The sequence below is a fragment of the Mya arenaria genome, chromosome 7 (assembly GCF_026914265.1).
Source record: "Mya arenaria isolate MELC-2E11 chromosome 7, ASM2691426v1".
NCBI classification, from domain to species: Eukaryota; Metazoa; Mollusca; class Bivalvia; order Myida; family Myidae; genus Mya; species Mya arenaria.
Genome location: NC_069128.1, coordinates 45165187 through 45237275, shown reverse-complemented (window position 1 = coordinate 45237275; position 72089 = coordinate 45165187). Strand labels below are relative to the sequence as shown.

General features: G+C 33.8%; 1 protein-coding gene and 2 long non-coding RNA genes across 3 annotated transcripts; 1 reads left to right on the top strand and 2 right to left on the bottom strand.

Moving 5' to 3' along the window:
* The first annotated feature begins 16942 nt into the window (after positions 1–16942).
* LOC128241176 (protein GVQW3-like) lies at positions 16943–17434 on the top strand. The gene has a single exon (XM_052958139.1). The coding sequence runs from the start codon at positions 16943–16945 to the stop codon at positions 17432–17434; it is 492 nt and encodes a 163-aa protein (XP_052814099.1).
* A 10440-nt stretch (positions 17435–27874) lies between these two features.
* On the bottom strand, positions 27875–32201 carry LOC128241647 (uncharacterized). The gene is made up of 4 exons (XR_008262423.1): positions 32166–32201; positions 31037–31114; positions 30033–30139; positions 27875–28732 (listed from the first exon to the last, which is right to left on the bottom strand). It is a non-coding gene; the product is annotated as an uncharacterized LOC128241647 (long non-coding RNA).
* Positions 32202–32238: 37 nt separating this feature from the next.
* Positions 32239–41651, bottom strand: LOC128241589 (uncharacterized). The gene is made up of 3 exons (XR_008262408.1): positions 41378–41651; positions 32516–32651; positions 32239–32269 (listed from the first exon to the last, which is right to left on the bottom strand). It is a non-coding gene; the product is annotated as an uncharacterized LOC128241589 (long non-coding RNA).
* Between the last annotated feature and the right edge of the window lie 30438 nt (positions 41652–72089).

Below are 72089 nucleotides of genomic sequence, written 5' to 3'. Positions count from 1 at the left end.
ATATTATCCCGAAGTTTCATTCCATAAAAAAAAACAGAAATAAGGAAATTCGATATTTTGTGTACCATCAGCATCCAAATTTTCAAGTATACAGAAATTTAACTTTCCGGAATATAACGGAAATTTTCGGGTATCTCCGTGGTACCATCTCCGTGCAATTATGCAGTATGGTGTTCATCTCTTACGGAAAGAAAATGGTAACTTGGTAAGTGTTTAAAATACATATTCAACGTTTTTTTCGTTTATTTTTATGACTTTTGTACAGTAGTATAAATCGTCCACCCTTTGGATGAAAGGCAAATGATTTATCCGGATTTCATCCGAAACTAAATCACTAGTATCAACATCCTGTGTAATTTTTGCTTGTATTTTGGAGAAACTCGATTGATTTCTAGCAAACTTGGTTTACCACTACATCGTCGCTTATCATTATTTGGTATGTTCCAATCTAAAAAGGGATTTGCTCCCTTAACATCTCAGATTTTAATAAATAAAAGACGAAAGGATACATGCCTTACATTTTGTTTGTCAATGTCATGTCATTAGTCATTCTCATCACCTTTGAATAGCAGAAATGAACGAACACTATCACCAATTCGTATTGTGGCTTTTTGCATGTGTCTTAAATTCTCATATTTGATAATAAATGCAACAATAAAATATTTTTCTAATTCTGCCACAGTTATGCACCAGTCAATTGTAACTATGGCCCCCAGGTCTTGTTTATACCGGAAATAGCAGGGGAAATGGGCCATGTTTTTACCTTCCAGGTGGACCGGCAGTACTGAGTGAATGCCGTGTTATTGTTTTTGCGCTGAAAACGGGGTATGGGCCTAACCTAGGATGTCCCAAGGGGCATTTGACGGGGATTTGGTCATTTCGTAACCTTACCGTTTCGTAACTGCTGAATCTTGGTGATTTCGTAACCATTCTGTAAGTCATTTCGTAACCGTCAAGAAATCAATTGCCCATATGGTAACCACCATTTAACAAGGTGATAAATAGTACACTTAGCACCTCGTTAAGTGTATTGTTCGAACCTGGATGTATATGGCACAGCAACCCAGACACCAATTGGGAGACATTACTCAAGTTCTCACTAGTAACAAGCCAATAATTTATGTTACTCAATAGTTATTAGATATATCTATATCATGCTAAATTAGAAATGATTTGTTATACTACCAAAATATCTTAATTATTTTCTTACATTTTGCTTACTAATAAACAATAATTTAAGACTCATCGCGATGTATTTTGGAGTAAAATTACGTTTACATAAATGATCATTCTTGACCTATTTCATTGACTATATTTGTTTGAATTGTTTAAAACGAAAAAAAAATTGTTCTGTTCTTTTCTCAATTGATCCATATTCTGCATACTTTATATCCGAAACCGACAAAAAACAGCCTAAAATTATTAGTTATGGTATTAATTTCCAATAACAAGATACAAAATTAAACATATCGGCACATTTTTAATACAATAAGCATATAAAAAGCGCATACTCTCATTCGGCAAACTCACTACACTTTACAATACTTCTATGCAATTTCAAAAAAAATGAAATTCTAAAGTTATATGGTCTTTACTTAAAAAATATTCACTTAAGGTCACAATTCCTCTCAATGGTAGAATATCTATGAATTAAAAAATCATTACATTTAATATTCAGCCTACTTATAATATTTCTAGCATAGATTGATTGATAGCATAGATAGTGATAGTGACAAGACGTGATTTTATGGCTCTTATTAAAACAGTGTTTTTAGAAGTAAATACTGACTTTTGAGAGATAAAACTTATATCTGCAAATAGATAATTACAAGAGCTTTACATTGGATACAGTGTTAATACTAACTATTGTTTTGGTTCATTGCAATTATTGAGGAAATGATAATTGTTTTTTCCCAAAATATAAAGGTTCAACAAAGGATTTATTGAAGTGTAACAGATTAGTGTAGCCTGAGATTTACCTGTTTGCTATCAACGTTTAACAAAGGATATATTGTGTAATGGGTATTGTATTGGAGTTAGTTTGTACTGATTGACTAGCATGATCAAAACATGTGTACACTCTATACAACTAACGGACTGCAAGGGAGAAGCTGTGTAGCAGAATTTATGAAAACTAGTTATGGCTATTGAAATTGTTCAATACCGTGCAAAAATCGGATCTTTTAACTTGCATTGTCGTCAACGGTCTAGACCACAGACATATGATAAATACAAACGTTTTGCTAAAGGGTCTGACTTTTATTTGCGCAGCTTTGTGTGCGGCGTGTTTATGATATGGTACTTTCTTTCCCTACATGCAGTCATTACCGGTCATACATTTCTTGTGGACAAATATGCATCTTCAGAAGTACGAAGTTGTGCATTTGAGAGCCCTCTTTTGCCTGCGAGTGGGACATTGACTACTACATGTGGGCATGATAATATGTTGTATTCATTATATGCCAGCCGTATGCTACTTCTGTCTGCTGACGTGGAGCTTAATCCAGGACCAACTGAAGACACTCAACTTATACTTTATGCTATGGCTGATGTCAAGGAGGAAATTAAGCAAGTGAAAAATGAACTAGTAAGTGTCAAATCTGAAATAAAGTGTATGAAGTCTGAATTCTCATCGATTAAATTAAATGTTTCAAAACTTGAAGCGTGTCAATCAAATACTAATGCAGCTGTTATTGAAATGCAAGAGCGATTAGATGCGTTTGAGTACAGGCAGGAGAGTGTTAAACAAGACCTCCGTGACCTATCCATACACGATAAAATCACCCATGACAAAATAGAAGATATTGAAAAGCAACTTATTATCTGTGAATCAGAAAGGTTAAAATGTTCTCTTAGAAATTTTGGCTTGAAGAGCGAGAAAATGATGATGTTACTCTGGAAAAAAATATTGTTCATAGTATTTCCTCCTTGACACTGCCAGATGATAGTATTGATATTTACTCCATAGATAGAGCTAGAAGAGTCGGTAATGCTGGAAATAGACCAAGATTAGTAATTGTAGATTTTAAGAATAATCAAGATAAATTCAAACTTTTTAATTATCGCCACAGTCTCCGGGCTAAGGGAATACGTATTTCAAATGACTTATCATTTCTACAGCGTCAAAAGTTAAAAGATCTGAATAGTAGAGGGCTACAAGGTTATTTCAAAAACGGTAAATTGGTAACATACAATAAAATGACAACTAAGAACGAGTCTCATATTGAATCAAGGGTGATAAAGCGCGCAGTCCGTCCCAGTTATGCTGGCGCTGTCAGTAGCGGTGCCCACATGGATATGGACTTATCTTCAGCTCCAAATTTTGCACTTCCTACAGATGGGCCCGAAAATCCGGGCTCAGATCAGAATATATTATAGCATGATGGTCAAAGCCCAACACATAAATTAAATATACTATGCTGGAACATCGAGGGCTTAAATTCTAAGCTTTGTAATTTTGATATTTTTAGCTTTCTCTCTGGCTATGACGTTGTATGCCTACAAGAAACTTGGGATACAGAGGATTGTAATATGTGTAGGTGTAAATTTCAGGATTATGAAGTGTTCTCTTGTAATGCTAAAGAGTCTATTGTAGGAGGAAGATCAATGGGAGGTGTTGTTGTAATGATTAAGAGTCAGTCAAATAAGTTAGCTAAAAGGATATGTGATGAGTTTGAGTTTGGAGTGATGGTGTTGTTTGATAAATCACTGTTTATATGTGTCAGAGATGTATTGTTAATATCAGTGTACTCGCCTGCTGAAAACTCTCCCTTTTATGTTAATAGTAATTACTCATGTTTGCAAAGGCTAGAAGATTTGATTGCTTACAATGATTTAAAGTGTTATGAACTACTACTGTGTGGTGATTTTAATGCAAGGACCGGTAATTTGCCAGATTATATAACATTTGTCGAGATTCCAGAGCTTCATGATTTCAGGGATATTCTTGATGGAGATATCACAAGCATAAGGCAGTCGTGTGATTCTGTTGTAAACAAATGTGGAAGACTTTTACTTATTTTTTGCAAGTCGTACGCTTGTTTCATTTTGAATGGACGACGTCTTAGAGATAACTGTGGTAGAGCATATGATAAATTTACATTTGTTAATCAAAACGGATGTAGTGTAATTGAGTACTGTATTGCTACAAAAAATGTTTTGATTTAGCTGAGAATTTTACTGTTATTGATAGAGTAGAAAGTCCACACTTTCCAATATGTGTATCATTCGACATGTTTTTTGAGCATATATAATAAATTAATGCTACACCTATTAAACGATATAACCTAAATACTGATACAAAACCTGAATATATTGCAGAATTATCTGCAGGCTATGAAAATGGCATATTCCATTCTTTAGAGTCTTGTATTAATAATAGTGATAATGTTAATGATATAGTGGATAAATTAGAACATGTTATTAAACTTTGCAGTGAGAAATTTGTATATACAATTGTTCCTAGGAAAGTTAAGCCAGGGCATAAGGTTTGGTTCGATTCAGAGTGCAAGAATGCAAAAAGAGAATCAACATTTGCATTAAGGCAGTTTCGTTTATCTCATAATGTTGTTAATCTTAATAGTTATTTACATAAGAAAAATATATTCAAGAATATGTGTAAACGAAAACGATTTATACATGAGAAGCAATATTTATCAGATATTGAAAAAAATGTTAATAATTCAAAATTATTTTGGAAGGAAATAAACAGAATGTCAAAGCCTGTTCCTACGAAATCGCCAATTGATATAAATACTTGGTACCAGCATTTTAAGTCTTTGTTTTCTTCTTACATTGGTGTAAATGGTGGGGAGGCTAGGGTACAAGACGGAAATGTTTATGACTTGGATGAGGTGGAAAATATTCTTTTTAATAGTCCTATATCACAAGAAGAGATTATAGATACTATTAAAAAACTAAAACTGAATAAAGCGAGTGGAGGGTTTATTCTACCTGTGCATATTGTCTATGGTATTGATATTTTACTACCATTTATTTGTAAACTATTTAATAAATTATTTGCTTCAGGGTCATTTCCTGAAAAATGGTCTCATTTTATTATAGTACCATTGCATAAGAAAGGCAGTTTGGTTAATCCTAATAATTATAGAGGAATTTCACTTATTGATGCATTAAGTAAGATTTATATTACTATTGTTACCGCTCACGTGACTTTTTATGTTGAAGCTTATAGTAGATTATCAGAAAGTCAGGCTGGTTTTAGAAAAGATGAATGTACTACAGATAATGCATTTGCATTATATGCTGTTATAACCAAATACCTACAAAGGAAACAGAAGCCTGTGTACGTTGCTTTTATAGATTTAAAAAAAACAACATTTGACCCTGTTAACCGTTCATTAATGTATGATGTTTTACGTAAAAACAATATCTCAGGGTGTTTGTATAGAACTATTAAGTCAATATATGCCTCTATTAAAGGTGTTGTTAAGACCAAAACAGGACTCTCCAATGTTTTTGATTGTCCAATAGGATTACGTCAAGGTTGTAGTTTAAGTCCAATATTGTTTGCCTTGTTTATAAATGAACTGCATAGCTTGTTTTTAAACAACAATGTAAGAGGTTTACAACTTTTTCCTGATATAACTGAAATCTTTTTAATTATGTTTGCAGATGATATTGCATGTGTATCTGACACCGTTGTAGGCCTACAAAGGCAGTTAAATATTTTACAGGATTTTTGCAATGAATGCAAGCTTGTTGTTAATATAGACAAAACGAAAGTTATGATATTTAAGAATGGTGGGCAATTATCAAGACATGAAAATTGGTATTATGCCAATAGTAAACTTGATGTTGTAAAGGGTTTTGATTATGTTGGTGTTTATTTTTCAAGTACACTATCTCTGTATAAAATGGCTGAACATATGTCAATTAAGGCAAAACGGGTACTTTTGCATGTTTTAAGTTCGTTTAAGAATTATAGTTATGTACCATATAAAACATTTTTCAAAGTATTTGATGCAAAAATCATACCAAGTATGTTATATGGCTCAGAGTTGTGGGGACTTAAAAATATGGTTTGCATTGATAATGTACATATGTTGGGATGCAAGAGGTTTTTGAATGTTCAACAAAATGCTTGTAATGATGTGGTTTTAGGTGACTTGGGACGTTTTCCTATGTATATATATTCATCTTAACGTTGTATTAAATACTGGACTCGCCTTCTTAATATGCCGAAAATTAGATACCCTAAATTATGTTATAAGATGCTTTTATATTATGATAGCATCGGCTTTTGTAATTGGGTGTCTACTGTAAGAGAAAATCTATATAGTAACGGCTTTGGCTACATTTGGGAAAGCCAACATGTCGATAATGTTTAGTTGTTTTTATTCCAGTATACTAATAGGTTAAAAGATCAGTATTTGCAAATATGGAGAGCCAAATGTATAGCGAATATAAAGTTATCATTATATTCTCAATATAAAACAAATTTAACACTTGAAACATATGTTTATGTTCTAGATGTAGCTAAATGTCGTAAATGTTTTGCATCATTCAGATGTTCTGTACATAATCTTTCTATAGAAACCGGTAGACATTTTGGGATACAGAGAGAAGAACGCACTTGCCCATACTGCGAATATTATATTGAAGATGAATTTCATTTCTAGTTGATATGTCCTTTGTATAATGTTTTAAGGAATGTTTATATTGCAAAATACTATTGAGAAAACCCTACTATTGATAAATTTTATGATTTAATGTCTAGTACAAATGCTTTGAATATACGTAGTTTAGCAATGTTTATTTATTATGCATTTGAAGAAAGAATATATTTTATGGACATTTAAGTTTGATATCATAACATGTCATTATCACTATCTATCATGATTGTTTGATATATCTATGATATTGTGTTTGTGTATGGGCCGGAGGCCTTTTGAACAATAAACTTTGAACTATTTCCTTCGCAACATAAAAAATAGCTAGTGTGAATGTTTCTAGTTGTCATAGTTTCAGAGTTTATTGGCAAATCGCACTACACTAACAGGAATAAAGATGGAATACAACTACTAGATTTAACTTTGTTTATGTTGTTATTTTTATGTTTTATACTTACAGTAAACTTATTTCGTAAATTCAAATGGTACTAAATTAATTCCTCATAATTATAGGAGTCAACGGTTAAGATATGACCATTCGATTTCTTAACGGTTACGAATTGACTAACACAATGGTTACGAAATGACCAACAATGAGCGGTAACGAAATGACCATAATTCATTTGACAGGGCTTTTACCAGCTGTTTGTCTGTGCAGAGCGGGAATTTTACCTGGGATTGGCTGGACCGAAAGTCAAAGTCCCCGCTATTAGCAGGACCTTGGGGGCCCATGCTGCAATTGACTGTTGTATTATTTGGATTTTTTCTTAACTTTACGACACGCCCCCCTACAGTATTTTATAGTCAAGTTTAGTAATATTTATTTACAGAAATTGGATAACTTAACAAGTAAAGTAAACTGTACTGAGCTTTTGAACAAACCTACATACTTATAAATCAAAATTGATATTTTAGGGTCTACACTGAATAAACCCAAAATGTTAGTTTTGATTTGCTAAATTCGAACAGTATTTAGTATATCCACACAAAATTTACAGGATCATCAGATAACAAATTTTCTAAAAATTCTCCGTTTGCCAAATAGGGAAGACAGGTTTAAGTGGGGTTAAAAGGTTGCTATCTGTGAACAGAAAAATACTGTTCACAATTGTGAGTATTTATTTATCTTTCGTTCAGTAAAGAGCATGCAATGGCATAGTGGTTGGATTAGATAATCTGACAGCGGTGCTGGACGTCAGGAGTTCAAATATTGTTGTGAGTTCAATATACCAAAAGAATACCTTTGGAATACACAATTATCTAAAAAAAATGGCAGAGCAAATTGATCATATTGTAGTAATGTCTTAGATCCAGCTTGGATAACTTGGACACAGTAAGCGATTCACACTCAGGGAAATTATCAGATAAAACAGCGCCTATAAGCTTGAACATTACATTTTTCATTGAGACAATTAAAGAAAAAACATTATTGCTGATCTTCTGAAAACAAATCTTCTAACATTCAAATGTTTAATTTGTTGGATGAACTAAGGTTTATATTGATAAGAGATTGCTTCAGTTGGATTTAAACTAATCACCAACAAAAATTTATGCATTTAAATCACACAATGTAAACAACTGCGCCACAGATCTTATCTGAATGTTTTGGGCTTTTAAAATTTAGCAGTTAAATATAGATTAGCATACTGGTAGGTCTGGTTGGTCTGTTGCTTTAGTTGCTAAGTAAACATAATGTCAGTGATTTCATCACTATTTCTATTAAGATATCAGTTTTCTTCTTCAGGGCTTCTCACATTTGCACCTTTTTTTTACCATTTGAATCATAAAAAGATAACAAACACAGGAACTTAACACTTTGTGAATATTTAAGGAATATAAGGGGTCAGATTTCAGATTGCTCATTTTTTCTGGAACACTAAATAATTTATTTGATTGTGTACACTGTACTTTCTTGTTAAGCATTCATCCAAATCATTTGGGTAAATTTTGGCCGAAAAACTGCTTTTAGATTTATACTGGTCATCAAAACCGCCACTGACAAAACATAAGACGTGTTTAATTAATGTGCGGGAAAGAGGTTTAAAGGTGTCGGCCCACAACGAAAGGCTTGCGGGTTGCAGTACTCCTTCAGGTAGTTCTTGAAAAAAATGATTCTCTCAGGTAGCATTTGATTATGTGTACATTGTATTCTTGTATGTATTTTCAAGTTTACACATGATTTATATAAGGTTTGTATAATTTAAGTTTTATTTAAGTTTTAAAATTTTGACATTTTTTTTTAAGATTTGCCTGCCCCTGTCTGAACACTTAAATTCTTGGTCTTTGGACTATTGTCTGCAACTTCAAAACCCACTTTTTGGAACAGGACACATTTGCCTGATATTTTATCCAGTTTGACTTCAATATAAGTTGTATTTATCAATCAAGTAAAAATGACATATATATTTCCAGAATTACCTGGTTGTCATTTGTTAATTTGTTTTAATTCATGGATAGGTTTATTGCCAGTGTCACGGAAAGCTGGAACTTTTCAGTACACAACATGCAAACTGAGAATGAACTGTGTGTGCCGGCTTTGTGAACAAAAACACAAGGCGGCTATGGTAAGTTGCGTCAAGATGGGACCCACCCTCCCTGGACACGCAATACAATTCGTGTTTCGCTGATCTGTTGACTGGGATCAGATCATTCATTTGGGGATTTAGATATGTTACCCCAGCCAACAGGCTGCATGTTTAATTTCACTCAATACTAAGCTTTGATTTAGTGCGAACATCAACATGTTCATCTAATTGCAGTTGCTGCTTGGGACAATAAAGTTAAATCAGCAACCGTCTACCAGACTGCAAGATTCATCTCTTCCAAAGGATGTCGTACCTTTCCAGGTGGGTGTGCATTACTTGATTGATTGATTGATTGATTGATTGATTGATTGATTGATTGATTGATTGATTGATTGATTGATTGATTGATTGATTGATTGATTGTGAGTTTGTGTAAATGAATAACTGTGAAATCATAACCAAATGCTGGGCTGTAAAGGTGTGTGAGTATGTGCATGCTTCACATATTCTCCGTCCTGGTTGGCATACTGGACCGTCATCAGACACTCTGCCATGAATGTGAGAGAGTTTAAAGCTATTTCTTATTTTCCTGTGTAACTATATTGATGTTTGATTAAATTTACGCCGCCGTGTTACTGAGTAACAATTTGAAATTGGGCCAAAATCATCAAGCTAGAGCTTTGCATAATCTTTTTCAAACTTCTGGGAGATTTCTGCCCTTGAAAGTATTTGCTCGCAGCCCGCCTCAAAGTTACACTTCGTTCAGTATTTAAAGCTTTCGGATACACTTTTGTGTTAATTTGAGATCTTAATGTGGCTACTTCTAAGTAAATAGATGCTCAAAGTAACTAGATGATCTGGGTGTTCACTGGGTGACAAAGCTACCCAGTATTGGTTGTTTCTTTTTTCTGAAAAGATGTTTCTAGTGATTTGCCCAGTTGCCGTGGTTTTGACGCCACAGAACCAGCATAGCTCAATGACAGATATATATGTTTTCGTCATTGATCTCAGTACTGCTGTATTGGAGGCCTCACAATTTCTGTGTGCAAATGTCATCTGATACACTCATAACGGCGTATTTCTAGCATAGCTTTCATAAGTGCATGGCCATTCTCTGTCATTTTCAGATACACTGTGTTGTGTGTGGATAAGAAATGCAGAGTGGTACCACCAATCACCACCATTCCCCTAACAGACAAAAGGCTCATGGGGACAGTTCCTGCAATTTACAGAAAAGCTCTCAATTGTAGCCCTACAAACTTCAGGTAAGTGATAAATCTGGGCTTCAAGATATCTCTGTACTCACTTTAAATTTATACTTCATTTGAACAAAACTTACAATTTCAGCATCATAATCCAGGTTTAGATCCCAGACCGAACCTTGTCTCCTTCATTAAACTTCATTTCAGATGATCTATAAGCCACATACATGTTCACTACTTATGGCGGAAAAGAACTTTCGCAAATTGATTATAAATGCGTTTTCCCAGATATACACCCTCCTCTTGCAGATACTGCCGATGGTGAAGCTTGGGTGTACTGGGCCGGTTATCCAGCCGTATGGAATCAACATCTCCAGCTGAACTGGGGCCGGGAATTATATAAGAAACCTTAGCAGCATGGTGAGCTTTTGTGTATTTATTTCCAGGCTCGTATACCCGTCCAGACTTCTGCGTTTAAGCTTTCCTTTCCTTTTTTTAATTAAGGTATCTCAAGTCTTTCAATGAAATCACAACTTTGGAGGCTAGATTTAAATTAAGGAACCATTATGTGTAGAAAGCCTTTTGGGTGATTTAAAATCAAATTAGTAAACAGGATTCTCATGGTTCATGGTTTATAATTGGCCTTGTGGACCTTTCATTCTTTACTTTGGTAAGAGCCGCTTAAGTATGTAAGAAGTGGGAAGGGGGAGGGGTACAGATGTGATAGTAAACAGTGTTTAATAAGGTATATTTGTTTTTATTTTATCACCATTTTGAAGGTAATGATTGTGTTAAATCAGGGATAAGTAACAAGTTTAACACAAACACTGTAACATGTTCTTTATTTCAAATAAAGCTATAAATTATCTCTGGAGAATTTAGTCTGATATCCATTTCTCAGAAAATGTAGCTGTCTAAGTGCCTATTCCATCAATGAGTATCACTGTCTTTAAATTGCTGTTGTGGTACAGTTTAAATAGCAAAAGTTTTATGGCCCTGCTTGTTTGCAACTCCTCATTCATTTTTGTACAGCGAGAAAAGTAAGGGAATTCTAGAGATTTACTAGAATTATAGATTGTTTTTCTTGAGTTACACAGTACATAAGGAGGAATTAGTGTGAACAAAACTCCTCATTTTGTTCCTGTTTATTATTTATATATGTAACATAGATGTGTACAAGACTTACGGTACTGTAGAAACATGACATAAAAGAGCTCACTTTGATTAATTCTCTCAAAAAAAAGATATCTTTACTGTTAAAGTAAGAACTTTTACTGCATAGTAAGTAATGTCTTCTGCTCATATTTATGACATCATTACATGGAATGATGTCAACTTCCCAAGACATATTTCCACATGGCACTGCTCATTTATATATTTTGTTGATGGATTGTTTAGAATGGGACAGTTTTAATTGGACATAATGTTTTAATCTCGCCATTTTACAGAGTGCCAGCCAGTCATTGCTGTTCTTTGCATTGCTGAGGAGGACAGTCCTGCCAACATAACAGTTTGTTCAATAACAGGTAAAAAACTGGTCTCACTTTACATTTTCAACCACTGTTCGATCGTAACAATTATCAAAGAACCGGCTAGTCTCAATCATGCAGCCGCTCTAATTAGAGTCTATGAACGATATAGATCCGGATACAAGCGTCTAGATGATCGAGACTAAATTGGCAACATGAGAACATTTATTTCACTTCCTGATTCTTGAAAATTACGTGAACAAATGACAATTCTACTACCATTTAAAGTTTTATTAATTTTCGGACAAAAGTGTTTGTTTTAATTTGCCTTCCGCTTAAAGTAAACGTTTATATACTGGGCAAAAAGTGCTGAATTTAATCATAAATGACAGTGATTATTCAAAGTTTGAATTTGGTTCGGACATGTTTGACGGGAATTCAAAGACATTTTTTGTCAGCAGTCTTATATCACAGGTTTCAATGCATTTTCGCATACATTGGTTCATTGCAAAATAAAAATTATAACCTTTTTCAAAACGTTCAATCTCTGAGAGTGCAGCTTTAATAGACATGTAAAGACTTGTCGATGTGAAATTTAACTCTCAATCAAACTATGGTAAAAGATCAAATGCGGGGCTCCGTGTGCGGCATAGACTGCCAATTTTTATTTAATATGATGAAGAGCTAGTTAAGTTTTCTTTGTTAAAAGTCTTCATTTGAAGCAAAAAATGTTTCAATACCCTGTATGAATTTTCTTCACCGGATATTGATTCATAAAAAACATTACTCCAGGGTGCGGAGCTACTTTTTGCTATATGTCTATATGGAAAAATCTTCTCCTCAGAAGTCAACTTTGTTCCCCAATGTGCAAGGCATAATCGGTGAAAATAATTTCAGTAAAAGTCACTGATTATTATTATTATGATTATTATTTATAAACTTTTACTATTTCAGGAGACAAACAGAAACACAGAGGTGCTATATACATTCCGATGGAAAAGACAACAAAAGCATCTCCCATCATTTTGGCGTGGCTCAGATCAAGAGGAGAATTTTAAGAAAGGTAATAACTGAGCAACTAAGAACATGCAAGTTGCACTGGTTAGAGTGTAAGACCCATCTCGCTTCATAAGAATTGATAATCATCAATGTATTAAATCAAGAAATTGAAACGTAAGTGTCTTGTCTTTTGCAGTGTTTTTGAAATAGAATATAATTTTTTTAAAAACTGAATTATTTTTTAATATGATTGTGAATGTGTGATGTTTTCTTCTGATCATTCTCTCTCAAAAATCAGATACAAGAAACATATTTGCAGATTTTTTTGTTTTACTTGTAAATATAGTTTTAAGTTTGTATTTTAGGCAAAGCCTTTTATTCTGCTCAATACAAACTTAAATATTGTAAGAGTTATGGCCCTTTGTAATTTTTCAACAAATACATTTTTTTCATGTTTTTGTAAGCCCATTATATAGGGACTTTTAATATTTTCACCAGCTGCATTATAAAGTCAGACCAAAAGTGTCCAGTTAGTGTCCAAACAATAACTAAGTTAGAATCCTTTCTCAAATCAGGTGAGCGATATAGGGCCATCTCTGTGTTTGTCTGACAAAAAAAAACAATAATCAGTCTTTGAGTTAAATTAACAAATATTGTTGTAGAATGTTTTGTGAAGACATACAATTGGACTACTTTTGTGTCAATAGGATTAAGGTTTCTGCACATGAAACTTGGAATACTAGTTCTTGGTGGCATAAATGAAAGACCTTGTTTTGTCACATTGACTTGTAATCAAGCACTAACTTCCTCTAAAAAATCAGGTGATGGTTGGGCACACACAAGAAGACATAGATCACAGGTGTCCAGGCATATGAGTAGACAGGAGTTTCACACTCTGCCAAACTTACTTCATTAGAGGAGCAGAAAGCTTCTCAAGATCCCGCACTGCACACTTAGATATAGTCTTTGACTACAACAAGGGGATGAAAGTACAGAGAGGTCCAATTGAAATCAATTCTGTGCTGCGTCATTTCTTCATTCTGGAAGTCGATGGACATGATTTATCATGGCATCAAGTGTGCAGTTTGTCGATTATCAGCAGTCTTGTTCACCAGTTGTGCAACTTGAGCTGGTAGCTTTATTGCTTGAAGCCACTGCATAAGAGGGGGGAGGTGCAGGCTCATTAAAAAGTCTCAAAAGTTGAAACTAGGAAAAGAACTTTGTCAAGAGTGTGAATCTATTTGCTTTGAAAACAATCGTTACAATGATTTGGTTTCCTTTGAAACTTGATACATACTATGTGTATGTTGAATGAATTGAGATGCTTAAATAAAGAACCGCTATTCAAATATCAGGAAACTGCATTTGTCATACTAAAGGGTAAATGATGTCGCCATTTCCTGTATGTATTTAAATGAGATATGTTTCCACAATTAATATTTTTAGGGAATTTTTCTCAACCTAATGAATGAGATTAAATTGTACAGCGTTATATGAGCTTAATATGTGTTTTCTGTTTCTTTAAATTGGTGAAAAATTGTCAGAAGATAATTAGACCAGTATCCATTACTGCAATCATACAATCAAATATACAGGGACAAACCTACTGGGCATATAATATAATTAAACCCTGTTTAGGGGCACGAGGCAAACAGAGTTACTTTCAAACGTTAAAGCTGCACTCTCACATTTTGGACGTTTTGACAACTTTTCTCATTTTATTTCTTGGATTGGAACCATCCAATTTTTGCGAAAAACTAAATGGTCTGATTTTTCTATTTAAGTTAAAACATTGATGTTTTATGCACTTTTCTTAAACCGTTAGTAACATTATTTTCGAACGGAAATATGAAATCTGCGATCTGATCTTTTGTCAGCAATCTTTTATTATTGGTTTGAAGATAATTACGCAAAAAATTGCTCATTCCAAAACAAACAAAAAAGTTGTGAAAACGGTATATCTGTGGTAGTGCAGCTCTAAATGTTTAATTTCTTGATTGTACTACTGTATTAGCAATTACAGGGGTTGGGGCATATTTTTAGTGTTTTTATTGCTTTTTTATGATTCATACAGTCCTACTTTATTCCTCAGGGCATAACTTACAAATAGACAAAACTGGAAAATGGTCATATCAAAAGGTCAAAGATAATGCAAGTTGAACAATCATATTGTTCATGGCTTGTATTTTTGGTATATGTTGTTGCATATGCTATAGAAAAGTTGAAAGTTAAAAATAAATTCATAGTTTAAATGATGGCTTTGAATGGTATTGTCAGATGAGAAACGGCACTTTTAAGAAATAGGTATAATGGTACTTTATTTATTTTAATCAATTTTAGATATTGTATGAAAATTATTATCTTATTTAGTACATGAGACCTTTTAAACAGTTATTGACAATATAACAATGTGTATATGAAGCTTTTGATCAACACTTAAAGCTGCACTCTTACAGATTGTCAGTTAAGACACAAAATTGTCTCAAAATCTGCTGATTTGGTTATCATTCCTTTAATTCAGTCATATTAGATAATTCACAATAGAACCAATCAGAAATGTTTGGTAAAACTGCCGAAAATTTCATTTACATTAAATTGTTCGTAATGTTTTCAGCCATAAACCATCATTTTTTTAATATAAATATGATAAACTGCAATCTGATCTTTTTTCAGCAGTCTTATATCACTTAGAATTGGGTCTAGACATTTCTGCAAAAATATAGTCCATTTATAGACAAACAATAAAAGAGTACCGGTAGTCAAAACGATCAATCGGTGAGATTGCAGCTTTAAATACACCTTTTAAGACCGCTGTAAAATTCCAATGGTTTGCCTAAATCTTTAAAGCTAGCATACTGTTTAATTGACAACCATACTTATTGTTTAAAAGTGTCATGAAATCTTTGTAAAATGTTTTTATATAATTCATTTAAGAAGTCAAAACAAATTTGTTTATCTTGTAAATAGTTTTCTATTATTTAAATGACCCAGACAAAACTGGGAACGTCAGTGCTAGTTCTTTTACTATTAACATCCCATGAAGTTTCTATTGGTGTAGCAGCAAGGAGGTGACAATTAAGGATGCATCATTTAAACCAAATTATACATTCATATGCACAACATACAGGCGTGTAGCCGCCTATTCGTGAATACGCGGCTGAATCCACATGTTTCTGACAAAAAATCAACTAAAGTTGCAGTATGCGAAATTGACTACATGAATCTAAAACTGTTTATTTTCAAGTACTAAATAATGCACATCGGAACGCCCAGAATGCACTAGATTGCACCATGGTTTTCAAAATGTTCAAGTTGTCCCCGAACCGCCCGGCACATTTATGAATCCACATGAATAGAGGGGTAGCTACGCCCCTGACATAATTGAAACCACAGTGTGGCTAAACAACACTTGTATGTTTATCCTACGCAGTGATCGCCCATGGAAATGCAATCGTCAAAGAATCTGAAGGGTATGTTTATATGGACTACATTTGAAATGCACCAAGTGTTTAAAAAAGTTGATTTCAGTCACGAGGAGAATCAACCATACCCCACACTTGTTGGAGTAAGATGAAATGTCCACTTTCCGCGAGAAAGAAAGTACATTGAAAATGTTCATTTGATTCAAGTGACTATCTTTTTATAAATATGTTGCAATACATAAAATACGTTATTTTTTATAATTGTTTACCCATGTTGAATTTTATTTGGCAAATTTATAAGAGATTTATATACGAGGGCATAGCCAGAAGTTCGTGGAAAAGCTTGATAAAATGAAAACAATATGCAGCAATCTTTTAAACTTTCATACAATAATAATAAGGTAATTTGAAATTAATAATGCGAGTTTCATCGTAAAGCATGTTATAACGACAACGTAGTGATTACTATGGAAACAGGTGGTCGCGCATTCCTCCGCAGTTGCTAAAATAACCCATGACAATATCTTGTTTTGTTGACCACTCACATTGAAACCAATAAAACGACGCGAAGGTTTGCACATTTGATGTGACGTTAATAACGTGTGATGAAGTGAAGTTTTAAGTCAGTGCGTTTGTTTGTTTATTTCAAAGGAAACATTTTAGCTTGAACGGTATAGTTGAATTTTGTTTAAAATGACGCCAGAAGACAAATTGATAAAACGGGCAGTGATACAGTTCTGTGTGAACCTAGGAAAAACTCCATCGCAAACACTTAAACTGATGAATGAAGCATCGAGTGAAACTCAAGTAAAGCGAATTGTCGTTTACAAGTGGCACAAGCGGTTCAGTGAGGGGCGGGAAAGCATTTGTGACGACGTGAGGTCTGGGCGACCGGTTTCACAAACTGCGGAGTGTGACGTCGAGGCCGTGAAAAACATCGTTGACGCTGATCGTCGAGTCACTCTTTATGAAATATGCAAGATGTTGGACATGAGTTATGGGTCGGTACGGAGGATAATGCAAGACAGTTTGAAAATGAGTCGAGTGAGTGCGCGTTGGGTTCCACGGCTGCTGACAGAAGATGAGATGAGCAAAAGAGTACGGGAATCACGCCGATTCTTAGCTCGGTACAAAAAGGAAGGAAACCGTTTTCTTGAGAAGATAGTCACTTGCGATGAAACCTGACTGTTTTATTACGACCCTGAGACAAAACAGCAAAGCAGTCAATGGAAGACTACCGGTTCCCCGCCTCCGAAGAAGGCACGACCATCCTGCTCGATAGGAAAGTATATGTTCATTGTCTTCTTTGATGTGCACGGTGTTATCCTACTCCATGCAGTTCCGCAGAGCAAATCTGTGACGGGTGCTTCCTACTCGAAGGTAAAGTGATATATAACAAAATTCATTTTTATCAATATTTAGGACTTGATAAAATCTGCATAAAACAATACTTTAAAAAGTTGGGATTGAATAAGTTTTAGTTTTAATTATAATATTTGATGAAGTACGAAATACGCGACAAATGTTATAAGCCTCAGTTATGTTCTCCATTAAAGGTTTTGAGGCGTGACTTGTAGAGGGTCATGCCATTTAAGAGACCACAGGCGTTGCATGATGGGTGGATTCTTCACCAGGAAAATGCATCAGCACATAGATCGGAGGAGGCACAGACTACCGCGACAATCCAGCTTGAAGCGGAGATCCTTCCCCACCCCCCTTATTCGCCAGACCTACAACCATGCGATTTTGCCCGAAACTTAAATGTGAACTTAAGGTAAACGCTTCAATGACTTTCAGGCACTACAGAGTGAAGCTCAGACACGCCTGTATTCTTACAAGTCAGAGTGGGTCAGTGACATTTACCGGCAGTGGGTAACGAGACATCGACGTTGTATTGCGGCGAACGGCTCTTACTTTGATAAGTTATGACGTTGACGTCAGATTCTGACGTTTGAACTGCGCGGGCTATACTGATCTCATGTTAATGAAAAAGCTGTAGTTTCCTTTATATTTTATGTATCAGTTTGAAGTTTTATATGTCATTTACAGCTGAAATATATTTTATAGCGAGCTGACGTTCGTTGAAAAATATTGAAATGTGTTGATTGTATTAAGCAATTCCACGAACTTCTGGCTATACCCTCGTATTAAGAAACTCGGAAAGTATTTTCATGGTTCGTGAACCGGCTTCCTCAGCCTCTAAAGAGGATATGATTATGACATATTTTTTTTTAAATCTTTCGAACATGAGTTTTTGAGTGAATATAAGCGAAGCGTTAAGGGTTTTAAAAATGCATCTTTTACTTGGATTTTATAGATTGTTATTACGAAATAAAGTATGGCGTATCAAACGAAGTGTTAAAGCTAAGATATTGATGGCTGAAACCCTTCAATAAATGTTGATATGTGCTAACATATAGTCTTTGAAGTCCAATATTTTGAAATGCGTTACTAACCCGATTCAACAAAAGGCTGTTGCACAATCAGTTGATTGACATAATCACGTGATAAACCAATAACTTCCATTAAGGTTAAAATATTCAACACCTTAGTATGAGTCCCTGTGGGCGAGTGGATAAGCGATCCGGTTTTTTTTTATTCTATGTGTTATCTGCACCCCCGTGTGCTTGCTCCCAACTTTAACAAGATTAATTTTTAATACTTTAATCGTTTTTTTTTAAAAATGCAATTGAAGTATAAAAGAAAATAAACCTGGTTACTATTATTTCTGCAATTTCAGTACTAAGGAGTAAAATAAATATACATGTAAGTGTTTTCAGATGCATTTCGAGAAAAAATATGTTTGGTGCCAAAACATGAGAGAGTCTCTTTAAACGGAAAAGTTTTGGCAGATACCCAGTCAGTCAAATGATCATACTTCTTTAAATGATAGCTTTTAAACATTGTCATTCCTGTTCATCAGAGGTAGGATGATAAATATAATGCATATCATATTCGCTCTGAGGTACGAGAACGTTGTATACAGAGTATGTTTTTACTGAATATGCGTCTGTTTATTTCGATGTCATAAAAGGTTTAAACTGTTTAAAGGAACTATAACATTATGAAACGACAATCTGATTACATATATCAGATGGCAGATCCAGGAATTGACTTAAGAAGGGGTACATGAAACTCATGGGCTTAATCTTTCCACATCCGCCCCTCCCTCAGAACAGAAATTGAATGGCTTAAAATGTTGGACCGGGGTGGGGGTTCGACTTTCCTAATTTATAGTCCGAAATAGTGCATTTTTATCTTAATATTGTATTTTTCCCGATATTGACCGATAACGTATTATAAACGGACGATTCAAAGGGGTGGGGGACGGCGCGTGCGCTGGGACCGATCCCCCCCCCTGAATCTGCAATTGAGTACACGCATTAAAACCGTCTTCGTAGCCTATTGGTTAAGGCGTTCTATACCCTTCATTCAATTGACTTAATACTTCACAGAATTGTTCAGGCCATCACCCAATGAGGTACCGTTCATGCAATGAACTTAATAGAATTCAAAATTATTAAGGACCATCTTACAAAAAGAAACATATCTCCATTTTAACCCTAAATACAAATTATGGCCTTTGATTTTTTTTAAATTTCTTTTGAAAGGCATATTTGTATATTCTTAAATACATTTTCATAATGGAAAATTAAGTAATTTGAATGAATTGCGTCATTGTTCGGGCGGGCTAGTTGGAGGACAGCATCATGTATCGAATAATTTTAGTTAGGTCTGACATAAAGAGACCAAACTTGGTATCATTACATCATTATTGTATTCACTTCTAAGTCAAAGCGGCGTAGTCGAGCGCGCTCTCTTATGACGGCTCTTGTTTTGTCTCAGAACCTATATAATCATATAATGATAACACAACTTTGGTCTTTCCAGGATAAGTGTGTCACTTTGTAGGTAAATACACATGCAAGTATAAAACTGACAGGAAATTTTGGATATTTGCACAGTAACCACAACACTATGGCATACGTATATTCATCAAAAGCTAATGTAGCTTTAAAAATTGTGTACAATTTTCCACAATTCTGTCAACTGCATGCTGCATTGTTGCTACAGTGAATATTCCATAAAAATTGAGATTGAGTCTCAAAGAGACAATACATAAATCAGTCAACAATTCATTAAATGGTGATTTTTTGCATTGATGAGATATTGTTGCACCCAGATCTAGAAAATTTCGAGCCTTACGCAATACTAATACAAAAACCTTGTCATATGTACACATCATTCAACATAATTATTTCAAGAAGTTTGGTAACACGAGTGCTTAATTATAACATTGTGTCAAAGTTGTGAATGTTTGTTTTTTGGATGTTCAGTAAATATTTCTAAATAAATTCCGGTGTTTATTATTTTCTAAAACCAAAACAGGTTTTCGACTGGCATGGACAGGCATAGGATAGCATAGTATTAACAGAGACACCAGTTTCCCCCATAACCTTCAGTTTTACTTAATGTTTATAAACATAATATGATACAATGTAACGTTTAACATAAAACAGTATTAGAACTTAATACAAGAGTGAACTTTACAAATACAATTTCACTATGAGAATAAAAAGTTACTGCCTGTAAAGTTTGAACTTATTTTAACATTACAATGCATGTTTATATCAGTTCTTTAATCCCCACCAAAGGCAGATGGATATTCTTTCAGTGTTGTTTGTCCGCCCCTCCTTTCACCTGTTCGTCCGTCTGTAACACTTTTTTTTTCTGTCTCGAGCCATATTTTGGTACTTGATAGTAAATATTTGTTGAAACTTTGAATGAATGTATACTTGATAAGGGTAATGATGTGTTAAGAGCATTTACATTCCACTAATGTAAAGCACATCTATGGCCGTTTGGAACTTAATACTAGCTATTTTTTCAGGAATATTTCCACCAGGAGCCATATCTTAATACTGGTGGGTCATATATCACTTTCCATTAGGTAATATACAAGAATGGGAATGATGCATGTCAAATGCCGTCAAAATCTATATAGTTTTGTATAGTAGAGTTATGGCCCTTTGTTACTTTCAAATAACCATTTCTGTCTGTATACAAAAACATGTCCAATCAATAACTGATGAATGGTCAGGCATAGTGTCCTCAAACTTGGTAGTTTGTTGACATTGACAAGTAGATGACCCCTATCGTTTTTAATGACAATAGATTACTTTAGGAAGTTTTTTTTCTCTATTTAATGTTTATCACTATGCCGAAATTTGACCCCAACTTTAAAATCATTTATATCTATGGGTCACAATGAACCCAATGAACAATGTTCTTTAATCATGAGCTAACTGTTTAAGCGTTAACAGACACATTCGTGTGCAGACGAAACTTTTATTGTTTTTACAAGCACAGAACTTGTATTTAGCATTTACAGTTTCTATATAATTCAACTGAAAGTTCTATTTAACCATAATATATCAAATATTAAGTCACCATTCACTAGCGGATTGAGAAGGGGTGCAGTTGGCGTGCGCTCCCTCTAAAATCGTCCAAGTTTACTTTTTGTGCCAATATATGAGAAGAAAATAATAAAATATACACATAATGCATCATTTCCGACTACAAATTGTTAAAAATTACTTGATTGAGTAACCCTCAATCCTCCTGCAAACGCCCCTAAGTAACGCCCCCTTCTAACGAGAATTCCTGGATCCGCCCCTGGTCATTATATATTTTGTTTATCAAACGGTACAGAGACCAAGTGACTGAATCTGACTTGCATTTAATGAATGAGATGGTCTGTAAAAGATTTCCGATGAATATCCTATGAAATTTGCAGTCCTCCCGTTTCGACTGGTCATTGTTTGTGGATTTATTATACACAATTATAAAAAATACTATTACCAAGTTGTCTCTTAAGGTTACGGGAGCCTATACTGTCAAAAGTTAAATATATATAATTTGTCCCCCTAATGCCATAAAATATATATGAAGGGGGCGTTACTTAGGGGCGTTTGCAGGAGGATTGAGGGTTACTCAATCAAGTAATTTTTAACAATTTGTAGTCGGAAATGATGCATTATGTGTATATTTTATTATTTCTTCTCATATATTGGCACAAAAAGTAAACTTGGACGATTTTAGAAGGAGCGCACGCCAACTGCACCCCTTCTCAATCCGCTAGTGAATGGTGACTTAATATTTGATATATTATGGTTAAATAGAACTTTCAGTTGAATTATATAGAAACTGTAAATGCTAAATACAAGTTCTGTGCTTGTAAAAACAATAAAAGTTTCGTCTGCACACGAATGTGTCTGTTAACGCTTGAACAGTTATATAGCTCATGATTAAAGAACATTGTTCATTGGGTTCATTGTGACCCATGGAAGTTTTTTTATTACATTCCAACTTCCCCTTAAATTTTACTTGCCTAAAAGTTTAACCTAAGTCAATCAGGGGCCATAACTTGTATTAAGGATATGGAGTTATGTAACCTCATTGGCTTATGGTCCTGAACAATTGTGTGAAGTAATAAGTCAATTTAATGAAGGGTATAGAACGCCTTAACCAATAGGCTACGGAGACGGTTTTAATGCATGTACTCAATTGCAGATTCAGGGGGCGGGTTGGGGTGGGGGGAATCGGTCCCAGCGCGCGCGCCATCCCCCACCCCTTTGAATCGTCCGTTTATAATATGTTCTCAGTCAATATCGGGAAAAATACACTATTAAGATAAAAATGCACTATTTCGGACTATAAATTGGGGGAGTCTAACCCCCACCCCGGTCCAACATTTTAAGCAATTTCTGTTCTGAGGGAGGGACGGATGTGGAAAGATTAAGCCCATGAGTTTCACGTACCCCTTCTTAAGTCAATTCCAGGATCTGCCACTGATATCTGTAATCAGATTTGTTGTTTCATAATGTTATTGTTCCTTTAAACAGTTTAAACCTTTTATGTCATCAACATAAACAGACGCATGTTCAGTAAAAAAATGCTCTGTATACAACGTTCTCGTACTCCAGAGCGATGATGCTATGCATTATATTTATCACCATCTGACTGACTGAGTAACTGCCAAAACTTTTCCGTTAAAGAGACTCTCTCATGTTTTGGCACCAAACATATTTTTTCTCGTAATGCATCTGAAAACACTTACATGTATATTTATTTTACTCCTTGGTACTGAAATTGCAGAAAAAATAGTAACCAGGTTGATTTTCTTACTTCAATTGCATTTTAAAAAAAAACGATTGAAGTATTAAAAATTAATCTTGTTCAAGTTGGGAGCAAGCACATAGGGGTGCAGATAACACATAGAATAAAAAACGGATCTCTTATCCACTCGCCCACAGGGACTCATACTAAGGTGTTGAATATTTTAACCTTAATGGAAGTTATTGGTTTATCACGTGATTATGTCAATCAACTGATTGTGCAACAGCCTTTTGCTGAATCGGGTTAGTAACGCATTTCCAAATATTGGACTTCAAAGACTATATGTTAGCACATATCAACATTTATTGAAGGGTTTCAGCCATCAATAGCTTAGCTTTAACACTTCGTTTGATACGCCATACTTTATTTCGTAATAACAATCTATAAAATCCAAGTAAAAGATGCATTTTTAAAACCCTTAACGCTTCGCTTATATTCACTCAAAAACTCATGTTCGAAAGATTAAAAAAGTATGTCATAATCATTTAGCGGCTGAGGAAGCCGGTCCAACCCATTCACATACTTTCCGAGTTTCTTAATACGAGGGTATAGCCAGAAGTTCGTGGAATTCCTTAATACAATCAACACATTTTAATATTTTTCAACGAACGTCAGTTCGCTATAAAATCTATTTCAGCTGTAAATGACATAGAAAACTGCAAACTGATACATAAAATATAAAGAAAACTACAGCTTTTTCATTAACATGAGATCAGTATAGCCCGCGCAGTTCAAACGTCAGAATCTGACGTCAACGTCATAACTTATCAAAATAAGAGCCGTTCGCCGCAATATAACGTCGAAGTCTCGCTACCCACTGCCGCTAAATGTCACTGAACCACTCTGACTTGTAAAAATACAGGCGTGTCTGAGCTTCACTCTGTAGTGCCTGAAAGTCATTGAAGCGTTTACCTTTAGTTCACATTTAAGTTTCGGAAATAGGGCAAAATCGCATGGTGGTAGGTCTGGCGAAAAAGGGGGTGGGGGGTGGGGAAGGATCTCCGCTTCAAGCTGGATTGTCGCGGTAGTCGGTGCCTCCTCCGATCTATGCGCTGATGCATTTTCCTGGTGAAGAATCCACCGATCATGCAACGCCAGTGGTCTCTTAAATGCCATCGCCCTCTACAAGTCACGCCTCAAAACCTTAAATGGAGAACATAACTGAGGCTTATAACATTTGTCGCGTTTTGCGTACTTCATCAAATATAATTAAAACTAACACTTATTCAATCCCATATTTTTAATCATAAACTTTTTAAAACATTGTTTTATGCAGATTTTATCAAGTCCTAAATATTGATAAAAATGAATTTTGTTATATATCACTTTACCTTTTAGTAGGAAGCACCCGTCACAGATTGGCTCTGCGGAACTGCATGGAGTAGGATAACACCGTGCACATCAAAGAAGACAATGAACATATACTTTCCTATCGAGCAGGATGGTCGTGCCTTCTTCGGAGGCGGGGAACTGGTAGTCTTCCATTGACTGCTTTGCTGTTTTGTCTCAGGGTCGAAATAAAACAGTCAGGTTTCATCGCAAGTGACTTTTTTCTCAAGAAAACGGTTTCCTTCCTTTTAGTACCGAGCTAAGGATCGGCGTGATTCCCGTACTCTTTTGCTCATCTCATCTTCTGTCAGCAGCCTTGGAACCCAACGCGCACTCACTCGACTCATTTTCAAACTGTCTTTCATTATCCTCCGTACCAACCCATAACTCATGTCCAACATCTTGCATATTTCATAAAGAGTGACTCGACGATCAGCGTCAACGATGTTTTTCACGGCCTCGACGTCACACACTGTAGTTTGTGAAACCGGTCGCCCAGACCTCACGTCGTCACAAATGCTTTCCCGCCCCTCACTGAACCGCTTGTGCCACTTGTAAACGAGCATTCGCTTCACTTGAGTTTCACTCGATGCTTCATTCATCAGTTTAAGTGTTTGCGATGGAGTTTTCCCTAGGTTTACACAGAACTGTATCACTGCCCGTTTTATCAATCTGTCTTCTGGCGTCATTTTAAACAAAATTTAACTATTCCGTTCAAGCTAAAATGTTTCCTTTGAAATAAACAAACAAACGCACTGACTTAAAACTTCACTTCATCACACGTTATTAACGTCACGTCAAATGTGCAAACCTTCGCGCCGTTTTATTGGTTTCAATGTGAGTGGTCAACAAAACAAGATATTGTCATGGGTTATTTTAGCAACTGCGGAGGAATGCGCGACCACCTGTTTCCATAGTGATCACTACGTTGTCGTTATAACATGCTTTACGATGAATCCCGCATTCTTAATTTCAAATTACCTGATTATTATTGTATGAAAGTTTAAAAGATATGCTGCATATTGTTTTCATTTTATCAAGCTTTTCCACGAACTTCTGGCTATGCCCTTGTATATAAATCTCTTATAAATTTGCCAAATAAAATTCAACATGGGTAAACAATTATAAAAAAATAACGTATTTTATGTATTGTAACATATTTATAAAAAATAGTCACTTGAATCAAATGAACCTTTTCAATGTACTTTCTTTCTCGCGGAAAGTGGACATTTCATCTTACTCCAACAAGTGTGGGGTATGTTTGATTCTCTTCGTGACTGAAATCAACTTTTTTAAACACTTGGTGCATTTCAAATGTAGTCCATATAAACATCCCCTTCAGATTCTTTGACGATTGCATTTCCATGGGAGATCACTGCGTAGGATAAACATACAAGTGTTGTTTAGCCACACTGTGGTTTCAATAATGTCAGGGGCGTAGCTACCCCTCTATTCATGAGTATTCATAAATGTGCTGGGGGTTCGGGGCAAACTTGAAAATTTTGAAAACCATGGTGCAATCTAGTGCATTCTGGGCGTTCCGATGTGCATTATTTAGTACTGGAAAATAAACAGTTTTAGATTCATGTAGTCAAGTTCGCATACTGCAACTTTGGTTGATTTGTTTTGTCAGAATCATGTGGATTCAGCCGCGTATTCACGTATAGGCGGCTACACGCCTGTATGTTGTGCATATGAATGTATAATTTGGTTTAAATGATGCATCCTTAATATAACACCTCCTTGCTGCTACACCAATAGAAACTTCATGGGATGTTAATAGTAAAAGAACTAGCACTGACGTTCCCATTTTTGTCTGGGTCATTTAAATAATAGAAAACAATTTACAAGATAAACAAATTTGTTTTGACTTCTTTAATGAATTATATAAAAACATTGTACAAAGATATCATGACACTTTTAAACAATAAGTATGGTTGTTAATTAAACAGTATGCTAGCTTTAAAGATTTAGGCAAACCATTGGAATTTTACAGCGGTCTTAAAAGGTATATTTAAAGCTGCAATCTCACCGATTGATCGTTTTGACTACGGGTACTCTTTTATTGTTAGTCTATAAATGGACAATTTTTTTGCATAAATGTCTAGACCCAATTTTAAGTGATATAAGACTGCTGAAAAAAGATCAGATAGCAGTTTATCATATTTATGTTAAAAAAATGATGTTTTATGGCTAAAAGCATTACGAACAATTTAATGTAAATGAAATTTTCGGCACTTTTACATTTCTGATGGGTTCTATTGTGAATAATCTAATATGACTGAATTAAAGGAATGATAACCAAATCAGCAGATTTTGAGACAATTTTGTGTCTTAACTGACAATCTGTAAGAGTGCAGCTTTAAGTGTTGATCTAAAGCTTCATATACACATTGTTATATTGTCAATAACTGTTTAAAAGGTCTCATGTACTAAATAAGATAATAATTTTCATACAATATCTAAAATTGATCAAAATAAATAAAGTACCATTATACCTATTTCTTAAAAGTGCCGTTTCTCATCTGACAATACCATTCAAAGCCATCATTTCAACTATGAATTTATTTTTAACTTTCAACTTTTCTATAGCATATGCAACAAAATACACCCAAAATACAAGCCATGAACAATATGATCGTTCAACTTGCATTATCTTTGGCCTTTTGAAACGACCATTTTCCAGTTTTGTCTATTTGTAAGTTATGCCCTGAGGAATAAAGTATGACTGTATGAAAATAAAAAGCAATAAAAACACTAAAAATATGCCCCAACCCCTGTAATTTCTAATACAGTAGTAAAATCAAGAAATTAAACATTTAGAGCTGCACTCCCACAGATATACCGTTTTCACAACTTTTTTTGTTTTTGAATGAGCAATTTTTTGCGTAATTATCTTCAAACCAATGATAAAAGATTGCTGACAAAAGATCAGATCACAGATTTCATATTTCCGTTCAAAAATTAATGTTACTAACGGTTTGAGAAAAGTGCATAAAACATCAATGTTTTAACTTAAATAGAAAAATCTGCCATTTAATTTTTTGCAAAAATTGGATGGTTCCAATCCAAGACATAAAATGAGAAAAGTTGTCAAAACGTCCAAAATGTGAGAGTGCAGCTTTAATGTTTGAAAGTAACTCTGTTTGCCTCGTGCCCCTAAACAGGGTTTAATTATATTATATGCCCAGTGGGTTTGTCCCTGTATATTTGATTGTATGATTGCAGTAATGGATACTGGTCTAATTATCTTCTGACAATTTTTCACCAATTTTAAAGAAACAGAAAACACATATTAAGCTCATATAACGCTGTACAATTTAATCTCATTCATTAGGATGAGAAAAATTCCCTAAAAATATTAATTGTGGAAACATATCTCATTTAAATACATACAGGAAATGGCGACATCATTTACCCTTTAGTATGAAAAATGCAGTTTCCTGATATTTGAATAGCGGTTCTTTATTTAAGCATCTCAATTCATTCAACATACACATAGTATGTATCAAGTTTCAAAGGAAACCAAATCATCGTAACGATGGTTTTCAAAGCAAATATTCACACTCTTGACAAACTTCTTTTCCTAGTTTCAACTTTTGAGACTTTTTGATGAGCCTGCACCTTCCCCCTCTTATGCTGTGGCTTCAAGCAATAAAGCTACCAGCTCAAGTTGCACAACTGGTGAACAAGACTGCTGATAGTCGACAAACTGCACACCTGATGCCATGATAAATCATGTCCATCGACTTCCAGAATGAAGAAATGACGCAGCACAGAATTGATTTCAATTGGACCTCTCTGTACTTTCATCCCCTTGTTGTAGTCAAAGACTATATCTAAGTGTGCAGTGCGGGATCTTGAGAAGCTTTCTGCTCCTCTGATGAAGTAAGTTTGGCAGAGTGTGAAACTCCTGTCTACTCATATGCCTGGACACATGTGATCTATGTCTTCTTGTGTGTGCCCAACCATCACCTGAAATTTTTTTGAGGAAGTTAGTGCTTTATTACAAGTCAATGTGACAAAACAAGGTCTTTCATTTATGCCACCAAGAACTAGTATTCCAAGTTTCATAACTCGTATGTTAACTCAAAGCAATTGAGCAGAAACTGTTTGGTAATTAATTTTAAGTCACTGCTTCCACTTATACTATCAGTAATATTGAACGTGAACCGACTGACCCAAATGCTATTCTAAATAATTTTTATGTGCAGAAACCTTAATCCTATTGACACAAAAGTAATCCAATAGTATGTCTTCACAAAACATTCTACAACAATATTTTTTCAATTTAACTCAAAGATTGATTATTGTTTTTTTGTCAGACAAACACAGAGATGGCCATATATCGCTCACCTGATTTGATAAAGGATTCTAACTTAGTTATTGTTTGGACACTAACTGGACACTTTTGGTCTGACTTGATAATGCAGCTGGTGAAAATATTAAAAGTCCCTAAATAATGGGCTTACAAAAACATGAAATAAAATGTATTTGTTTAAAAATTACAAAGGGCCATAACTCTTACAATATTTAAGTTTGTATTGAGCAGAATAAAAGGCTTTGCCTAAAATACAAACTTAAAACTATATTTACAAGTAAAACAAAACAAGAGCACTGCGAAACAGAGCATTATACGCCCGAAGAAGATTCGGCTCGAGGTCCTTTTAATGTAGTGATGTTTTGTATAAAGTTATTTGAAAATCGCTTTATTAGTTACCAAGTTATGGCCCGGACACGGAATTGCTAACGGACGAGTAACAAAGATGTGGCCCGGACACAGAATTGCTAACGCCCCCCCCCATGGTGATTCTAGTCTTTGAGGTATGGACCTGGCAATTGCGCGCGACACATCCTTTTAATGTAGTGATGATTTGAATAAAGTTATTTGAAAATTGCTTTATTAATTACCAAGTTATGGCCCGGACACGGTATTGCTAACGGACGGACAGACGGACGGACAGACAGACAGACGATGGAGGCCATAACATAATACGACCCTTCGGACGTATAAAAATCTACAAATATGTTTTTTGTATCTGGTTTTTGAGAGAGAATGATCGGAAGAAAACATCACACATTCACAATCATGTTAAAAAATAATTTAGTTTTTTTTTTTAAATTATATTCTATTTCAAAAACACTGCAAAAGACAAGACACTTACGTTTCAATTTCTTGATTTAATACATTGATGATTATCAATTCTTATGAAGCGAGATGGGTCTTACACTCTGACCAGTGCAACGTGCATGTTCTTAGTTGCTCAGTTATTACCTTTCTTAAAATTCTCCTCTTGATCTGAGCCACGCCAAAATGATGGGAGATGCTTTTGTTGTATTTTCCATCGGAATGTATAGCACCTCTGTGTTTCTGTTTGTCTCCTGAAATAGTAAAAGTTTATTAATAATAATCACAATAATAATAATCAGTGACTTTTACTGAAATTATTTTCAGCGATTGTGCCTTGCACATTGGGGAACAAAGTTGACTTCTGAGGAGAAGATTTTTCCATATAGACATATAACAAAAAGTAGCTCCGCACCCTGGAGCAATGATTTTTATGAATCAATATCCGGTGAAGAAAATTCATACAGGGTATTGAAACATTTTTTTTCTTCAAATGCAGACTTTTAAAAAAGATAACTTAACTAGCTCTTCATCATATTGAATAAAAATTAGCAGTCTATGCCGCACACGGAGCCCCGCATTTGATCTTTTACCATAGTTTGATTGAGAGTTAAGTTTCACATCGACAAGTCTTTACAGGTCTATTAAAGCTGCACTCTCACAGATTGAACGTTTTGAAAAAGGTTATAATTTTTATCTTGGAATGAACCAATGTATGCAAAATGCATGGAAACCTGTGATATAAGACGGCTGACAAAAAATGTCTTTGAATTCCCGTCAAACATGTCCGAACCAAATTCAAATTTTGGATAATCACTGTGATTCACGATGAAATTCAGCACTTCTTGCCCAGTATATATACGTTTACTTTAAGCGGAAGGCAAATTAAAACAAACACATTTGTCCGAAAATTAATCAAGCTTTAAATGGTAGTAGAATTGTCATTTGTTCATGTAATTTTCAAGAATCAGGAAAGGAAATAAATGTTCTCATGTTGTCAATTTAGTCTCGATCATCTAGACGCTTGTATCCAGATCTATATCGTTCATTGACTCTAATTAGAGCGGCTTCATGATTGAGACTAGCCGGTTCTTTGATAATTGTTACGATCGAACAGTGGTTGAAAATGTAAAGTGAGACCAGTTTTTTACCTGTTATTGAACAAACTATTATGTTGGCAGGACTGTCCTCCTCAGCAATGCAAAGAACAGCAATGACTGGCTGGCACTCTGTAAAATGGCGATTAAAACATTATGTCCAATTAAAACTGTCCCATTCTAAACAATCCATCAGCAATATATATAAATGAGCTGCGCCATGTGGAAATGTGTCTTGGGAAGTTGACATCATTCCATGTAATGATGTCATAAAGATGAGCAGAAGACATTACTTACTATGCAGTAAAAGTTCTTACTTTAACAGTAAATATATCTTTTTTTGAGGAAATTAATCAAAGTGAGCTCTTTTATGTCATGTTTCTACAGTACCGTAGGTCTTGTACACATTTATGTTACATATATAAATAATAAACAGGAATAAAATGAGGAGTTGTGTACACACTAATTCCTCCTTATGTACTGTGTAACTCAAGAAAAACAATTCATAATTCTAGTAAAAACAATCCATAATTCTAGTAAATCTCTAGAATTCCCTTACTTTTCTCGCTGTACAAAAATGAATGAGGAGTTGCAAACAAGCAGGGCCATAAAACTTTTGCCATTTAAACTGTACCACAACAGCAATTTAAAGACAGTGATACTCATTGATGGAATAGGCACTTAGACAGCTACATTTTCTGAGAAATGGAGATCAGACTAAATTCTCCAGAGATAATTTATAGCTTTATTTGAAATAAAGAACATGTTACAGTGTTTATGTTAAACTTGTTACTTATCCCTGATAACACAATCATTACCTTCAAAATGGTGATAAAATAAAAACAAATATACCTTATTAAACACTGTTTACTATCACATCTGTACCCCCCCCCCCCTCCCCCCTTCTTACATACCTAAGCGGCTCTTACCAAAGTAAAGAATGAAAGGTCCACAAGGCCAATTATAAACCATGAACCATGAGAATCCTGTTTACTAATTTGATTTTAAATCACCCAAAAGGCTTTCTACACATAATGGTTCCTTAATTTAAATCTAGCCTCCAAAGTTGTGATTTCATTGAAAGACTTGAGATACCTTATTTAAAAAAAATGACGAAAGGAAAGCTTAAACGCAGAAGTCTGGACGGGTATACGAGCCTGGAAATAAATACACAAAAGCTCACCATGCTGCTAAGGATTCTTATATAATTCCCGGCCCAAGATCAGCTGGAGATGTTGATTCCACACGGCTTGATAACCGGCCCAGTGCACCCAAGCTTGGCAGTATCTGCAAGAGGAGGGTGTATATCTGGGAAAACGCATTTATAATCAATTTGCGAAAGTTCTTATCCGCCATAAGTAGTGAACATGTATGTGGCTTATAGATTATCTGAAATGAAGTTTAATAAAGGAGACAAGGTTCGGTCTGGGATCTAAACCTGGATTTTGATGCTGAAATTGTAAGTTTTGTTCAAATGAAGTATAAACTTAAAGTGAGTACAGAGATATCTTGAAGCCCAGATTTATCACTTACCTGAAGTTTGTAGGGCTACAATTTGCTGTAAACTGCAGGAACTGTCCCCATGAGCCTTTTGTCTGTTAGGGGAATGGTGGCTTAGGTGATTGGTGGTACCACTCTGCATTTCTTATCCACACACAACACAGTGTATCTGAAAATGACAGAGAATGGCCATGCACTTATGAAAGCTATGCTAGAAATACGCCGTTATGAGTGTATCAGATGACATTTGCACACAGAAATTGTGAGGCCACCAATACAGCAGTACTGACATCAATGACGAAAACATATATATCTGTCATGGAGCTGTGCTGGTTCTGTGGCGTCAAAACCACTGCAACTTGGCAATTCACTAGAAACATCTTTTCAGAAAAAAGAAACAACCAATACTGGGTAGCCTTTGTCACCCAGTGAACACCCAGAGCATCTTGTTACTTTGAGCATCTATTTACTTAGAAGTACAATGTAGCGTCATTAAGATCTCAAATTAACAAAAAAGTGTATCCGAAAGCTTTAAATACTGAACGAAGTGTAACTTTGAGGCGGGCTGCGAGCAAATACTTTCAAGGGCAGAAATCTCCCAGAAGTTTGAAAAAGATTATTTAGCTCTAGCTTGATGATTTTGGCCCAATTTCAAGTTGTTACTCAGTAACACGACGGCGTAAATTTAATCAAACATCAATATAGTTACACAGGAAAATAAGAAATAGCTTTAAACTCTCTCACATTCATGGCAGAGTGTCTGGTGACGGTTAAACATTCAGCCTGGTGGCTGGGGTAACATATCTAAATCCCTAAATGGATGATCTGATCCCAGCCAACAGATCAGCGAAACACGAATTGTATTGCGTGTCCAGGGGGGGGGGGGGGGGGGGGGTCCAAGGATATCTTGACGCAACTTACCATAGCTGCCTTGCGTTTTTGTTCACAAAGCCGGCACACACAGTTCATTCTCAGTTTGCATGTTGTGTACTGAAAAGTTCCAGCTTTCCATGACACTCGCAATAAACCTATCCATGAATTAAAACAAATTAACAAATAACTACCAGGTAATTATGGAAATATAAATGTCATTTTTTACTTAAATTATTGATAAATACAACTTATATTGCAGTCAAACTGGATAAAATATCAGGAAAATGTGTCCTGTTCCAAAAAGTGTGTTTTGAAGTTGCAGACAATAGTCCAAAGACCAAGAATTTAAGTGTTCAGACAGGGGCAGGCAAATCTTAAAAAAAAAATCAAAATTTTAAAACTTAAATAAAACTAAAATTATACAAACCTTATATAAATCATTTGTTAACTTGAAAATACATACAAGAATACAATGTACACATAATCAAATGCTACCTCAGGGAATCATTTTTTTCAAGAACTACTAAAAGGGGTACTGCAACCCGCAAGCCTTTCGTTGTGGGCCGACACCTTTAAACCTCTTTCCCGCACATTAATTAAACACATCTTATGTTTTGTCAGTGCCGGTTTTGATGACCAGTATAAATCCAAAAGCAGTTTTTCTGCCAAAATTTACCCAAATGATTTGGATGAATGCTTAACAAGAAAGTGCAGTGTACACAATCAAATAAAGTGTTTAGTGTTCCAGCAATAATGAGCAATCTGAAATCTGACCCCTTACATTCCTTAAATATTCACAAAGTGTTAAGTTCTTGTGTTTGTTATCTTTTTATGATTCAAAAGGTAAAAAAATGGTGCAAATGTGAGAAGCCCTGAAGAAGAAAACTGATATTTTAATAGAAATAGTGATGAAATCACTGACATTATGTTTACTTAGCAACTAAAGCAACAGATCAACCAGACCTACCAGTATGCTAATCTATATTTAACTGCTAAATTTTAAAAACCCAAAACATACAGATAAGATATGTGGCGCTGTTGTTTACATTGTGTGATTTAAATGCATATATTTTTGTTGGTGATTAGTTTAAATCCTACTGAAGCAATCTCTTATCAATATAAACCTTAGTTCATCCAACAAATTAAATATTTGAATGTTAGAAGATTTGTTTTCAGAAGATCAGCAATAATGTTTTTTTCTTTAATTGTCTCAATGAAAAATGTAATGTTCAAGTTTATAGGCGCTGTTTTATCTGAGAATTTCCCTGGGTGTGAACCGCTTACTGTGTCCAAGTTATCCAAGCTGGATCTAAGACATTACTACAATATGGGCAATTTGCTCTGCCATTTTTATAGATAATACCCGGTAGTTTATTCCAAAGGTATTCTTTTGGTACATTGAACTCACAACAATATTTGAACTCCTGACGTCCAGCACCGCTGTCATATTATCTAATCCAACCACTATGCCATTGCATGCTCTTTACTGAACGAAAGATAAATGAATACTCACAATTTTGAACAGTATTTTTTTGGTCACAGATAGCAACCTTTTAATCCCACTTAAACCTGTCTTCCCTATTTGGCAAACAGAGAATTTTTGGAAAATTTGTTATCTGATGATCCTGTAAATTTTGTGTGGATTGACTAAATACTGTTCGAATTTAGCAAATCAAAACTAACATTTTGGGTTTATTCAGTGTAGACCCTAAAATATCAATTTTGATTTATAAGTATGTAGGTTTGTTTAAAAGCTCGGTACAGTTTACTTTACTTGTTAAGTTATCCAATTTCTGTAAAAAAATATTACTAAACTTGACTATAAAATACTGTAGGGGGGCGTGTCGTAAAGTTAAGAAAAAATCCAAATAATGCAACAGTCAATTGCAGCATGGGTCCCCAAGGTCCTGCTAATAGCGGGGACTTTGACTTTCGGTCCAGCCAATCCCAGGTAAAATTCCCGCTCTGCACAGACAAACAGCTGGTAAAAGCCCTGTCAAATGAATTATGATCATTTCGTAACCGCTCATTGTTGGTCATTTCGTAACCATTGTGTTAGTCAATTCGTAACCGTTAAGAAATCGAATGGTCATATCTTAACCGTTGACTCCTATAATTATGAGGAATTAATTTAATACCATTTGAATTTACAAAATAAGTTTACTGTAAGTATAAAACATAAAAATAACAACATAAACAAAGTTAAATCTAGTAGTTGTATTCCTTCTTTATTCCTAATAGTGTAGTGCGATTTGCCAATAAACTCTGAAACTATGACAAATAGAAACATTCACACTAGCTATTTTTTTATGTTGCGAAGGAAATATTATAAGCAGGCTGAATATTAAATGTAATAATTTTTTAATTCATAGATGTTCTACCGTTGAGAGGAATTGTGACCTTAAGCCAATATTTTTTAAATATATAGACCATATTACTTTAGAATTTCTTTTTTATTAAATTGCATAGAAGTATTGTAAAATGTAGTGAGTTTGCCGAATGAGATTATGCGCTTTTTATATGCTTATTGTATTAAAAATGTGCCGATATGTTTAATTTTGTATCTTGTTATTGGAAATTAATACCATAAGGCCAAATAAAAAATAGGTGTGTTTCAGGTAACACTGCTAAAAAAATAGGGTAGGTAGGTCGGATTTTTTTTTTTTTTTTATTTATCTTTTTTTTTTGATATATTGATTTCAGTAACTGTTGACTCAGAAAGTAACAAAAATAAAAGTCATCAATTTTCAGGTTTATCAGTAGTTTTTAAACATGTTACATGCTTCAAAGGAAACATTCTTTATTTGTCTGGTTAAATACTTTTGACAATGATGGTTGGATTTCAACTAAGTTATGGTACACCACTCTGCTATTATTTGAGACTTTCCAGGAACGGTTTTACTTTTCTTTATGCACCCGTTTGCTTTCAATCACCCTCTGTAGAATACTAACCTCCCTGAAACATAATTACATGAAGAGTGGGACAGCAAATTTACCATATAAGCCATTAGCCAAGTAAACCTCAATGCTGTCAAGAGGACCTGGGGGTTCAGGTTTGAAAAACAAGTAACATGCAGGTTTTATTGCCAAAATTGCACACTTAAGTCTGACATATCAATCCGAAAGTCAGTATCTGACACTCTTGTATCTGACAAGAAAATATAGTTCAAGAATTGAAACATACCTGCCACACAAGCACAAACGTAATTCACTTTAAGAGTTCGGACATTCTATAAATTCGGACATCCATTATTATTTTCAAAAATAATTTATTTCAGGTACCTAATTTTCGGACACCCAAAGGACATCGACTGAATTTTTACAGTTACTAAGTCTCACAGACAAAAATTATTTATCTTTATCGTTACAATGCCTGGCTAGATTACCTAACCGTATTCATCACTGTGACAAGTTAGTTGGTTACTACCCATCCTAAACGATTTATTGCCTGGTGAAAAGGATGTGTGATATATTCAATGGAGGATTAAAGAAACAACAAGGGCAATGCAGAGATTAAAACACAGACATGACATGTTTGTAAAACGATCCGCCAATTAACTTTGAAACTTGTATCACACTTTTAATATAGACTTTATGAAGCAATAATCGTACAGTAATACTCATTGAAACATCAATCATGCCAAGAAATACCAGCCAATTTTTCCACTTTTCATTTCTACACAAGAGCCAATTTCAGCTACACATTAACCCCTAATCGACCGAGAATCTGACCATGTGTTTAATCATGTTTTCATATCTAGGGAGTTGCTGTAGTTTGGGTCAAGATTTGGAAGAATGTATTTAATTTTGCCCAGAATGACGTGAAGAAGTATCAAGTGTTAACTACAATTAATTAAAATTACAGAGTACTTAATTTAGTAAAACTTATTATTTACTTATTCTTAAACAAAAATATGATGTTTTTAATGAGTAACATTATCGTTTTAGACATACATGTGTATGACAGATGTTAATGAAAATGGTATGCTTAACCAACCGTTTTATTTGGAATGAAAATGTAACCTATATTACATTATATATGAATCTGGCCGTCTCGTAGGTCGAATTATATTTAAAGGTATGCTTTACTAAGCGTATGGATATTGATTTGAAAATGTCAGATTTATTGGGTTCACATTTTTTAACAAAAACACACACTCTTATTGTTCATTTTTAAAGCTTTGTTGTTTTTATTTCACTGTAAAAAATATTGAGTTCGTAAGTATACGTATACACCATGGAAAATGGGAAATACAAACGAAACTTGAAAAATATATCACATTGGCAAAACTGAATCTCCGAATGTTAAATTTACTTCAATTTTGTTCATATTATCATGAACACATGAGGCGGTTAAAATGCATTTTCGTATAACTGATTGGGATTTGTTTTTGCAATGTTTCAATCTAAACAATTGCTTAGTTTTGTGTTCATCTGGCATTTTCTTCATACCGTGACCTGTGAAAGAACATGTTTTGACCGACATAAACTCACAACAATGGTCGCTGTCCTTGAGTGACTCATTTTCTGTAAAATATTGACCCACCCCCACCCCAAATAATAACATGACTCAGAACGTTACTGTAAATAGGTATTTAACCCCACCGAACAGAACCGACTATGTTGGTCATTTAATATGTGTGCTCTTAAGTCTTAGTAATACAGGTGGTAATGCTGCAGCTATTGTTGTTGATACTGCCACTACTGCTTCTGCTATTGCCAATGTCAACACCACCGCCACAACAACACCACCGTCAGCACCACCACAACCACCACCACCACCACCGATGATGATGATGATGATGATGATGATAATGATAATGATGATGATGATACCCCTAAACTACTGCCGCTCCTGCTGAATTGTTGTTGTTGTTGTTGCCACTTCTACAACAACAGCTACTACTATTCCTTCTACTAACTATCATATAACTTCTACTGATGCTGCTAATCTTGCGTTAATCAATTATATGTTGCTGTGAATGAAGGAACTAAGCTTTTTGTATCAATGCGAAGACCCTTCATTTATCTATTTATAATGAGCGCAAAGTACGATGAACCCTTAAAGGGACTGTACACCAGATTCGCACCAAAAAAGTTTTCTTCTGTAACGAATCTCAGGACAATTATCTAATGGACTGTGTTACGCTTTATCATAATTGTAAAAAAAGAGTACCAAAATGTAAAAAAACTGTGTATGAGACCGGGTTCTTCAGTTAGTAAGTTTCAATGCATTGTACACATCGATGCCAAGTTTATGTCAGTTTTCGAAAATTTTCTCTTTTTTTCCGCTATTTTATCATACGGAGTATAGCCCCTTTACGCAGATTTTCGACATCTATAGATAAACAACTCCCCGGTATCATTTTATTAAATATACATGAGTCATAACATTTTGAGCCGGAAGTTGATAAGTTTGACTGGGGTTTGTGATTCTATTTGTTTCAAAAAACTTCCTCACGCCGGCCAAATCCTAAGGGCCTCTTATAGAACAATACCGTACTCAAGTTGTTAAATTAAACGACTTGATTACGGTATTGTTCTATAAGAGGCTATTAGGATTTGGCAGGCGTGAGGAAAATATTTAGCTGTCGGGGAACTAAGAAATATAGTTAGTACATTTGTACTTGATGTTTTCAATCTTACATAATTAAACATAATAACAAGAGTGTGGTTTAGATAGTTAAATATTGTTATCAAGGAGATTGTTCATAAACAATATCAAAGATGTAATGCTTAGCTTAGTTAATTAATAATTATACTTTTTATAGTTAAGAAAATCATGTCAATACTTAATAATAAACTATTATTGAATTTTTATTTTTATTTTTGACAAGTGTCGTAATCAACAAAATGAGATGAAGCGTTAAATCTAAGAACCATGCACTATAGAAAGATTTTTCCGAAAAATGACCAAAATTATTGCTCCCCTGAATTTCATGCTGGTCGTAATGGCCATTAAATGAAATGAATTAGCTGTAACAGCAGATAACTGATAAAAAATTCATGGAGAACCAAGTCAGTCCTTTAACCCTTAGCACAAAACCACTGAATGGAACATAATGCATATGCTGCTAAAATCCAGGTATATGCTGGCATACAGGGGTTTCCTTCTTAATTGAAAATTGGATAGGATTTCTTGGCATGAAAACAATAAAGTCAACACATTCAATGATACAGGTAACTATTAAATGTGATGAATTAAAGTTATAAATGCAATACTCAAGTTACAATAAAAAAACACCAGACACATTAATCCTGCATAACAATATCCATGCTCTCCATGAGATCCTCGTGGGTATAACTGAGTTATGTGACGTCACACAATGGGACTGTTTGATCTGAAGCCGATAAAAGGTGTTTATTCATTTCAATGCATGTATAAAATGGTGTTGAATGGGATCTTAACCATCTTGATGAAGGAGCTACAGTGACTTATAGGCGTAATAACCATTGATAACTACGGATAAATTAATAAGTGGTAAAATGCAGACATGAAGAAAAAAGGCAGGTTTACCATACATGTAAATAAAATGTAAAAATGGTTATTTTCTATGAATTCGTAGAGCGAAAAATTAATTATTTTAAGGTGTCCGAACTCTAAGGTGAAGTACGGTAAATACATTCAAAAAATCCAACTCTAATATTGTCAACTTTACGTACATACATTTCGTAACAAATGCTTTTCGTACCCAAATCACATTTTTTTCAGGGAAAAATAGGTTAGGGTCGGCGGGAAAAATAGGGTCGGTCGGGTAACCTGAAACAGACCTATTTTTTTATTTTACCTAACAAATAATTTAAGGTTGTTTTTTGTCGGTTTCGGATATAAAGTATGCAGAATATGAATCAATTGAGAAAAAAACAGAACAAAATTTTGTTCGTTTTAAACAATTCAAACAAATATAGTCAATGAAATAGGTCAAGAATGATCATTTATGTAAACGTAATTTTACTCAAAAATACATCGCGATCAGTCTTTAATTATTGTTTATAAGTAAGCAAAATGTAAGAAAATAATTAACATATTTTGGTAGTATAACAAATCATTTCTACTTTAGCATGATATATATATATCTAATAACTATTGAGTAACATAAATTATTGGCATGTTACTAGTGAGAATTCGAGTAATGTCTCCCAATTGGTGTCTTGGTTGCTGTGCCATATACATCCAGGTTCGAACAATACACTTAACGAGGTGCTAAGTGTACTATTTATCACCTTGTTAAATGGTGGTTATTATATGAGCAATTGATTACTTGACGGTTACGAATTGACTAACAGAATGGTTACGAAATAACCAAGATCAGCAGTTACGAAATGGTAAGGTTACGAAATGACCAGATCCCCGTCAAATGCCCCTGGGGACATCATAGGTTAGGCCCATTCCCTGTTATCAGCGCAAAAACAATAACACCGCATTCACTCAGCACTGCCGGTCCACCTGGAAGGTAAAAACATGGCCCATTTCCCCTGCTATCCCCGGTATAAACAAGACCTGGGCGCCATTGTTACAATTGACTGGTGCATAACTGTGGCAGAATAAGGGAAATATTTTATTGTTGCATTTATTATCAAATATGAGAATTTAAGACACATGCAAAAAGCCACAATACGAATTGGTGATAGTGTTCGTTCTGTTCTGCTATTCAAAGGTGATGAGACTGACTAATGACATGACATTGACAAACAAAATGTAAGGCATTTGTATCCTTTCGTCTTTTATTTATTAAAATCTGAGATGTTATGGGAGCAAATCACTTTTTAGATTGGAACATACCAAATAATAATAAGCGACGATGTACAGTAGTGGTAAACCAAGTTTGCTAGAAATCAATCGAGTTTCTCCAAAATACAAGCAAAAATTACACCGGATGTTGATACTAGTGATTTAGTTTCGGATGAACAAAATCCGGATAAATCATTTGCTTTTCATCCAAAGGGTGGACGATTTATACAACTGTACAAAAGTCATAAAAATAAACGAAAAAACGTTGAATATGTATTTTAAACACTTACCAAGTTACCATTCTCTTTCTGTAAGAGATGAACGCCATACTGCATAATTGCACGGAGATGGTACCACGGAGATACCCGAAAATTTCCGTTATATTCCGGAAAGTTAAATTTCTGTATACTTGAAAATTTGGATGCTGATGGTACACGAAATATCGAATTTCCTCATTTCTGTTTTTTATGGAATGAAACTTCGGGATAATATACAATAAGCTTTAAATAAAGTAAAACAAATAAAAAATGCTTAGTATATAGCTATTTTTGACCAAAATTATGATTTTTTCCCTGGTCGCCTTAATAGCTATTTTTATGGATACACAAATATACTAACACAAAAGTTTAAGAATATTTTTGTTAATATTAAAAGAGAATAATATTTAAAACAATGAAATGATCTCGTAAATAAACATTCAAGCTTATCAACTTACTGTCAATGGACATTTTTATTGACATTTGATACATCAAATCTGGACTGAAAATATTAAGGAGACCAATTTTTTCGCCTTAATCCAACGGTCCCCATAATGCCTAAATTAATATATATATGGTCACCTTAATATCTGTAGTATATATATATATATATATATATATATATATATATATATATATATATATATATATATATATATATATATATATTCATATGAAGTTAAATTACATTTTAAGATATATTACAACGTAATGCAAAGTTGATCCATAACTTTGAAAGTTTCACGGTAGACTATAACTATACAGACACTGTTATATATATGTATTCAACGTAATGCAAAGTTGATCCATAACTTTGAAAGTTTCACGGTAGACTATAACAGACACTGTTTTTTATAGGTAACATTTGAGGTCACACTCATGAAGGAAAGCCTCGCGAATCACATTAGTTGGATAGTAACGTTAATATTATACAAATACATGCTACTTATACTTACTTATATGATAATTTGAACTTTGTTTCAAATGCAACGAATTAATAAAAACTTGAGCAAACTGGTTCATCTGTATACATATAGTTTTTTCTTGAACTCTTTAAATCTGTATTCATTCTACATTATATATAAGAACACAATTCAAAAAAAGTATAATCAAAAGTTTAATTAAACAGTATAAATCATTAACTTGTTAAGCTTATTCATGTACAGGGGGAAATATATTAGAAACATTTAAACGAAAGAGCAACATCGCGGTTTATTTATTTACGAAACTTTTTGAATTCAGTGCAGCAGTGTTTAACAATGTTAAATTTCACGCCAACAGAGACAGTGAAATAGATGATATTTGTTTCATTCAGTGTTAGATCGTAATTTATTTCATGAGCTTCATAGAAAAACATAGTTTTACGAGTGGCGAATCCATGGATGAAACTTTACTATTTCTTTGACCATGCATGAAATTAAATCGCATGTTACAATAAAATAAAATAAAGTTTCTTTTCGGAGTTTATTTAAACCCTTTTAAAAAACGATTTCCCCCGCCGCTACCCAACGGACGCACTTAACGCACTTTTTAATAGATTATAATTCAGTCATTTTTGTTTCTGCAAACTCTTTATGAACATTAATTATTGAACGTGTTTTAATGCATCAAATAATAACGAAAGCATTTTTTATATTAGACAGGGCATAAGTACTAAACCAAATTGCTACGAGGCCATTTATTGAGCTTACATTTGAAAGACCATATTAAAATGATATTTCATAACATTGATATAATGTCCTATTTATGTTCGAGCTGTTGTTTTCGTCGGTTTTAATCCATGCAAATGTTTGCACATTCAGCTTCAACGTTCATGTAAAAGTTTGAAAAACATAATTACCATTCTTCTAATAATAAACGATAAGGTGTTTATTTCCTATATATCTTTATTTCAACTTATGCAACCTCTTGCAAATCTTAAATTGTTTTGGCAACACTTTGTGGTTGAAAGCTGGCGTAATTAGTTTTGATCAAGAAGAGTACCTACAATGTAATTTACAGTAGTTCTGAAAGTTGGTATTTTCACTCCTTATTTTGCATTTCTTTTTCTTTTTTTTCACTTATAAAACTCCGTTATTCATCGAAAGGCATAACATTTAGTATGATAATTCGCATTTTTTCACATATGAAGTATGTTAAATATGATGTTCTTCGCCACCGTTCGAATTAATAGAGCTTTAATTTTAATACGGTGACTTAACTGTATTATATTTGTATTTGTATATTCCACTCCATGAATATCTTGCGTGAAGACAATCCATAGTTCAAATGATTGTGTGTTAATAGATGCAACAATACAATTCCTGCTGGTTAGAAAACATATCCAACTCATCATTAAGCACACATGGTATATGTCCTAAACATACGGACGGTATACAAGAAATATAATCATTTACCAAGAGTACCATATTTGGATGATCTCTGCGCGTCCGTTTGTGTTAACTGTGTTCACTGTTTCAGAGGGCAAAACTTAAACGCTATGTGATGATTGGACTTCTAACACAAGTTAAGAATCTTTATGTGACTAACTGTACAGATGTTTGTGCTCAAAATTTCTACAGTTTTTATATTACGACTTACAATTAAATGTGCATTGAACTCAATCTTAATATTTCGCATGAAAAAATCCACATCTTTAAAGTTTCATATTATGAGTATAGAATGAAAAGTAATAGTTTTTATCAACAGGTCTTCTTTCTTTAAAAGAAAAACTTTTAAATGTTTGCACATATGTTATATTATCATATTCTGCACTTGATTCTAGTACGTAACACTGTGTGTTTTTTAACTTTTGAATAATTTAATTAATTCTGATAGGGTTAATCCGAATCAGAGTTGTAAAAATTGGCCAACGGTATTTGCAATTAAACTGGGATTTAAGATCTCCCACGGAGCACGCAACAGTACGTCATTTACGCAGTAAAATACATGTTAATTATTGTATTATAACGCATTGTATCTTACCACCTGCTACTAAAGAAACACTTTTTGTATGATTGTATAATAATTTCCAATTTCGTTTAATACTCATGTCTTCATATTTAGGATTTGACTGCAAACACACTCAAGAATGTCGTAATCACCGAGCTTACCTTGCGCATTGGTTTATATGTGAGTTCACTGACAATAAAATATTTACAAAAACAATCATTTGATGAAATGAGTTTGCTTCTCTCACTGATTCGTTTTTCGTAATTTCTACGAAACGGGTGGAAAACACGTCCAGATTGGTAGTGCAGGAAACTCGGGAAATGATTCTGCTGACGTTATACACTGAATGTTACGTTACGAATATGGTCTTCATTTTAAACGTCTACATACATTTTCAACCTCATTGCTCCGTGGTCCTCGTACATTGATTTTGTATACTATAGATTCCATTATAAACAAAACATGTTGTAGAAACAGTGCATTCATCTACTAGATCATTTGCGATCTGTTTTTCGATAAAAAAGTTATAGTTTGATGTATGAACTTTTTATGAATAATTATATAACAGGTCCATTTATTAAGTTAATTGTCATCATCCGCATAGTTTTCGACATGAAGTAATTATGGCTAATACTGAATATTACATAAGACATTTTTCAGTACGTCACTCTTATAAGAGTTGTAGATATTATTATTTAGTATGAACCAAATCGTAATTATTCCCTAATGAGCAATATGATATAAAGGCTGTATTCTACCGAATAACTATATTGCATGTTTCAGAATCCTTATTTTACATTCTGCACCACTCTTCGTCAGTGAGATGACCATTGAGGAAAAGTGGGGTATTTTAATTTATCAGTCAATTGCTTTGTGCATTTCCCGGGAAGTTCTAATTACGCGGGTTTCCTGGGGGCGCTTGGTGCGTCTGCAAGTAGGGATGACAAACGTTGTATCAGACGTGACGAAATGCATATAACTTCTTTGTGCAGAAAAACAAAACCATACACTATATTGAACATAAAAATTAACTGGAGAGGATAATTGATTGCCAGATACAAAAAACAACATTTTGATTTTAATTTAAGCATCCACAATATATCTGTTCTGAAAGTATTTTTCGGCATATAATTATCTGTACACAGTACAATTAAGGTGGGATGATCAAAGAAGGAATATGATTGATTCAATAAAAATGACATTAAAAACAAAAGCACGGGCATTGAAACAGATTTTTTGTATATGGAATAAATTGCGATATCTACAAGTTTAAGTATTTTAAGAAAACGTTCAGGCAAAATTAATAAGTATACTACGTTATTGCATATAGGTTATATTGGTTAAATTTAATTACCAAAACAAAGCAAATTATGCTCGTGTGTAATTTACTTTTGACTCAAATACATTATTTATATCGAATATCGAGTAACATCCATACCACAATAGATTGCACAGGGCTTCATAATCGTTTAAGAGAAAGATTCTATATGTGTTTGTGTATATATAAACATATGTATATATACATATGGCAAATGTGGCATTAAACTTAGTAAACCTGAAATGTGAGATAAAGCGAACAGAAACGCATGCAAATGGACAATGTATTTACGCGATGTTTTCCTGAGAAAAAACATCGATTGTATTCAGATGTATTTTGTTTTTTTGTATCAGTGAAAAGATATTTCTGGACATGTAAAATATTAGTACAATAAATATAAGCCTATGTTCATGAACATTAAATAACTTTATCCATATAAATATGATTGCAACGTGCAATAAGCATAATTTGTTGTCGCGGAATCCAAGTTGGTACCTTTTTAAAAGAACGGAATGTCATTCATGAATTAAAAAACATCGGTATAAATATCTTGAATGATGTTGATACTGCTAGGAAATATAGCGAAGAAATTTGTTGAAAATTTAATATAATTACTACTGAAACAAAGGAGTATACATTGAAAAGTTTGATCAATTCCAATTTTACTGTTTTTACATTTATAAAGTTATATTTCAATCATTTTACCATTTAAAATTTGATATGCTTGCCTTCTTGAGTTTAAGGGATGTACACTTTCATGCATTATGACGAACCTTTTCTAAGTATTTGCATGTAAAATATGACAATTTCAATCTTCATAATCAGTAAAATGTGTTTTAAAAAATAATTGAGGAAAAGCAAATAGCTTTCTGAATGACATTTAATGAATAAGTGTTATAGCGGAAAACTATCAATATTGGTTAATTAAACCAAAAGGGAACTGGGAATATTTTAAAACTATTTATATATTTTTACATGTTTGTCTAACTTGTGTGGATGTGTTTTTGATATAATTTAAACAAATACTTTTAAACATTTGTTTACTAATGAAATAGGTTTTATAATGTAAAATTCAATAAACATATATTACTGACAAGAAATTCGAAGTAAAATACACATTATCACGCATGGAACAAAGACTCCTTTTATACCCATCCAACTGTTCGATTTAATATAAATTATGTCATTCATTAAGGCTGTGCATTGCAGTACATGTAAACCTAGTATGTCGTTTCGAGTGGAATGAAGAATAATTGCACATTTATTCACTTTAAGTTTTCAATAACATCTACTTATCATAAATGCTTATGTAATTTTCTGTATAACGCAACAAAATGCTTCCAATTTAAGTCGCTTAAGGATAATAATTCGTGTTTTTTTTAAAGTCTTTATCTTACAAAAAGCTACTTTCGAAGGGCCCCGGCTCAATTCTCCTACACCCGATCGACAAACCGTTAAGCTTCTGTCTGACATTAACCATTTAAAAATATTTTACGATGTATTATGTATGCATGTCATCACATTAGGACTATACTAGCTTATAATTTATAACATTGTTCTGTTTTTCGTCACTTTAATACGTAATATTGCGTTCGGTGTACTGTTAAATGTACATATTTATGTTTTAAAGGGGCTGTCTCACGTATGATAAAATTTCGAAAAAAAAAGAGAAAATTGTCGAAAACTTACATAAACTTGGCATCGATTTGTACAATGCATTGAAACTTACTAACTGAAGTACCACATAGTTTACAATTTATTGATGTTTAGCAGTTATTTCGTTATTTTCAATAAAAAAGAATACTGGGTATGTCTACCAGTTAGAATTCATTCCTTATGCGTGATTGGCTAGTCGGTGTTATCATGTGATATTACCGAGGTAGGTATATAGCTTAATTATGTCACCCGATTAGAATTAACCTTTGTAGCTCAGTGAGTTAGACACTGGACTTCAATTCTGGCGACGCGGGTTCGAACCCGGTCTTTTTACAAGTTGGTACTTTTTTTACAATAATGATATCAAAGCGTAACACATTCTATTAGATAATTGTCCTGATATTCGTTGCAGAAAAAAAGTTTAGTGCCAATCTGTGACACAGCCCCTTTAAGGCACTACATGAGTTAAATAGAATAAGCCTTTATTATACCTAATAAATTTGCCAACATGTTTGAATTTTCGATTACTGCACCTGTACAAGCCTTTGCCAATGTATTCGTGCAACACCAGCTAGTCTTTAAATCAAGTTGTTTAAAAAACAAAGTCATTTTATCTTGAATTACTTAACGTTTTATGTAATAATTGTTGATGTTTTGCGGCTACTAGAATATTGAACAACATCCCGTGCATGCACTGGTAGCTATTTATAGACGTTTCTCAAAAGATTCTAAGGTCTTGTTCCGTTGGATTATTTCTAAAATAAATGAAATATGATTTAAATAAAAGACATCCAGACTTGGCATTTGACAACAAACAAATGTTTTTAGTTCTACAACTACATTACATTACGATACACAGAATATTTCGGTAATATATACAGAGGATATTTGGCGATCTTATTGTAAGCTCGTCCTTTATTTCACATGTTTCATAGAAAGTAACCTTTTCATTAGTGAAATCAAATACTTATCTAAGTGTGGACACGGAACATCTTGAACAGCTTCTTACATTTTAAAACGTTACATCTACATTTTTACATATACATAACGTGATTGGGCATTTCAATGTTTGAATTTATGACTGCATTGCCTAACGATTAATTAGGTGTGTTGCGCCCCGCGAAAACAATACCGTCCGAGAAAATGATAAAATAACAGAGTTCCTTAGGATATATTGTGATACAAGCGTATATCTATGGCGTGGGATAGCCGCTTATGATGAGGATTTCATTGTCCTCCTGTCAGTCTTTACGATTGCAATGGAGTTTGGAGGAACCCCGTGATTTATCGCACTTGGTTTGCGCTAGTCTTGTGCTGTTTTGCATGTTAAAAACTGATTTCTTTACTTGAGGAACTCATTTGAAAATTCAACATGAAAAAACATGAAAGCTTGTATCAATGTTACCCTGTCTATAACCGCAGTATTTCACCAAAGTACAAACATCGTAAGGAATGGTGCACACTTATATGATACCCTTTCTGTTACCGAAGTATTCCACAAAAATACGAACATCGTAAGGAAGTATGCACACTTATATGATACCCTGTATGTAACCGCATTATTCCACAAAAATACAAACATCGTAAGGAAATGTGCACACTTATATGGTACCCTGTCTGTTAACGCAGTATTTCACCAAAATACAAACATTGTAAGGTATTGTGCACATTTTTATGATGATATATTATTAGATTATTAAAATACTAATTTGTAACTGTATGTTAGCGGAAACCGTGGTTGATATTGTTATAGCTTACAAAGCAATTACCGTCTAAATGCCATCCGGAAATGTAAAATCCAAAATGATGCTATAACGACCGGTCTTGACCTCAACTGTTCCAGTTGGCTGAGTCCCTTAGAAAACAAAATGACATTTATTTAAATAGTTACCCACTAATAACAAATGTGTTCACACTGACATTTCCAAAATGTTTTGTTAATACCAACTGAACGGTTAGACACTCCGAATCTGTTACTGTTTTAAGCGTTATTAGTAGAAAGTACAAAATTTACGAGCGTACATTTAACTAAATATTGAAAAAAACGACCAAGTACAGCATGAGTTGTATTGCAATGTTATTGACATCGTTTTAGATAATTAAGAATGAGATTAAATAATACGTAGCCAATTTACTTTTTTTCGGTGGTACAAGAACAATACGTAGTTAGTAGTTGTTTAAAGATAACTTACAGTTCCAGTTTTCTTTGATTTTTTCCTGGAGTGTTGCTGTTTCTTTAAAACCGACATTATTCCAATAACTAAAACAAAACATCATATGCATATGCAATGTTAACATATAAGCTATATAAGACAAAGCCACCTTTGTTATCTATCTCCATATGTTATTAAACCGTTAACAAACACTGTTCGCCTGTGCAATGCAATTTTTATATCACTGCTTACTCTTTTATCTCTGTCAAAGTATCCATTCGTTCATTCTAACTTCGCCTCGACAACGAGTCGTGCCTCCTGTTTATTGTATGAACCACATTTTAAAAAATAAACATCATAAGGATGTTGAAAATATTTTAAAAAACATGTTAACGATTTTAGAATTCGTTTACCATTGGTATATCCATAATCATAATCGCTGTAATAATCTGATCGTTGAAAATGTGTTACAGTGTTTTATTATTATTGTCTGAGTTTTCAAAGAGTACTTTTAGAATACCTAAAAATCCGTTGAGTTGTGTTTTCCACAAGAATGCATGACAACACATTTCAAGTAACAAAATATCCTTAAATTAGATCACAAGATTAGGAAAGTAACAATATTTAAAGAAATCGTCCCCGTGTATGATACATGTGTACCGATTGACGCCTTTTTAACATTAATCCCGAATTAGCAAGTGTACACATGTCAAACATTATGATATTTCTTTTACCTTTAGAAAGTTTAAAGCATCATCAGTGATAGTGGTGTATAGTCCAACAATGAGGTCTGTACGATAGTGATGTAAAGTCCTACATCGAGGTCTCAACGATAGTCGTGTATAGTCCTATTTCGAGGTCTGTGCGATGGTTATGTATAGTCATACATCGAAGTTTGTACGATAGTGGTGTATAGTCCAACAATGTGGTATGTACGATAATGATTTATAGGCCTACATCGAGGTCAGTAAGATAGTGATGTACAGTCTTACATCGAGGTTTGTGCGATAGTGGTGTATAGTCCTACATCGAGGTATGTGTGATAGTAGTGAAAAGTCCTACATCAAGGTCTCTGCGATAGTGTTGGATAGTCCTACAACGAGGTCTGTACGATGGTGGTTTATAGTCCTAAATCGAGGTTTGTGAGAAAGTGGTGTATAGTCCAACATCGAAGTCTGTACAATAGTAATTTATATTCAAACATCGAAGTATGTGCGGTAGTGGTGTATAGTCCAACAGCGAGGTCTGTGCGATTGTGGTTTATAGTCCTACAACGAGGTATGTTCTTAAGCGGTGTATATTCCTACATCGAGGTCTGGGCCGTAGTGGTATAAAGTCCAACAGCGAGGTCTTAGTCATAATGGTGTCTAGTCCTACATCGAAGTCTGTGAGATAGTAGTGTATAGTCCTACATCGAGGTCTGTACGACAGTGATAAAAAGTCCAACAACGAGCTGTGTTCGATAGTAATGTGTAGTCCAACATCGAGGTATTAGCGATAGTATTGTATAGTCCTACATCAAAGTCTGTGAGATAGTGGTGTATAGTTCAACCTCGAGGTCTGTACGATAGATGTAAATATGATAGGATATCTGCGTTAATAAAATTGCCTCTACCACATGTTAATACTATACTACTAATGTATTGATTTTTTTAAACATAATGTGTGAGCACGTTAATTTTACAAACCTTTTCTGATTTATCTAAGTCTTGCTTGATTTGATTCAACAGTGTAGTGAGCTCCCGCCGGGTCTGAAATCAAACAACCAGATATAGATTTAGAACAACTTTTTAATTAATGCAATCAATTAATTTTCCAATCGGACAGACTTGGTTGAATAATAATATATTTTGTTTAAAAGCAGTCTTATAGACTTCGACATTCCAAACTAACGAAGATAGGAAACAATTTATTGATGCAACAATCAATAATATTGTTGATAGTCAACTTGCAGTTTGGATAAAAAGCTGGTAGGAAATATTCTATAACGGTTTATAGCACTTAATCAACCGACATTATAACCGATACCTTGTTTATTTTTGTATTTGATGCAACAACATCGTTGGCGTTTCCATAGTCAAGTAATTTCTTCTTGATGTTCACAAACTTCCTCCAAATCCTCAAACAGGCATTTTAGTGTGTGGTTGATTTCTTTAAGGTGGGATCTGGCATCCAAAACCTCTTTCTCAAAATGACTGCTAATTAGGTACAAGTGCCCAGCAATATTATTGTCAACAAAATTATCAATTTTATTTTCTTCATCGTCACACCACTTGGTTTTCTCATAACATGTTTTAGTAATACGGGAATGTGTCGTTAAGTTTTCATTTTGTGTCTCTGTTTTCCTGTTTCTAATTCCCTTTGTCAATTCATCTACCCGTCGTTTAATTTTATTTCCTAATTACATTCATTCTTACATACATTTATCAGCATTTTTCTTGTAGTTCTCCTTACTTTGTTCTGCTTCATCTTTAAAAACATAATTTCAGCTTTCAACTCAGTGTCTTTATCGTTTTGATTTTATTGCAATTAATGTTAATATCTCCATGCAGCAAGTCAGCAACCTCTTTAACGCAAAAAGGATGTTCTAAATGAAGGCATCTGCCACAAATCAAGAAATCATGATTTATACAAAGAAATATCGTTCTCTCTGTCGGATGCTGCTAACATCTCTCTTCAGTGATATCCTGCATAGTGACCTTTGGGTTATTATTAGTTTCCTCATTCAAACTGAGATTATGAGTGTTAAACATCTTTCCTGTCTTGTAAATATCTAAACAAGTTTTTCCAAGGTATCCACAGGTTTTGCAATATCCAATTGCATTTTCATTACTGCACATTTCACACTGAATCTGTTTTGAAGCCATGGCATTTGCTAATTCAGTTTAAGATAAAAGGAATGAAGTAAAAACGTTCTTAAATGCACAAGTGTGGTTTGTGGGATGAAGTGATGATTATTTGTCAAATATTATTAATTATTTTACTGTAAACCCTATATCTTCATATTATTACATGAATCACTGAAAACATAAATACATGTATGATTATTTATATCAATAGAAGACAAAGTTAATAACGAGTGTGTAATAAAGCTAAGGGAATTTCACGCTGTCATTTAAATCACGTTTAAACATACTATTAACAACTTGACTTGGTATCAATCGTTCATTTAGGCATAAAAGGCAATCCTAGGTTTTTAGATATTTTTTTTATATAAAAGCGAGTGTGTTATAAATCTAAGGGCAAGTAAAGCTGTCAATAAAATCACGTTTGAACATATTATGAACAGTTTTACTCCATAGAAATTATAACAGGAACTGAGACGTTTTAAATATAATGTTGAACGATCAATTTTTTTTAGGAGAAATTGTTATTTTAAGCTATACCAATGTGTATGATATAACAAATATTCATATGCGAATTGCATGATGGAAAGTATCATTAATGCGTGAACATGATGGAGAAGTACAGAAAAACAACAGTAAACATACACCTATGTTATGAAAACATAAGGTATTCCCTTCCTGACATCGCGCCATATTAACAGCAACAACATTATATGCTTGCTCCACTATAGCAAGAGATAAAAATATATTTAACATGATACTAGCCAAGTTAACTGAACTCGAACAGAAAACACACTTATACTTTTTATATTGTAACATTCACAGTTGTTCGCAAATATGCGTGAGAGCATTTCCTGTGCTGAAACCAGTAATATGAAGTTCTTGAGATGCATAAAGATCGTACCCCTACTGAGGCTTGAACCAACGATTTATGTAGTGAAACTCGCACACATTCTACAATATTTGTGTAATATCTCTCGTTAGCACGGTGCCACGCGAGAGTTGTTTTGTGTTATGTTGGAATCTGGAGTACAAGATGATATCCCATCTGTTAGGATTGATGACCTCAAAAAAGACTCACGTACGCCATGGCCAAAAATGAAACTCGGGTCGTCCAGATTAGAAGCATATACGCTAACTACTGTGCTTACCGTAAAGCTTAGTGTGTAATTTATATCACGGTGTATATGTATTGGTATATGTATTGCATGTTACTTTTACGTTAATACATTTAAAAGTGATATTTAATACACCTTGTACACGATATATTTAAATCGAAATCAACAAGCGCGAAGTGCCTACTGGGCAATCATTAAACTCCTTTTCGGCGTAAATTCCAATAACCTAGTTACGTCCCAGTTCGAATAAAACTTATAAGAACTTAGAAGCGTACAAAACCGTCCCACATTTAATCTCATCATACATTCCATATATAAAGAACACAAAATATTGCACTAAAACATTTTTTGTCTTATAGCAACACGTCTTAAGTTCTCAGCAGTGTAAACAATATTACAGTATATGCATTAATTTTGATTATATGTGCTGTTAATAAAGGATATTTCGTGTTAAGGAATTTTATAGAGATATAATAGGTGTAGTCTGAGTATAAGTAAATATTTACTAGCCAATCAATGTCATGGACATATTACCTATACCACAACAGTAAATAAGGAAATAAATCAATTTAAATAAATAAAAAAGAAGCATTTTCGCTTCAAAGATCTTATAAAAAGAACTGTAAAAATACACCAGCAACTATATTTACTATACAAACAAAGAATGGAAGCTTGAAATTGTAAAGCAAACATGTTTCATATGGAAGGGTATTCAGGTGTTATTTTATTCTGCTTGAGGACATTTGTATTAGGCCTTATGATCTATCCATTTGGCCTGTTAGCATTGCAAGGTCCATTCTGTTTATTGCTTGTTGCCTGATGGTATGTGTATTAAGCTTCCTTACTATCATTCCTTTGTTGAACAATGCTTGCCTGTGTTTACAATTTGGGTGCTATATATCGCGTATAGATGGTTGCATGATGCATATTGTGGTTTGTAAATTGAACATCTGAAATATGTTTTCACCGTTGCTATATTCGTTCGTTCATGTCTTGTTTATATACATGTATCCTTCAAATTTCAAAATATGCACAAGTCCTATTCGGGAGAACTTACCATGTGTTCATGTAAACAAAGGGCACAGCTCCACCACAGACGTGTCGACAGCGCATTTTCTTTGCACCACCGTTAAGTGGTGGAGCTGGCGTTTAGAGGCCGTGGAAATAGATGTTGGTAGACACTTTGCGAATTATTTAATAAAACAGATATTTCATTTAGATACGCAAGACAGGTTCATTTAACTTAAGTTTAAAACGACCAATTAGTACAACTTTATTGAAGTGAGGCTTTATACCTCCACGTAGGACACATTCATTCAAGCGAGGTTTAAGACCTCCACGTAGGACATCTTTATTGAAGTGAGGCTTTATACCACCACGTAGGACAACTTCATTGAAGCGAGGTTTACGACCTCCACCTAGTACAACTTCATTGAAGTGAGGCTTTATACCTCCACATAGGACAACTTCATTGAAGTGAGGTTTAAGACGACCACGTAGGACATCTTCATTGAAGTGAGGTTTAAGACCACCACGTAGGACAAGTTCATTGAAGTGAGGTTTAAGACCACCACGTAGGACAACTTCATTGAAGTGAGGCTTTATACATCCACGTAGGACAACTTCATTGAAGTGAGGCTTTATACCTCCAAGTAGGACATCTTCATTGAAGTGAGGTTTAAGACGACCACGTAGGACAACTTCATTGAATTGAGGTTTAAGACCACTACGTAGGACAACTTCATTGAAGCGAGGTTTATGACCACCACGTAGGACATCTTTATTGAAATGAGGCTTTAAAACATAACAAACAACATTAAACTATAGTGTATAATATCTTCGAGTGCAATTTGAACTTCTAAAAACGTGTTTTGAGAAGGTACATACCTTTTACCTTTTATAAATGATATGTTAAACCATTTAAATAGGCAAATGTAATCAATGTCTGCAATGTAATGATTTATCGCCTCATAAATAAAGAAAACCTAATTTTTACGCTCCCAACTGTTAAGATAACACTTCATTTTTCTATAATAGGTAAATGTAAATGTTGTATAAATGCAGTGAAAGGTTTTACCTTTATCTTTTCTGTTTTCGCAAATGCGGACTTATTTAGGTCGATATTATATTGTTTCTACTGGCCAAGCATTTGTTTGAATATACCTTTCACCTGATCAAAATCAATAACAATTGACTGACCTGCTTACGATTAACCAAAACAAATGTAAGGAAGATACCCAGGGTGAACACTATAGTACATTGCATTAAAGTTATTGCAGATTTTTTACGATGGAAAATTTAGAGCCATCGGAACAAAACAGCTTTAAAGTTTATGTATGCATTTTATTATTATTATTTTCATATTTTTCTATAATAAGTAAATGTAAATGTATAAATGCAGTGAAAGGTTTTACCTTCATCTTTTCTTTTTTGGCAAATGCGAACTAATTTAGTTCGAAATTATATTGTTTCTACTGGCAAAGCCTTTGTTTGAATATACCTTTCACCTTATCAAAATCAATGACAATTGACTGACCTGCTGACGGTTAACCACAAAAAAATGTAAACAGTAAGTTTCATTTTTTAGGTGATTGTATATTTAAAGTTTTTTTAAACGCATTTGTTTTATGTATTGATATCAATAACAATGATACTCACCTACGTTAATTTTGTTTGTGCTGTTCATGTATTTTTATGAGGACCTTTGATTAAGATTAAATTGTGTATACAAAATCCTAAAAAAGCATATACAAAATCCAATGTTTGAAAAAGGAAGTCTTGGAGTGATCGAATTCATCCAATGTATGCGCGTAAGACCCTTGATTGGATCGAGACTTCATACAGAGTATGCGCATGGCATTCTCGCTTCGATCAAGTCTTAATCAAATGTATGCATGAAACACTCTTGTTAGAATCGAGACTTCATCCAATGTATGCATATAACACTCTTGCTTCGATCGAGTCTTCATCAAATGTATACAATTTCAAGGATTGTAGTGAAAATATACCTAACAAGACACGTTATATAATGTTAAAATGGTTATATAAAATTCAAGTTGTGATTATTTAGATATCTAAATCATATATCAATGTTTTTACAATCAATTTGGTCTGTCGTTTTGATTACCTGTTTTCAAACTATTACTGATTAAAACTATGTCAGTCATTCATAGCTAGTTTATCAGATTGATATGGAATAAATTAATGTACGCAGGCGATGTGCAATGACTTAGAAATAAGTTAATATTCAAGTTGGATCTACCCCTGAGATATTGTCGGTTGCATGTTTATAAATCAGTAATATATGATCATCGATCATTACGACATTTAAATATGCTATAATTACAAGTGTTGTAATGGATATCGTTTTTTTCAGGCCATTTAAGCCAAACGATTGGGCAGAGTTGAGCTGACCCTAATTCAACTCTGTTAAACAGCAGTGTCGTTGGACATTTCAAAGAATGGATCACTAAATAAACAGTATCATGACGCTGAATAGGACAATGTTGATTATTGAAGCGTACGGAGCGGCAAATCACTTTGCTATATCGCTGGAAGAATAATCAATATAAAGAAAAGAACGCAGGCATGATACAATTTATCACGTAAAATACATTAAATCAGACACCAATAGAACAGAATATAATAGAAGTAACACAACATAGAAAATATATAGCTACTAAAATTATGTTTAATCAATGTATCCAGGTTAGTGTAAAGCAGAGAATGTTTCGGCCATTGAAAATGTTTATGCTCAAAAATGGAATTGAGATTTAGGTTTACACAGCATAACAAGAATATGGTGATTCTATCATATTTCAGATTTATTGACTGCCCATACCAAATGCAAGGAAAACGACCTTGTGGCGACTTTTTACCGACGTCACATCAGATGACGGTTAAACTATCAGAGTCTGTTTTCTTTCATGAAATAACAACATGGACAACCTATCTCAGCCATAGAAAACATGCGGCTTCCACATACATTCAGGCCGATAAAGCAAACAAAGGAATAAGTAATCACAGGTGCGTGGCAATTATATCACATAAAACGTCCCCAGCATATATTTGATGACACATGTTGTGTCGTATCCGCACATCGCCCAATACCTACAGAAACAATTATTCCAAGGTCAGTGCTTGTGAAAACTACAGAACCTTTCTTGGCAAAGACACTTACATTTTGCAACCACATGTGATTACCTCATCCCTACCTCCGATGCCTAGGTACTGCTACATTAAGTGAGTGACGACATTACAGTACTACGGGAAAAAATAATGAAATAAACGAGAATCTGTTTTAAAAGAGCTTCAAACAACACATAGTGGCTTAACATGGAACATTCACTCGACCAGATTTTCAACCAGGATATTGATAACATACTTATAACAGGCGATTTTAACATCAACATCAGCTTGAATCCGTCATCAATTATGTAGATTGATGGACTCCTTAAATTCTGAACAGCTCATTAACTCACCAACTCACTTCATCGAGCACTCTTGTTCACATATTGACAAAGGCGATAATGTTAAATATAACTCTAAACTCAAATCCACCGATGGGTCGTTCATCAAAATTTAGATGCTTCCGCAATCACAATTGGAAACTCAATCTTTAAATCAGCCTCTGAGAGCATTCCAAATTAGAGCACAGCTCTTTGTCCAGGTGATGTCCCTTGTATAAACGTAGAGGTAAAACAACGAATCAGAAAACGTAACAAATTACACCGAAAAAGTTAAGCTATCCAGTAATGCACTGAAACAGGATCAAATTAGTAACTATCGCAACGCAACAACAAACATAAATTTAAAATAAAAAAGAACAAAACATTTAGTCTGATAACAAAACAACTAAATTATGGTTCAAACAATCTAAACAACTAACTCTAAAACAAACAATTCCAACTCTTGTTGATGAAACAACTAAAGCAGAGCTCGATAAGGAAAAGGCAGACCTTTCTAAACTCGTACTTTAGCGAACAATCAACCATAGAAACCAAGCAACACCCTCTTTTTTACAGTTGAGAACGTCTATATTTCTCTTAGAACTAGCCAGGGCGTTTGAGATGCAATTTCCTGTATTGATATTGGTTAAGCCAGTTGTCCTGATTCGATTATTCTTAAACTTATCAAAGAGGGCAAAGACTAACTTTCTGTACCTCCCTCGAATTATTTTAACAAATTGTTCGAAAAGTCTACTTTTCCTTCTCCATGGAAATTGGCGAACGTCTACCCCATTTCCAAAAATTCTGATAAATTAATTCACTGCAATTCTGGACCAATATCTTTCTAATCGCAAACAACGGGTAGCCTTATGAAACTCTGCTTCAGAAATAATCACTTTCAACTCTGGTGTTCCTCAAGTATCTATCCTTGGTATTTTGCTCTTCTTTATCATCATTAATGACATTGTCAATGATATTAAGGTTCAAGCCCAGTATTGAGCTGTTCTGATATAAACGGCTGTTGATGTTTATCACTCTGAGATGTGCCACCAAGTTACATTTTTTTTAACATTTAGGCCTGGACCCGCCTTTGCTCTCAAAATATCCATACGTAAATGGATTTAAACGAACTGTTTTTATCGGGATTTAAAACCTATTCATTGGTATTGGACGCCTATCAACGGAGGTATACGGGCGAATGTTATTGCATGTACATATGTATATTACAAACAGGGGGAGCGAGACATATCAAACCGTTCAGATACAGATATGTGTAGTGAGGCATTGACCACATATCTTAAAAGCAAGTAGGTGTTATTAAAGTTCAAGGTCAAGTTGCAACATGGGCATGTTAACTATGTCCGTCTTTATTTTTAGAAATATAAAGTAAATTTTAAATACAACTATGATTTCTAGTAATACAAAGCATTTTCACAATTCACATCCATTTGTACAAACAAAATATCACAACGACTACGTTCACGGATTATATTATAAAACAGACACAATAAGTTGAATACAGTACTATTAATATTGTACGACTGAAATTGATACTTGCAGCGCTTCCAAATTAAAATTGTTTAATGTAAAATAAGATAAAAAGTAACATTAGATTAATCCTCCGTACAATTGATTTGCATCGTATTAAACTGCAAAACAGTATGTTTCTTTTGTTTAACATAGTGTGTCACGTTTACATTTACCTCGAAAATACTTACAAATATTAGTTCCTAACTTAACTATTTATTACGGTACAATGATTGGACGTAATTAGAATATCTTAGGTTAAACAATGTATGTTTGCGAGTCGTTCCTAGATAATTGACGTATGCAATCAGAATTAAAAAAGATATACACGATAATACATGCATTGCATTAAGTGTTTAAGAAACTGTTTATACATTAAAACACATTGTTCAACAAACATCTCAGAAATTATACATACAAATATCGCTCGAAGCTCTGTTGTAACATAACACATCTACAACTTTGCATGAAGTGTAATACTACTGCTTGCTCTTAACACGAAATGCCTTTTCATCAAATTGTACTAATACCATTGAACAAAACAGTCAGGCCTTTTACTCAAACAAATGAGAGAAAACGATATGGCAAAGGGATAGGGCCAAAAATACACTTAACGAGATACACAAATCATACAAACATCACAGTTCGATTAATCATGCACTAAAAATGTTATTGGTAAATGTTAGGATTACCGTCCTTGAATGTTCAGTAAAAGGCAAGCCGACTGGTGATTTAAGCTTTTTATGCGCACACAATCTCAAATTTGCAACAACATCTATCATTATATAATCATATTAATTCCAAGGGAAGGGGGTTATAGTTCCAAACACGTTTTAAATATGTGTATGATTCGGTCGGGCATGTAACCTGGACTTTCCGTACCCGACGTTGTGGATAGTTTTGGTTAAGCATTCAAAATTTGGCCTGAACCCTAACTATGTTTTACTGATATTTTAAACAGATATGAACCAATTATGTATTGATATTAAAATAGTTCTATTAAACACATGTATTTGCTGTTTTGTGGCGCTATGTTTATTTGTATTGTATCTTCTAACAAGGTCATAGTTGAGGTATTGACTGCTTCTCACATGACTGTAGATTCCATTGTATCCCTGTTATGAAACATTATATCTTATTTTAAATGTAAGCATTCTAAGCAGGCCAATATAAGCATGTCCGATATGTTTACGTGTATTAACGTCTTCTACGTTAGGAGGATATACAGGTGTACGCACACATACCGCATGGTCAATTATAACCTTCAACAATTTAACAATCATATGTAATTCTTTGTTAAAGACAAAATATAATTTAACATAACCATTTAGGAAAACACAGTATTAACAAAATATTGTTAACTTAGGAGTGAAGATTGAACGACGGCATAATGTATTGTCGTACCAAAAATACAATGAAATCTACAGCGGAATTAAAATGACGAGTTATGCTTTAAGAGTCATCAGGATAAAGCCTAACCGACTCTAACGAAACGCCTACAACATCATATAGCAACATAACATAGCTTCAAACGAATTAGAATTATAGTGATAAATTTCCTGGGCTATTAATACACAGTTTGGATAAAACAATCATTCACAGTGCTCAGACATTATTAACATTGTATGCACAGTTCATACTTGCTGTGTTTTCTATAGCAAATTAATCCGACAAATGACTTCCAATTTCTCTTTTAATGGAACAGTACTCGTCTTAAGGTTTATTTTCCAACAATAAAATAATCATAAAATGTAGATTTTGTTTTCAGAAAATATAATTTCACATTATCTCCTTAAAATAATAGAAACAAGTACTTATAACATCATATACAACACGCAAAATTCTTTTTAACACAAGTTCATTGGAAGAGATAATATCCACAACAGTTGACCTATGACACTATACTGACAATCGAGCGTGAACGTCTGGTTTCAAAATTACTACAGGTTCAACATGCGCCCCTGTTATTCCCTTGTCTGTCAACTCGCTATCATATCATCATTGACCGCAGTGCATCTTGGAGCACAGATAAACCTAAATAATTTAACACCTATCAATAAACTGCAATCATATAAGTGAGAAATGAACATGGACAATGCCTTGTCTGCGTACTGATTATCATATTGTATTTTCTAAAACTGTCAAAATATATTAAAACAAAGGTTCCACATTAATAACGAAATACTGTTTCGTTTTACCGGTTTGTGGACAATATATATATATCCATACAAAACATATATTTAACGATGTTGAAATCCTAATTAGGTCATCTGTAAAAAAGGTTAATCGTTTGTATTAAAACAAATTCATGCCGTTGTGTAAAGTTCAAGTAAACTTGATACAGACGCAATGCCGAAAAGATGGTAAGGAGAAAATTCCAGACTGGTATGCATTGCTAAATACAACACTTAATACATATGAAAAAGGACATTTTTATTCGGAGAAAGACCATTGTTACCATGAGATAAGACTTATGAAAGGTACCGACCGTCGACAGTGAAAGTCTCTTCCAACTTCTCCGTCTCATCTATGTCCGCCTCTGTGATGCCTTTGGCTGCCAGTTCCGCTTTCAATGTCAGCATGTATCCATCGTAAGCCGAAGTTTTTGCCCATGGACCAAGTCTATAAATTAACAACAACTATACATATATTCACCGTAAGCAAATGGTGATACACAACTTAAAAAGATTGAAGGTAACCTATAAATATAGAGACACAGTTGATGTAAACTAAAACTGTACAGACACAGTTGATGTTAACTATAACTATACAGACGCAGTTGATGTAAACTATAACTATACAGACACATTTGATCATTAATAAAATTGTCTGATGTGACCTCTTCGTGTCCACCTTATTTAGGAAGGACTCACAGGCCGGTTTTGTTGGAATGATTCGTAAATAATATACAAGTACAGGTAAATCATACATACAACATATTTTATGACATTTTGAAATTTGTTCCTGCCTACATAATATTTGTCTATATTCTACATTGTATACAATTCCTATATAGCGTAAGTATTTTTTTATATCAAAAAGTATAACCAGGTCTAAAGCTTTTACAAATACAATAAGTGTTTAACTAGTTGAGCATATTCAAGAACTGAGAAACACCATGTCGAGACTTAAGAGTGGTTTATTTATGAACGTTTTTGAATTGGATGCTGTGTTCAAAACTGTCACAGCAATTGCGAAAAGGAAATTTGTGTATCCGCACTAAGATTTACTAAGTTTTAGAAAAAAATCACGTGATACATGCACTAATTCGTCAAAAGTGAATAAAAAATATATTTCAACTGCTGTAAGCTTACTGATAAAACTCCTCATTTTACTGACGAACATAAAAGAAACATTCATACGCTAGTTTAAGTTATACGTCATGTAAACCTAACTATTTTTACCTATATTTAACTTTCCAACTGACCTATGAAAACGTTATATGCTGTAAAAAAATGGCTTACCCTTACTACCACTACCAAACACTATCATAAAAGGCACCTTTAACGAAACGGCATTCAGAACATATTTCCCCTACTTCACAACAGCTAACATTTATCCCCTCATGAACAGCCTAAGCAGACTCTTATTATACCTATAAGATTATTCTTACCGACGAGCAATCACTGAACCATTATACAATGATACGCCATTCAGGACAACTTTTCCTTCCTTCCCCAAGGTGAACACCAGCCCTCTTCTGAACGCCGCCTTTAACATTCTACATAGTAGCTCGCCCGCATGGTCGTTACTCAAGTGTCCTGTGAACATGCCGTCTTTATACGGTTTACCCGGGTACGCATATTGCGTCTGCAAGTAGGGAAGACAAACGTTATATTGGACGTGATGGAATGCATGTAACTACTAAGTACTAATATACCATTCAATATATTGAACATGCAAATTAAGTGGACATGAGAATTGATTGCCAGATACAATCGAACCATTTTGAATTTGAATAAAGCATCCATAATTTTAATGTTCTGAAAGTATGTCATGAGTTTTTAACTAGGCTTTGTGTTTATGGATTAAATTGCGATATTTACAAGTTTACGTATCTTAAGAAAATGTTCAGGCAAAAGTTATCATATTACGTTACTGCATTTAGGTTATACTGGTTAAATTCATTTACCAAAAATAAAGCAACGTATGCTGGTGCGTAGTTTCTTTTATACTCAAATACAATATATATCGAATATCGAGTAACCTCTATACAACAATAGATTGCACTGTGCATCACGATCATGCCTAAGAAAGAGATTCTATGTGTGTTCAATCATTTTTCCAATTAAAATTTGATATGTTTCCCTTGTTAAATTTTAGGGATGTACACTTACATGCATTGTGAAGTATTATGACGAACATTTTCTAAATATTTGCAAGTAAAATATGACAATTTCAATCTTCACAATCAGTAAAATATGTTTTATACAAACGAGGAAAAGCAAACAGCTTTCTGAATGACATTTAATGAATTAGTATTATTGCGGAAAATATAAAAAAAACTTAACATTGGCGCAAAAGTAAACAGTGCATATTTCCAAATTACTTTTATGTTTTATATTTTTGTCTGACTTGTAATTTTATTTACTAAGCAAAAATGTTTAATAATTTCATTAAAATCAAGGTTTGTTTTAAATTCAATAAACAAATACTACCGGCGATCATTCCAAGTAAAAACACAATATTACGCATGGAACAAAGATTCCTTTTTTCTACGCCTATATCCAAATGTTCATTTTAATAGGAATTATGTCATTCATTTATTTGTGCATCGTAGTACATGCAAACCTAGTATGTCATTTCGAGTGACGTTCCAGTTCGTTTATTCTATTCCATGTGTAAAAAGATCTTGATTTGTGATAATTGAATCAAAATAAGTTAATTGTAACACATCTATTCCCTTTATGATTTCAATATAATCCATTTAGTATTAATGCTAATGTAATTTTCTATATATAAAAACAATACACGTACATAGAAATTCCTTTGAGGATCAAAATGATTATTTTAATTTACAATAACCCAATTCTTATAAAAAATATTTTCGAAAGGCACCGGCTCCATTCTCCTTCATCCGACATAAAGCACTTTATGCTTTTGTTTGACATTAACCATTTAAAATAAAAATAAGATGTATAATGTTAGCGTGTCATCACATTAAGAGAAAGACTATACCTATCTTAGCTTATGATTTAAACCAATGTTCTGTATGTTTAATCACTGAAATACGTAATTTTTCGTTCTGTGTATTGTATAATGTATATATTCATGTTTGAATGCACTTAATGTTTTAAATGGAAAAGAAAAATCATTTAATAATGATATTGCAAAAAAGTTATATAATTTTCTACGTTTGAGTAAAATGAATAAGAAGAAAATTAGTGTTCCGTGTTTATAAAGGAATAACCGCCAATTGGGGCTTTATAAGCACGAGTGATTCATACGCACGAGTATTCCGTGCGCTTATGAATGTGAAAGCAATCAGCTTTGGGGAACCGACACGTTCAAATCGATGCAATTGATTTTTATATATGAGATCGTACCGGCCACCTGGGGTGGTATTCAATATTCAACTTAAGTAAATCTTATGGTCATACATGATTGACTTCATTCACTCTATTGGTCAGTTATAAATAACAAGTAATCGGATTAGCTACATCGTTCTTAGATCCATTTAAGATCAATATTGAATACCACCCCTGGGTAGGCAGAAGTCCGTTTTTATTTAAGTGACCGGACAAAGCGTGATTTAATCCTCTCACAAGTCGTTTTGAACTTATGTTTGTTGTATTTGTTTTCAGTTTATACATAATTTGTAACCAGTAAGAAACTTTTCCTTTTGTTTTTGAAGTCATCAGTAAATGTGTGTTAGATGGGATTTTTTCGCCAGTTTAATATCAAGTGCTTTTAGTTTTACTTAAAAAGTGAGTGTTTCATTGAAATACTATTAAATAATATATAGGTGACGTTGTTTTTTTTATTTTGTTCTGCGGGAAACACGTAGGAGAACGATGCAAAACAATGAGGTCGGGCCTACACGGATTCCACGGTTCTACCACGTGGCTGTGAACAGATGAGCTGTTTCACCTCGTGGCAACTGTTCTTCATTGACGTCACTTCCTGTTTAAGTGCCGCGCTCCGATGGTGTTTCCCCGCCTATTGTGTTTTTTTTATATAATATTACCTGTCAGCGTCAACCGTAGTCATTGCCATATAGTAACCATATAAATGTACGTATTATAAATGAAATTTAATCTTCTTTGAATTGAACGAGAAAGATTTGAAGCAATGCTGAACAATTTTGAATGTTTCGGTTAAGAAGAATTTAAATATGTATTTTAAAGTATACAAATTTAATTATTTCATCAGTAGAGTTTTTAAGAACCTGAGAGATAAGTAAGGATGCTTTATGTAAATTTCAGAGATTTGTTCTCTTTATGCTAATATATACAGATATTGTTTCTTTACTTGTTTTTTTTTTCAATTAAACAAGAACATTTTGCATGGCTGCCATTATAATTGCTAGACAGATGAGTTGCCAATATTTGGTGACAACCTATTAAAATACGTTTTCCTTAGAAAACAATGGGATGTGTGGTTTGTGTTTAGTTCTGAAACAGTTTGAAAGAATCTGATTATTGATTGGTTTGATTTGCCAACAATGATTTTTAACACACTTTCTGAGTTAATTCTGGATTATTTGGTCCAGAAGATTTAAAAGTCAGAATGTTGGAATAAGAATTAGTATTTTAAAGAATATTTATTTAATACTATCATATAAGTTTAGTGTAAGATAAGTAAACTGTTTAATGTGAGACTCAGTGATTTGTTCTTTTTGTTTGCTTTTACTTTTATAGTTATACAATTGGCGCGGCAGCCATTATAATTGCTAACCAGCTGAGTTGCCTGTTTTAGCCGACAAGCCATTAGAATATGTTTTCCTTAGAAAAAAATGGGATTTGTGGTTGGTGTCTAGTTCTGTAACAATTTGAATACATCTGATCATTTCTTATGACAATCTAAAGATGTGTTATTGAAATATTGTTGTATCGAATTATGATAAGCTTAATGTTACTGCACTATGGAATTATCGCATTATTAAGGAAGATAATCTGAAGATCATATGAGCGGCATCGCTGAATCACGGTGGAAACGCCAGAGATGAAAAAGTTATACTTTGATGACATGAAGTAAATTCTCAATAATTTAGAAGGGGCGGAGTGATGTTCAATCTCATTGGTTGACACATTGTCAATGATGCAGGGAGTGAATCATGGTGGAAACGCCAGAGATGAACAAGTAATACTTTAAATACATGAAGTTAATTATCAATGATTTAGAAGGGTCGGAGTGATTTTCATCCTCCCTGTTTGACATATTCTCAATGATTTAGAAGGGTCGGAGTGAGTTTCAACCTCACTGGTTGACACATTCTCAATAATTTAGAAGAGTCGGAGTGAGTTTCAACCTCACTGGTTGACACATTCTCAATGATTTAGAAGGGTCAGAGTGATTTCAACCTCACTGGTTGACACATTCGTAATGATTTAGAAGGGTCGGAGTGAGTTTCAACCTCACTGGTTGACACTTTCTCAATAATTTAGAAGGGTCGGAGTGAGTTTCAACCTCACTGGTTGACACATTCTCAATGATTAAGAAAGGTCGGAGTAAGTTTCAACCTCACTGGTTGACACATTCGTAATGATTTAGAGTGTTCGGAGTGTGTTTCAGCCTCACTGGTTGACACATTCTCAATGATTTAGAAGGATCGGATTGAGTTTCAACCTTACTGGTCGACACATTCTCAATGATTTAGAAGGGTCGGATTGATTTTCCAACTCACTGTTTGACACATTCTCAATGATTTAGAAGGGTCGGATCGATTTTCAACCTCACTGGTTGACACATTCTCAATGATTTAGAAGGGTCGGAGTGATTTTCAACCTCACTGATTGACACATTCTCAATGATTTAGAAGGGTCGGAGTGATTTTCAACCTCACTGGTTGACACATTCTCAATGATTTAGAAGGGTCGGAGTGATTTTCAACCTCACTGGTTGACACATTCTCAATGATTTAGTGTTGTTTTATTTATTCATACGAACGTAATAATTCTAAGTCATAAGCCATGATTATAAATTATAAATGATGTTTTTGTAGAAACATGTTTGTGTAAATGTATTTTTTTTTGTATACGCACAAAGATGACACTTTACCAAAAGGCTTGGCGGGTAAAGTAGATCTTTTCCTGGACCTAAAGTGCTAAATGGGCAAGTGTTGAGTGACGTTGCTGGTTGCATCTGTAGTGGATTTACAGAAAATTGGAATGGTATGTTTTTGATACAACTTCATAATACAAAAAAAAATGTTTACACATATAGAGACATTTAGAAGATTATCATAGCTAGAACTTGTTTCAGATTTTGTCAGGTTTTACTAACGATTATTTGATCTAAAATAAAGCAAGAGTGTAGCCAAATCTATATCGTCTATACATGCTCATGCTGTGCATTGACATTTCTTACGAACATGTTAGATAAATAATAACATTAATATAAGCGGTAATAAAATGGTATTCATGGAAATATAATATTCTCAGTTTTAGTAAAACGAATTAGAAACAAAACTTTTTCCCTTGATTATAATGGAATAACCGCCAGCACGAGTGATTCTTACGCACGATTATTTCGTGCGAATATTAATGTAAAGGCATTCAGCTTTGGGAAACCGATACGTTCACATAGATTCAATTGATTATGTTAATTTATAAGGAAACGATTACGGTGAAAGTTTTCTGTTATTATGCAAATTCATTATATAAATGATCTATATGTTTTCGATTGTCTACAAAAAACATAGCGATATAAGACTTGTATAACTTGATATAGTACGTATACATAAATCATATAAATGAAATGTTTTCTTTACATCATCGTTCAGGAGCTTATGGGTTATGAGGCCAGACATCTAGTGGTTCTAGACAATTCCTGTAAATCTGGATGCCAAACTGACAGAGGTTTCTGACTTTTCCCTGGAATGAGGGTTTTGTCACAGTTTGTCCTCGGCCTGTCGACCACGTCTGTAAGCTCCATTGTTCTCAAGCATATTGTTATCTAGATACTCTGCTCATGTTGCAAGTTTATGCTGAATGTGTTAATCGGTTTCGCAAGTGCTTCTCTGATTCTTCCAAAATAATATCATTGAAATAGTCTTGATTGTGTTGTTTTCTATAGGAGGTTATAGTATGAAACTCAGGGAACTAAATTTTTCGATTACTTGGCTTGTACATGCCGTTTTAACTAAATTCTTGGACCACAAGCTAGTCCTTAAATCAATTTAAATTTTATCGTACAGGAGATTGATGTCACTTTTACAGTTTATAAATGTATTGCTTCATGTTATGAGGCTACCAGCACATAATACCAGATATCAGATATGCACAAGTGGCTATCAACAGATGTCGTTCAATAGAATCTATTGTTTTGTCTAATGTTATTTTTAAAATAATCGTCATATGCTTTCAAATTAAACGACACATTTAGATGTGGCATTTTAACAACAATTTTAATTTCTATTTTTCTAGTTTACTTATAGTATAATACATGGTTGACCATGGCTTTTAGTTGATAATTGCATGGTCAACCATGTATTACCTTGTATAATACATATGTTTTGTCATTTTTCAATGATTTCAAATGGATTTAAAATACATGATTTTGTGGAATAATGAAGGCTATGTCATATAATTAACATGTATTTGAATGTCTTATAAATGCGAAAAAACTAAATGGGTTTGAATGACATAAGTTGCAAAAAATAACGAGTGACTGGAAATGAAAATATCAAACCTTTTCATACGTGTTTTCAGAATAAGCCTGTAATTCATCCATTCTTCAAATATTTCCTGTTTTATATCTGCTGATTGTGATGTGAGGTGAGCACAGCTAGTGTCGATCAAGCCTAGAAGCAGTTTCATAAGAATCTCGGCTTGAGTGACACTAGCCATTTCGCTGGAACAATTAACATTTCTCAGCAAATAAGTAAAAACAAAACTTTTCAATAACACATTTCCTTGTCTCACTGATTTATGACCTTTACCGAATGTGAACATCCGGTATGGTTTTGGGTAGTACTGGTTACTGAAACACGGACGTTGTCATTATTGGTAAACTAATTTCACTATTATTGCATCGATAGTTCCATTTGTATCCCTTTAAAACTTTAAATGTTGAAATGTTTGCCTACTAAGTATTTGCGTCCATTTTTATTTTCGTGAAAATGTAGTCACTGTGCACTTTCTCGTCTTCGTCAGGCAATTATGTTATACTCGCCATGACGTGCTGTGATAATCTCACGGGCGGAGACGATAATCATTATTGCGGGAACGAATTTATATAGTTAAATGTTACTAAATGTTTATAGTAACATATGTATTATAACAACATAACATAAGGGTACACAGAGCAGTTTGGTATTGAAAACAGTGGATGTTTTGTGATTTTAGTGTTAAATCGTAATTATTTCACAAGTTTTATAGAAAAGCATCTTGAACGTGTGAAATAAAATACAGTCTTACACTGACCTCTGTAAAAAAGTATGTTTGTATTACCTTTATGCTTATTTTCATAGTTTTATTGGTATTTTATTTTATCCCTCAGGCTATCCTTCCCTCATAAACAATGCATATATAATCCTATTTAAAATAGTTTATGCACGAATAAAAAAGGGCAGACACAAGTTAACAAGATAATAGTGGCCACCATTTACTAAACAAATATTTGAAAGGCTAAATCATGAGTAGATTAACATTAGATTAAAAGCCGTTCAGCCAATTGTATGGTTTGTTTTATGACAGAACATGGGTTTCATGATAATTGAATATCAAATCAGTCACTTTTAGAGAATACTTTTCTTCATTTGTCTACGGGTCGTTTCCAAGATGGGATGAAGACCAGGCTTCAATATTGACATGAAGTGTGGAGGCTATATAAGTGTATTAGTGAATTATTGTGTGAATTTTCCTGGGAGTTCGTATAACAAAGTCAGACTGTTCGAACACATAATAAATACCTCCTTTAGCAACGAATTCATATTCCAACAAGTGAAAACAAAGTGAATATTCTTGGGATTGTTTGACGGTCATTATATGCAGAATTGAGGGAAATTCGTGAGTCACTCACTATTTATATCGATGAAGCGAATTCACCTTCTTCATTGTATTGGCGAGCTGCTCATGCTTTTGGTAATTCCAATGTATGCACTTCAAAATGGCAAACCTCTAGTTGTCTAGTTAGATTATAAATGTTCTCTGCTTCGTGCTTATCCTCATGTTTCTTTGAAGAACCATGCTCCTGAATATTTACATGCTTCTGGAGGAGGGTTAAATCTAAATCATTTAATGTGTTTTATAAAAAAAGTTGACAGGTTTTACAACTTTGTTGTCACGCCTTTTTTAGCAACGCGAAATTAGTTCTGAGACTACACACGGTACTCGCATGGTACGGAATCAGAAAACGACAGTTTGGTGATACGGATTTTTTAATACGACTTGAATGAGTTGTGCATTTCATGACGTTACACAACCTTTAAATCAAAACCATTATTCGTGTACAAGACGATCGTCTTTCAAGGCTTAAACTATTCTGCAAAAACAAATATTTCGAAGAAAATTGGAAATACTAAGTACATTATTGTGTGTACAGACATTGCTTAAACAAAACATCTTATATTATTTATTTTTTTACAAATCTTGAATTTGAATTGAAGTAGATAATTGAAGAAGATGTTTTCAGCTATTCTTAGACGAAACGTTTATACTGTCGTAGATGAGTAATTTTAGATAAATGAAAATATTGGTTAACAGAAACAACTAGCACAAAAACAACTGTGAAATTATAACAGTTATGACATGACCCTGATTTGAACATGCTTGTAACTTTGATTGTAAAACAAAGCTTGTACTATGCTCTTATGATTAAACGCCAGTCGTGTTGGTTGAACTGTTCCCGCTGCCCGTCATTTTGCCTTGATGTTAACCTTTGGCCAATCTTGCTTTTCTATCGAAATAACGATTTCCTTAGTTTAGGATAACTAGTAGAATATACCAGAAATTGCATTTTTGCGTAGATAATAAGTCTGATAATGGCAGTATTTCAATAAAACGTATGTGCTCACACGCATAAGATGATATATTTTAACAGTATGAACACTGTTTTTGCAAATACTTGTTAGCTTCAAACACGTGATTATAAATAAAGAATACACAAAATGATTACCGTCTGAATGTCATCCGGGAATGTAAATACCATTTTTAAGCTATCAACAAAGTTCCCCACAGCAGCTGTTCCTGTAGGTTGAGCCCCTAAGAACCAAAATACCATTAAACATTGTTAGCGGAATAAAGTATCACATCTTACTAGTACGACAATGTTTTCTTAGTATCAACACTTTTCTTTCATCAATTCGTTTTGAGTGGTTATACTCACCGCAATTTTTTTTGCGTTAAACATTGGCTATATTAATCACATAAAGAACAACACATATCTGTTAACACTAAACTAAGTTTTTGAAACAATACACCAATCTATGCAATGAAAAATAAATAACAATGTAACTAATCACATTCAGCTACAATTACTCTGGACAATATATAACACTTTGTTTATTTATTAATCTTTCGGAACCAGTACAATACGTAGTTATTTAAAGATAACTTACACTTTGTGCTGTATTTCAAGATTGAAA

Bases quoted from the DNA above. Each gene is read 5' to 3' on its own strand.
- LOC128241176 (XM_052958139.1), top strand. From the start codon at position 16,943: ATGACGCCAGAAGACAAATTGATAAAACGGGCAGTGATACAGTTCTGT.